This window comes from Dioscorea cayenensis, chromosome 2, assembly GCF_009730915.1.
Source record: "Dioscorea cayenensis subsp. rotundata cultivar TDr96_F1 chromosome 2, TDr96_F1_v2_PseudoChromosome.rev07_lg8_w22 25.fasta, whole genome shotgun sequence".
Taxonomy (NCBI): domain Eukaryota; kingdom Viridiplantae; phylum Streptophyta; class Magnoliopsida; order Dioscoreales; family Dioscoreaceae; genus Dioscorea; species Dioscorea cayenensis.
The window spans coordinates 2,718,355-2,786,658 of record NC_052472.1 but is presented as its reverse complement, the minus strand read 5'-3'; the positions used below and the strand labels follow the sequence as shown (position 1 = coordinate 2,786,658).

The window sequence follows — 68,304 nt, the reverse complement described above, 5'->3', positions numbered from 1 at the left end:
AATATATTTATTCAAATGATTATATCAGTGTTATCCGTCGGTAATGAAGAAATGTCTGTTAGTAGAAATTATTTTTGCCCGTCGGTGTTGATTATTAATCCGTTGGTAAAAGACACTTTCCGTCGGTGAAAAGTATTATTTTTTTGTCACTAAAAAGTATTCATTTATGAGATTCCTATCGGTAAAGATAGTTTTTCATCGGTAAGATATTTTAATCTCTCGGTAAAGGGTATGGATTTATAAAATATATGTCGGCAAAAATAATTTTACTATTGGCAAGATGTATTACTATTGGTCGGTAAATCATATTTGTTAATAAAATTCCATACGTAATAGTAGATTGTTTGTCGGTAAAAGTTAATAATCAATAAGAATTCTGTCGGTAAAAGTACTTTTTTTATCAAACATTACATTTTCTGTCGGTAAAGAATATATTCCATTAGAAAACATATCCTTTTTCCGTCAATAAAACATTACTTATTTATTATTTCTACAAATTTTTTATACTAAACTTGGATGGTGCATGATACAAACATAATATCAAATACATTGAACTGTTCAACAAAACATAATAGAACCCCTTGTTCATGCTAACCATAAAACTATAAATTCATAATACAATCCAACCATACATGATAAAATCTTAAAAGTTTTAAATACTCAACCAAAAAACTAAGAGAAATTGAAATGCAGTCCAACAAAAAAAAATAGTAATATTACCAAACTAAATGCCATCTCCATCTTCTTATGCATCTTCTCCTTCTCCACCTCGTTCAATGCCTTGTACAACGGCATCCCTTGAATTAATTCCTGATTGGCTTGTTTGGGATAACAATGTTGGATGTCCGTGCTCCACCAACTCTAAGATTTTGTCCAGCCTTACTTTGCAACCCTGCTTGACCTTGTTGAATACCCAAAACTGTATTTTCTAAATTTTTGACTTTCTCCACAAGTTGGTTTTGAAATATAGGTTCATTTGTTGCAAAAGGCTGATATGTGAATGGTCCACAAGTTGAATCAGATGTGGAAGGCCCAGTAGATGGTGCACTGAAACAATTTGCCTTGAGTCCACCCTACTCCCAAATCTATAAACACTTGTGCGAGTAGTCTTCAATCCTCCAATTGCATCAAATCATGATTGACCATCAAAACTTGGATGGGAGGATGTATCATCGCCATATTTGTCAACCATTGTAGCATTATATTTTTCCCTGTAACATGTTTAAAAGCAACTATCATCATATATAATTTACATAATATAAAACTAATACAAAAAAAGTTTATGAATGGCTCAATTTGACATACACTAACAACTCTTGACTATGTTGTCAACAAATTCCCCCTCACCACCCTTGCACTTGTGTGTAACCTGAAAAAATCCAGAATATCCTACCTCCCTACCAAGCTTCTCAGCCTGTATTCCAAGTAAATAACACATAAATAAAAGATAACATTAGCATGGACTGACATAATTATTACTTAGTTCATGATTTCATAACAAGTGCTAGTCATTAGTTGATATAATCTAAAATTCGGTAATCTGAATTTTTAAACACTTAAAATTAACATAAATAAACCTTAAGACATTACATACCTCTATTTTACATTACCTAATACTAGTCATTAGGTCATATAGCCTACAACCTCTGTTTTACATTACAAATGAAAGAATACAAAGCAAACACTTTCACACAAAAAGTCCTTTATGTACTCATAAAATGCATTCACACACACAAAGCGAAATCCCACCAATTTCATTCACATAAAATGCATTCAAAATACATATTGCAATGATAAATAGTTAATAGAACACAAGTTTTGCATTTTGTAGTCTAAGGTGAGAAATCATCAAAAACTTTTGAAATATAATACTTAAAATCCATAATTAGACCCAAAGATTTAATAGCCCTAGATGAACAACCATTTCCTCAAAAATCACACAAAAAAAGCAATCTTTCTTTTCATACATACAGTGAGCTCTAATAAATCATGCATGAAAGGCAACAACAATTAATGAATTCTCAATCAACAACCAAGATACTAGCATGTAATTACGATAGAAACAATTAATAAAGACAGACATCATTGAAAATCATACTAATTATGATAGAAACAAGAAGAAAATCATAACTAAATAATAGTATAAGGAAAACAAGAAGTAATAAAGGATTTAGATTAAATCAATGAAAATTTTAGAATATATTACTAAAAACATTACTAAATCCAAAATGCATACCAGCTTGATACCATGAACAACAAAAGGCCGTGAACCACCTGCTGTGCTTTGTAATGCTTCCTTTCTTTTCTGTTAGTCGATTTGCCTTTTGCTTTTTCCTGATTTCGATTGCCATGCATCTGTACCCCATTCATTATCAATGAGGGCATCCCACACATCCTTGGTGATCCACTCCCTTTCCATTCCTTTGCATTCTTTAATGTTAGTAACACATGCTTCTTTCATTGCCTTCATTCTCTCATCTGCTAGCATGTCCCTTAATCGTGTTTTGCCGGTCTTATCAAAAACATTTTTGATTTTGTTATTATGATCTGGATTCCATTTACAATACTCCTGAGAAAAAACATGTTAAAAAAACTTTAAACAAATTCTTAAATATAAGCAATGTGCAAACCTATAATAAATTTATACCTGAAATGTCTTCCACATCATTTCCTTCACATCACTAGGAACTTTTCTCCATGTCGGCCATGGACCTTTGAAATGTTTTCTTATAATACATGTAACTGTTATTGTGATCCCCCTCTCAACAAAAACACTAACACATAATCAAAGAAATATATTACATACTAATTAAACTAAATAAATCCCTATTATTACAAATATGAATATTAAAAAAACATGTTAAATAAATTAAATCATATTCTGCATTTATTGGAGTTAGATGCACTCTATCATTTCAGGTTAAGAGGGTAAGGTAATCCCAAGCTAGCCCCTCTACTATTAGACCCTGCACACCCATCATTTCCGCTCATCATAGATCCCCTATAAACAGGGGTCGAGGAAGAGATAGGGCTAGGGTCGGAAGCCGATGTCAAATCTATCATTATCTCAGGAGCTGAAGGTGCCTTAGTGGATAAAGGAATGCTAGGGAGAGATGCTGAGGATGCCCTAGTAGTTTGTTGTATCACTTCATGATGTAATGAACCACCACTTTTACCTCTACCCTTTCCTTTAGTTTGGTCTTTGGTGTATCTCGTGTTTACCAAATTAGACCTATATGTTGGCAAATATAAAATCAAAAAGTTAGAAATGTTTCAAAAATATTCACCAAATGATAGAAGTAACATAAGTCAAAAAGCACACCAACATAATATTTTGTAACCAATAAGAAACAACACACCAACAAAATATGTTTTCAACCCATAAGAAAAAAACACAGTAGACAATATTAGCAACATAGTACATTGTAAGAGAAATATTACAAAATACAGTAAAATCATCTAAGTTCTGAGAAAAATAAAGAGATTTCGATCATTTCAAAAGATTAATCATCATCAGAAGATGCGAATTCATGTTCTTCATGTTGCAATTCATCTTCAGTTTCCTTGGCTTCATCACTATCATCGTCATATTCATTTTCTTCTTCAGATCCATCATCTCCATCATCTTCCACAAGTACTGTAGGATTAACCTCTTTGAATTCATTATCAATTAGAACTGCGGGATAATCAAGTTCTTCTGAAGGAGCAATTAATCTTGGAAAAGATGTATCATCTTCTTGATATACCCCTCTATGAAGATCATTCACATTTTCATCATCATTTTCACTAGGTCTAAGATTAAATGTGCTCCTAGCCTTTGTTTTGAATACTGCCCACCAATCTTGTTGTTCTTTCATAGTTGAGGGATAATTGCTATAATAGACTTGTGTAGCTTGTGCAGCCAAAACAAATGGCTCATTACTACAAAGAATTGAAGTGTATTTGATTTCAATAAGGCCATGCATGGGGTGTACTCTAATTCCCTTTTCTATGTGAAACCAATGGCATTTGAAAAGTACAACTCTATTTCCAACCCCAAAATATTCTAACTCAATAACATCAATTAAAATGCCATAGTAGTCATGATCATAGTCATTGTAGCAACTCCCTTTTACAAGCACTCCACTATTCATTGCTTTTTTTGTTTCTCCATAATCCTTTGTATGAAACTTGAAACCGTTTACAAAGTATCCTTTGTAACATTGTACCCTTCGAGCGGGGCCATAAGAAATCTCAACAAGACGATGATCAATTTCATCGTTATGCATTTGAACCAATTGAAGTGCAATGCAAAAGTTAGTGGGTATCAACAAGGTTATGAAATACAAAAGTTTTGTTGAGTTTACAATAGAACTTACATAATTTTTCAACCATTGTGCAAATCTTGCATTCCGCATTTTCTCTAACACCCTTTCAGTTATATGTGATGAATCTCTTTTAACCATTTCATCAAATATGCTATCATTATAAAGATACTATTGTTAGCTTAATTATCATATAAACTAGAAGCACTAAATTCATATTAAAACTGGATTAATCATCATTCAAGTTCCATGCAAGAAAAAGTAAATAAGACAAAATAAAACAAAATAGAATGGTGTAAGAAGATAGAGTGAAAATGATGAAAACAAAATAAAAACCGATGAGAAAAATGGAAGAAAAAGAAAGTGTGGAATAGAAAAATAAAATGAAAAAGATAAATGGCTAGAGCAACAAAGTCCTAGCGTTCCTAGTATCCTGTTCCCAGGCAACGGCACCAAAAACTTGACACATGTCCGAGTATGCGTGTGAACCGCAAGTGCACGGGTGTCGAAGTAATAAAATACCCAGGTAGTCGAATCCACAGGGAACAGGGCTACTAGTACTAACTTCTTCTCTGCTTTCTAGCCTAATGATAAATAGAAACGTGTGGTGATCTAATGTGCGAAGAAATGAATGCCGGAAACGAATATGCAAGGGTGAAATTGATGGAGATCACAATCAATAAAAGTGGGGTATTCGGGCAATGCTCCCCCTAGGATTCAGGTATTAGGTACCGGATAAGCAAAGTGTTTCTATGATGAGTAAGTTAAGTCGTGGAAATCCAAAAATAATCTAATCCGGCCTCCAGATAGCCGATACTAGTCCCCTACGATGTCCCGGTGGAGAAATCGCTCAATCTCAACACCTTACACCACATATGACCGCAAAGCACTCTAGGAATTCCAAGAGGTGTATCCGATTCCTAAAGATTGATCCAACCCTAATTCCCGGCGAAGGATCCTAACCCCCTACAAGGTCCCGGTGGAGAAATCTCTCAATCTCACGCCTTACACCAAATATGGTTGCATAGAGCTTAGGGAACAGAGATAGAATACACCAATCAGAGGGGAAAGGGATGCTCACTATCTCATGACTCACTCTCTTAACCCTCTTCAGTCTTGAGATTCTAACCCTAATGGAGACCTCTCTCTCACCAAGGTAACAAATCATGCAAACCAAATAACCAAAAGATCAATAACTCAAGCAAGCATTAGACAATCAAGATTAAAACTTAATCAAACTCGGATTAAATAGAAACAATAAGCAAATCCACAAAAGATGAGAATCCTAGGGTTCACAAGCCCAAATACCCTCTAGGGTTTTAGCTCTCCATGGAGCAACATACAAAACACACCATCAATGAATGAAAGTACATTAAAACCATAGAAATAAACCCCCTTATATATGAACTGATGGCCATGATGGAGAGTTTCGACGTCTTGAAGGACCCACTCCGAAGCTAGGTTCACCGGTGACTTCCTTGATGCTATGACGAAGGAGGAATCGATCAAAGTTGGTGACAAAGCGCCTCCCAAGCCACAAAGACCTCTTCTCCAAACCCTAGCCGTCTCACCCCTCAAGAGCCGCACAAAAGATGAGAAAGAATAGGGCAAAACGGCTATTTATAGGCCTTAGACCGCGTCTATCACGTGCCCCCACGCACCCATGTGGATTTTCCACACGCACGCGTGGGCTGCAGGAATTTCCACGCGGGCGCGTGAACAGTAATTTTGCTACATTACTACTACAGTAAAATTGCTACATTTTTCTACAGTGCTTTGCTATAGTACTTTTCACTAAACGCGGTCCAAACACTCTTCTCTTGAGGCCACATGTCTGGGCACAAGTCCATGTGGTAGGCTATAAAACTTCTCTTCATCGACGTATCTTTGAGAGGTCTTGCAATCTTCACAAAGAGAAGAAACATGAAGATGTGGCTGCCTTTGTGCCCTTCCAACTAGTGAATTGACTTGAATCTTCTTCGAAGTTGGCATACATCTCCACGTTTATGAACTCCTCTCGTGTCTTGGTCCTTGAATTGAACAAGAACTCCCAACATTGTGTCTTTATAGCCTATCTTTGCTTCTTTTTTACTCTTCAAGGTATTCACAACCTATATGCATAAAAGAATACCAAATACACAATATGAGACATAAACCATGGTAAAAAATGATGCTCAATGCATGTAAAACATATATAAAAATATGTCTACTCAAGCACTTATCAATAAACACATTCTTTTTGCTCTTTGCTCAAGCAATAAGAGGCTTTAGGTTTGAAAATCCGGCTATTATGTTCAACCAAATACAATTGTGGTCGTTTACAATATACCTCCAAATCCTTTCGTGCCTTAATGTAATCTTTAGTTTACCCTTTACATCCATCATTGTGTTAAAAACATTCTCAAAAACATTTTGCTCAATATGCATTACATCCAAATTTTGAAGGATAAGATTGATATGCCAATATTCTAACTCCCAAAAAATACTCTTCTTTTCCCAATGATGGCTCTGTCCATAGCCTAGAATCCTCTTATTACTGACATTCATGCCAAATGTGAGATTAGGGAGAGAGTTAAGTCTCATCAAAATTTCTTCCCCTGATAATCGGGGAATCGGAGAGTCATGCTCCACCAGAATTTTAAATTTGTCTCTTTGCCTCCTGAACGGATGATCAAAATGGTAAGAACTGACAATGACAGATGGCTTCCTACCATGATTTAATATAAAAGATTTTGTACGTTCCATACAGTACGGACAAGAAAATCTTCCATGAGTGCTCCATCCAGACAAGATTCCGTAAGCAGGAAAATCATTAATTGATCATAAGAATGCAGCATGTAACACAAAATTTTGTTTCTTGTACGTATCATATGTCATGCAACCATCATTCCACAATTTTTTCAAGTCATCTATTAGAGGTCGTAGAAAAACATCAATATTCTAGTTTGGATTTCCAGGAATGACCATACTGAGAAATATATAGGGTTTTTTCATACATATCCATGGTGGTAAGTTGTACATAGTAAGCATTACTGGCCACATAGAATAAGGTTTGGTAGCAGGCCCAAATGGATTGAACCTATCATGCATGAGATTAAAGTATTGCCAAGCTTCACCATCAATAGGGTGTCGAAGAACTCCATCATTACTACGGTTAGATGCATGCCAGGCCATGTGTTTGGCTATTTTGGCTGACATGTAAAGCCTTTGAAGCCTTGGTATAAGTGGAAAATAACGTAATATTTTGAAAGGAATCTTCTTTTGTCTTCTGCCACTCGACTTACTCGCCTTGTACCGAGCATGTCCAAATATTGAGTAATACTCCATCTTAATTGTTTCACCATAAAACAACATGCAATTTTTTGGGCAAGCATGAATTTGGACATAACCAAGTCCAAGTTTTGTCAATTTCTTCTTCATTCTATAAAAATCTTCTGGCAAACATTCATATGTTGGCATCATACTCTTCACTACTTTTATGAGTCTATTAAAGCATGACTCACTAATGTTAAATTCAGCCTTGCAATTTAAAAGTTGAGACACAGCAGATAACTTCGTATGGTTCAGGCATCCAGACCACAACGGTTTATCTGCATCTCGCAATAAAGAATAAAAGCTAGAAGCACTTGGATTTGGACTTTCAACTCGGTTCTGTGATGACTCTCCAATTTCTTGTTCGCTGTGTAAAATCCAAGTAGTATAGCCATAAGAAAAACCTTTCAGAAAAAGGTGCTGATGGACATCATCAGCAATTTGCCACTTACTATTTCTGGCAACCAGTGCATGGACATCGAATTTTACTCCCCCACATGAAATTATGTTGAGAAAATGCAAAAGAAATAAATTCCTCGACTCCATTAAAGTAATTAGAAGTAATAAATCCATCTTGCAATCTCGAGTACATCCAAGAATGGTCTCTATCCAATTTTTTGCTATATTTAAAGTAATCAAGAATCCTAGTTATGTCTTTCACCTGTGAAGATAAGTTTCTAAGTAACCATGTCATGTTATAGAAAACTTGATAAGCTAGAAATAACTAAAACTCAATAGGTAATGACTTATGATTTAGATTAATGTCAATAGATAATTATTATATAATATGATGTCGATAACCTAATAACATGTTCCACCAATCAAGCCTTCTTCAAACCCACAACTTAATTACACTAGCTCATAATTAACACAAAATTCTACATTTCATAATTGATATGACATATAAATTATGGATCATGATTACGTTAGGGGATTATGTATGTTAGATTGGTATCTCCTCTTCAATGGACCACAATAAACTTACAATAACACCTAATTAATACAAAATCACATAATAAATTGTTTATATAAAAAGTAATCTTAGGACAAAAATGTATCATATCTTGAATGTTTAAATACTAATTCAACAAGTCCAAATATAACCTTAGAGAGTGTGCTAATCTATATATGTAGAGAGGCATTATTTGTCCATCAACCGGATTCTTCAAATACCTTTCCATGGAAATGCAAAGTCAATGAAGTTTTGGAAAACATAAAAATATGTTTCGAGTTGGACACTAATGTCAAAATTTATAAAACAATAGGTTTACACAACCATTCCAAATGAAATTGTGACCTTAAAAACAAGTGGAACATAACTTGAGTGATAACAATGCAGTGAATTCTCATTTTTTAATATATGTGACTTAATAGCATCTATGAAATAACTTTTAAAATGAGTGAAACATAGAAGCATCACACCAACATAAATTGAACTAATTTAAAATATGTTATTGTGGATTTAGAGAACTTGTGTTGTAAGATACTTTTAGGGGGAAAACTCTAATATTTACCATTTTTATTTATAAATCCCAAAAACTCAACCAGGTTATTAAACAACTCTTCACTTACTCTTGGCTTATCCACAAAATCCCTTTTTCGTATCCAAAAAACGATTTCAACATTTATTAGAAAAAGCATTTAACATAGGCAAACTGATAGGTCAGAAAATTTATGCTTTAGAAGATGACAATGCTTGAAATGTTGTGGGCTTTGATATAAATGTTTTGCAGTTTAGTATACAGTAAAAAAGAAACCTGATCTTTGTGCACATTTATTTATTTATTAGATTAAAAGTATTTGAGTGCCCATCAATTTTAATCAAAAGAAAAAAAATGATCCATGGTTGCGGATGATGATCATAATAAATGCTCGTTTTTCATATGTTTTGGCTGTGATTAAGATTTGGCTGGTCCATGAAGCAAAGTGTCAGTCCCATCTATAAATCATGCAAGATTTTTTTTTTTTTAAGAAAAAGGAATTTCGGATTGTGTTGTATCAAACTTCCCAATTAAAGCAATGCCAGTTCACAATCATGTAATAAATTACCAAAACCTTATCTTAAAAAAGTTTATTGTTGTTGTTATTATTATTATTTGCCCCAAAATACTTAACCAACCTATGAAAATGATTTTTTGTTCATTTATATGTGTACTTTTATTTATTTTTTTGTTATTATAAATATCTTCATTAGAGATACACTTAATAAACTAAATTTTTTAACTAAAAATTTTAATGAATAATTGTAATTTAAAATACAAAAACTTCATCCAAGTATAAATGTGTAATTTAGTTGAATGCTCAATTTTCTCTCACAATAATGATTGAAAGCTATGATTTACTGATTTATCATATTTATTAATATATATATATATATATATATATATATATAAATACATAATCTCAACATCTTATAATTTGGGGTCTATATAAGTAAACACCATGGTCTATTTTTAATTATATGAAAGATCTTTTGAAAATTATGTTAGATTAATTTGTGATTATCAACTTTTTCAAGGTGGTAGAATGTCAAAAACATACACATTATCAAATTCTCACACTTGATTTTTTTTTTCAATGAATGTGTGTTAATAATAATTTTCATTTTTCAAGCACCTAAAAACAATGGAGAAATTAGTCACAATTTGTAACTAGGGAAAAATCTAAACAACTATTACTAGCATCATGTGGCATTTGTACTACTCTAGAAGACAAAAAAACACAGAGCTAGCGAGAAATGCATGCTTGAGTAGGAGCTGTATGTATTTTCTACTCCAAGTCACTAGTTGATACCTCCTCCTCAGGCAGTTCAAATTTACACTTCAATTTTAAACAATGCATAAACAATGCAATACGAGACCAAGCTCCTCCATCTTGTCATGAGAAAAAAAAAACACAAACATTGGAAATCAAGGAAAAAAAAAAAGAACAATTCTCATGTCAGACATTACAATAACCATTAAGCCAAGCAAATAATAATAGTGCTTATTTAACAGTTCAAAGACAACGAGCACTTTGTTTGCTCAATACTTATTTTCTAATTAAGGGGCCAAGAAGGACAAAAACCAACAATGCTGAATAGAAAAATTAGAACTAGCAATCATTCAGATACTGAGAAAGAAAAAACAAAGAAGAAGCTTATTTCATATCTTCATACGCAAATTCATCCACAAGAACAAAGGGATTCAATATACTGAGGCAATGATTAATAAAAAGTTAAAACCAAATCTTTTTCATGAGGAAAAGCTCTGACATCCCGGTATAATTGCGCAAATGAAATCTTAAACAAACTCCCTAAGGTATTCTTTTTTGTAGTATCAATCAAATTAAAACGATCCAAAACCTCAGAACAACTTCTTCCCAGAGATCAAACTATGAATGAGACGTATCAGCTCAAAAATGTTGGATTTATGAAAAATTAAGTGCTAAACAAGAAATAGAAACTCAGTTTTGACGAAACACAACTAGGAAAAACCACCTAAGAAAACAACGAGGAACTCCAACCGTGAACCTTTCCTATTCTTCTTGGAATCAGCTGACAAGGAGCCAGATTAGGGTTGAGGAGGAGGAGGATGGAGATGAGGTTGATGCGGCTAGGGTTTTTACCACATCATAATCATTAATCAATGTTGGGATTATTCCAATCTAATAACTAACTATAAAATATAAATTTTGACGATAAAATAGATCTACACTATTTAGATAATTAAAAATATTAAAAAAGTTTTATATTTTAAATATTATTTTAACCCTAATGATTAATATAAATTAATTATTATTCTTTATTTATTATCATAAAATTATTTAAAAATATTTTCTTGATAATTTGTTATATTAATAATAATTTATTAACATAAATAATAATTAATATAAATAATTTTTAGATAATAAATTACATAAAAATACCGACGGAATTCAATCGGTAAACCTATACATGTCGGTATAACTTTAGTCTTAAAAATTTAGCATGAACCCTACAATACCAACGGAATTCCATCGGTACTAATACGTTGGCAATATTATTAAATTAGACCAACAGAATTCCATCGTTATTAAGAAAAAAATATGTGTCGGTAATCGTTTGGCACCGAGGGAAAAATATGGCGGGTAATTAAGCGATGGAATTCTATCGCTGTTGGTACGTCGGTACTTATAAGAAAGTTATACCGACGCAATTCCATTGGTAATAGCATTAATATATTTGTTGGTAAAAATTTAGTCCAAAAAATTTAGCATGAATTCTACAATACCAACGGAATTCCATCGGTAATAATACATCGGTAATATTATTTAATTAGACCAACGGAATTCCGTCGTTATTAACAAAAAAATATGTGTCGGTAATCCTTTGGTGCTAAGGGAAAAATATAGCGGGTAATTTAGCGATGGAATTTTGTCGCTATTGTGCGTCGGTACTTATAAGAAAGTTATACTGAAGCAATTTTGTTGGTAATAGAATTAATATATTTGTTGGTAAAAATTTAGTCCTAAAAATTTAGCATGAACACTACAATATTAATGACATTTTGTCGAGTAATAATACGTCGGTGATATTATTAAATTAGACCAACGCAATTCCGTCGTTATTAAAAAAAAAATATGTGTCGGTAATCCTTTGGCGCCAAGGGAAAAATATGGCAGTAATGTAGCGACGGAAATCTGTCGGCGTCGTCATCGGTAATGTGGTCGCTATTAAAAATTTCACTCATACCAAACTCCGTCGGTATTTTGTCGGTAATCTATCCATATTTCGTCGGTAAAAGAAAATATTACTGACAAAAATTAATCCGTCAGAAATACTCTATTGGTAGTGAACTGTTTTTTGTATTGTTACAATCCATTATTATTTGAATCTAATTATGTGCTTTCAATGTCTTGAATGCTATAGAGGTGAAAGTCCTAGTTTTCTTGTATGATGTGCTTTGTGATGAGTAGAAATACCTACATAACATAGACAAACCGTTATTGGAGGAGATTGTGAGTAAGCCTAGCAATGGGGTACTTTAGAGTCAAGAGTTCTCCTCCCTCATTCCTCTCGAGTGATTTAAAAAGTAATTTCATGCTCTATGTAATCATAGGGAATAGATTTTGAGGAGAAATTGCATTTTTGTTCCGTATGGGATTAGGGACACTTGCTTTGCAAGAAGAATTGTCTACTTTTGAATTCTTGTTAAATTCACATTGAGAATCCATAGAAATGCAATATGGCTATGGGGGTGTCTGTATGAACACTATATTAAACAAGTTACTATTCATCCCTTGCAAGAAAGGGTTTAGTATATTCTCAGATTTCTCTCGGTTTAAATAGTATTGCTATACGTATACAACATTTGTCCTAGACTTATAAACCCTTAGGGGGCACTCTACGCCAGAGCATCCTGTTTCTACTTGAGTGTTAACCGATTTCATTTCCCGTATTCTCAATTTTTATTCTCTTTCTTCTTATTTCATTTACATACATCACGACTCTTTGATTAGGCTAGTTTTTAGAGTTACGATTAGTACTAGTATTCTGGATCTTCCCTATGGATTGATACCATGCCCTAATGAACACTTTACTACTTGATTGGCCTATACATTTGCGTTAACCCCTATCACTCATGGTGTATATCTATGTGGGGTATTCAAATGTTAAGTATGGTGTGGAATTGTCATATACTTTATTCCCATGTCATGTTAGTTATCATACATGTCTAGTTGTTACAAAATTATCAAATATTTCATTATCCTGTATTGAATAATTGATTAATACTTCAGTTCTTTGTCCTGATGATGATATAGAGTTAGAAGTGAATGAGGATACTGGGAGTGAACATGATAGTAGCTCAAGAGAGGATGATGAGGAGATTCTAGTGATGTTCCCACTGTAGGCTTAAATGCAGATGATGAGAGGGACAAGTCCATAGTTTGAGTAACCAAATATATCCAGTTGAAAAAGGCTTTGTAGGAAGATGGTGGTGAAAATGATAATGAACTAGGGACGCATGGCTGGTTATACTACACATGGGGAAGGTGGAAGCATAAGGCCAAATGCTGCACAAGATGGGAAAGTAGATGGATTTGAAAGTTATAACATGGAATCATCAAACCTTGGAAGTTATGAAGACACCAGTGAAGAATTCAATGCAGATGATGCAAGAAGACATAGGTCTATTAGAAAATTTTACATCCCTGATGTCCTATTGCTTGAGTTTTTCTTGGATCTTAGCTAGGTTTGTAGACCTGAAACTGTTTTAAGGTGAACTTGTAGATTTCCTAACCAGGAAAGAATTTAAATTTAAATGCATGAAAAATGATGTACTTTAGGGTGAGATCTAGGTATTCTACAAAGGGATGTAAATGGTTGATTTTATGTTGGTGCAATGCTAAGAAAATTGTATGTGGTTAAGCGTGATGATGCAGAACACTGATGTCTTCTTTTGACAACAAGAATAGAAGGGTGACATCTCATGTTGTTGTGAAGAGATTTTGTGATTTATTACGTGGTAAGCCTTTTATTAGGCCCATTAACCTAAGGGTAATGCTTAGGAGGAGTTAGGAGTGTTTGTTACTAATAAAGTGTGGGATAAAAAAATGCTAAAGGCTTGGTGATAACATACGATTGAATAGCATTTCAGAAAGGATTTCATGGTGCTTAACAACTATGTAATGGAGCTAAAAGGGTTAAATCTTGGCATTACTATGATTGTTGTCTCATAAAGGAAAAAGTAGATGAGTTACCTATTTTTTTCAAAGGATGTATATTTTATGGGCTGCAATTAAATAGGGTGTTAATTATTGGATATAGGATCCTAATAGGTTTAGATGGATGTTTTTTGAGAGGACTGATGAAAGGGTAATTGCTAGTGTTAGTAGGGAAAAATGGGAATAATCAAATGTTCCCTATTCCATGGGCTATTGTAGACAAGGAAACAAATGAGAGCTAAAGTTGGTTCATTAAGCATCTGCAATATGATCTTTGTATTAGGGATGGACTAGGATGTGTAGTAATCAATGACATGCAAAAGGTTTGCGACTTTCATTTAATTTATTTTTTAATTAACTACATCTCTATTTTAATTTTATAATCTCTTTTGATAGAGTCTAATCCATGCAGTCAATAAACTTTTGACCCATGATTGAGCATAAAATATGTGGAAGACACATTTATGCTATATGGGTTAAGAAATTCAAGGCAAAGAGATGCAGCAGAATTTTTGGAACACTGCTAGTGCAACTAGTTAACTAGAGATGCAAAAGTACTTGAAAATCATGAGAAACCTAAAGGGAGAGTGTTGGTTGTAGAAGAGTTGTTTGAAAAGTGGCCAATTAATCGTTGGTGCCAAGCATTTATCATTGATGTGGTTAAGTGTGAGAATGTTAATAATAACATGTGTGAGACTTTTAATTGATCAGTGCTACTGGAGGCCAGAAACAAGCCCATCATTAGCATGTTTGAAGAAATATAGGCAATATGTGATGGACAAGTTATTTGTCAAAAAGGAATTATGCCATGAAGTGGGAAATTGGAATGTGGACCCAATATAGTTGCTAAAATTAAAAAAAGAAAGAAATGGAGGGTTGAATGGAATGGTAGGGGCAAAACCATGAGGTGCTCTGGGATGATATGGTGAAACATGTGAGGCATGGCTATGTTGTTAGATTAGAAAACCATTGTTGTTCATGTGGAAAATGGGACATAATTGGGATCCCCTGTGCACATGCAATTGTTGTCATTATATCTTCTGGTACAGACCCAGTGAATTATCTGTCTAATACACTTATTTGAGAGCCTACAAATTATTGTCAACCAATAAAGAGGCGGGGATGTATTGGCCCAATAAGTGTGGGAAGTCCCTTGCTACCACCATTAGTTAAAGAAAAAAGAAAAATACCTAGTCGACTTGCAAAAAAAAAGGAAGAGAGAGTCATTGGAAGGAAATAATAGAAGCACATCAAAGCTTTCTAGGGCAAGTAGGGTTATGAAGTGTAGGTGTTTATATCATCATTTTTTTGTGTTTTATCAAAATAAATGAGGTAATTTGGCCATTTATATTGTTTAATGAGCACGACTACATTTTTATTTTTAAAATTGATTTACTCATTTATTTGGTTATTAACTTATTTTTATGTATGTGCCACGGGCATGAAATAAAAAATCTTAATATAATATGTTGGTCGATATCATCCGTAAACTCCAAACTCACATATTTTTCATTATTGCACCTCAATTATGTATCGGAGAAAGTCTGATCCTCGAGTTCTCACATTTGAGTTAATTGTTTCAACGGCTAGGTTACATACATATAAATATTTTAATATAGATTAAATAATTCAATGTGAATGCACAGTTAACTCAGCATACATCTAATTCATTTAATTTAGTCATAAATTAAGCCAAAATTGCATAATAAAAAAACTTGCATCTTAAATTTCATCTCTACACCATTAAAAGTCAAAAGAGAAAATGACTTAGAAATTTGTGTATCTCCACCCAACCACTCAAATTTCATTCAAAACTTCCACTGCTCACAGACACGATATCAACAAGCAAAAATCATATATACATATGATATTAACTATGGCTATTCAAAAAAACCGTTTAAACCGTAAACCAGATCGGACCGGTTTTTTTTTAACCGCAGGTCCGGTTCCAACCGTTTTTATCATTAATTGGTCCGGTCCGGTTCCAGTTTTGAGAACCGCGGTCCACGGACCGGTTTATTTATAAATATGTAAATATGGTTTTACGTTTTAGGGTTTATTAAAAAATTGATTTGATCTCTCGTGTGAAGGGATCAAACAGGACAAATGCGAGGATATATAGATAAGTAATGTATATTAATTAATTTAATTTTAATTCATAAAAACCAGGACCGAATTGGACCGGCCCAAAACGGTCTAAACCGGAACCGGACCGGACGAGACCGGTCCAAAACGGTTTGGACCGGTCCAGGTTTCCTTGTTATTTGGTCCAGTCCGGTCCCAATAATAAAGAAACCGTTTAACCGGTTCGGTCCGGTTCTTGACCGGTCTGGTCCAGTTTTGGACCGTGCACAGCCCTAATATTAACAAAAGAATGATTCAAGTTTGTGAAAACCAACTTTAAAAGTACACACATACACACAAGTCTGTATATATACATTTATTCCTCCCTTCCATTGCACTTTATATATCTAGCATTGCTTTACTGTTAAAAGCTAAATGAATGTGTTAATTATTTATGCCAGACAAAAGGGAGAAGAATGCTAATGAAACTCCTTTTATTCCACTCTTATATGCTACTCCATTATGCCTTTCTTAGAGGAAAGCATCAAGCCATATCTTACAACCATCTTCGCTTAGAAGGGAGAGAAAAAGAAACTTTTTTTTTTGGGATAGATTTTTTTCTATGAATTATCATTCAAAAGATTAATTATAAAAAAATTTAGAGCAAAAGACCTAGGAAATATTAGAAAAATATTTTGCATGGATAACCCTAAAACCAAAAGTTATTACCTATGTACAGCAGGAATTTATTCTTATTTTTACGTATATAGTCCGCCAACCCATAAGATTTGATTAAAATATTTTTAAAATTAATACAAATATAAATTATATATATAATATAAAAATACTTCTTTTTTGACAAATGTGAACAATCTACTAGTCAAAGAGTTTGCACGGGTTTTTAATTATACCGACGCTCTCTCACTTTAGGGTAGGGGGAGTTAAACTTATATACACAGGATCATAGTACTACTAGACCAACATGGGTGTTGGTTTTTTGAAAAGATTTACTCTTGCTAATTTAAACCTTATTTTACACAGGATCATAGTACTACTAGACCAACAGGGTGTTGGTTTTGTCTGAAAGGTCTTTTCTTTTGTGGAAAGGTCTACTCTCGCTAATTTAAACATTATTTTTATACCTATATATAGTTACTGATTTAATCAGGGAGTATACACTCAAAAATCCAAATCTAATCATGAAAACAAAACCGTCATGATAAAAACTAAATTAATAAATAAACGAATAAAATAAATATCATGTTTAATTTAATCATGGTCCCCATAAACAAGAAACAAGAAGAAGCTATTTTATTATTTATTTATTTATTTTTTAACTTTAACTTTGCTCTTTTTCTTTTCCTCATCGTCCTTAATACTCAAGAGTGAAGAAGAATCACTTCATTCCTACTTCTCATCGTTATCAACACTTTAAATAGCCCTTCAATTGTGTTACATTGTTGTATCCTCACTTACAAAGCATTTGGTGTGAGAGTTTAAGCAAAGAGTTAAGAGGATGGCAGCAAGCATTAAGGTTTTCGGATTACCATCATCCACTGATGTGGCTAGGGTTTTGGCTTGTCTCTTTTGAAAAGGATGTGGAGTTCCAATTCATTCGCGGTGACACTTACAAAAAAGATCATAAATCCCCTGAGTTCCTTAAGTTACAGGTAATTAGTAAGTCATCGAGTTCCTAAGTTCCTTTTATGTTCCTTCAATTACTTACAAATCATTGAGTTCAGAGTTCCAAAGGTCCTTTAGTTTCACGTAAGTCACCAACTACCAATTTTTTTGCAGTCTAATGATATAGTTAGTTATATAAATATCATTGCAGTTTTAATTTAAAAACATATGTATCTCATTTTCCGTTTTTGTCATATTGATCAGCTTCATATTTTTTGCTTTTAGGAATTATTAAATTTCTGTGATTTCATATTTGATTTGTGGCTTGATTTTTTTAAACAGTGCAATTTAATACACTCCAAATTCTATTTTGAGTTTTTTCAAAAAATTTTCATCAAATAATAATACATATACCTTTCCTTTTTATAATACTTATGTAATAAAGAGCCTTTGTTTCAACAGTATTAGCCTTACTACTTAAGGTACTAAGGCTTCATTTACGAAACTTTCATTGCTTAAATTTGAAACACTCTAAATACAGTGGTACCAAGGATCCTCTATTGTGAGAGAGGGCATACAACCCAAATCCCATATCAGATGGGTGTACTTATACCCCTTAAATGTATATGTGATTGTCACATTGGTTACAAAAATAATAAAAAAAATGTCATATGCAAAGCTGTCACTATGGTTCATTCTTTGCTCTTTCAGGATATCTCTGGCAGAGTCACTTTCAAAGAAGGCAAGCTCACTATGATCAGGTAAGCATCATCATATTTTACTTTACTGTTTGTTTATCTATATATTTAATATATATACCAAAACAAAATAAAGATGACATGATAATGTTTCCATTCTTTTGTTTCATAGATTCAAGGGAAATTTGCAGGTACATAGGAGGCAAGTTTGCGGATCAAGGGAACAAGAACCTCCTTGGAACAGGAGGACTAGAGAGAGCCTCCATTGAGCAATGGCTCCAATCTGAAGCTAAATCCTTCGACCCAGTTGCCTCCCAGCTTGTCTTCAACTTGGCCTTTGCAGTGCATATGGGTTTAAAGCCAGACGATGATCTTGTGGATCATTGTGAGAAGAAACTCAATCAGATACTTGATGTTTATGATGAGAGACTTGGGGAGAGTTGTTACTTGGCAGGAGATGAGTTCACACTTGCTGATCTTTCTCACTTGCCAAACTCTCATTATCTTGTAACCACTGAGAAGGGAAATGAGTTGTTTTATAAGAGGAAGAATGTTCAAAGGTGGTGGCATGATATCTCTGGAAGGGACACTTGGAAAGCAGTTGTTCGTATGCAGACTGAGCATCCTGGTCCTCTGGAGAAGTTTGCAACTATCGGCAATGATCATGATAATCATGATCATCATAAGCATGATTATCATGATCATGAATGAGTGAGCTTTCCTCATGTCTTTAACTCATTATTATTGATGGGTTAATATCTTATTGTCAACAGTAAGTGTCATGTAATGTGTGCTTTGTTTGCTTGGTGAGTCATTTGTTATTTTCTTTTTTGCTTTTTTGTTTTTTGGTGTGTTCGTTTGGAGTGTAAGTGTGATTTCTCTCATGTTTTGCACTTTTGTTCGGTCCCTAAATAGAATAAAGAGTAGGGACATTATTGTCATTGAATAATAAGCACATGTTCTTGTTGGAGTATATACATATATATATATATATTAATTTTGCATTTTAGTTTTATGTTTTTCGAGAATGTACATGCTTATGATCTATAAATTATATTTGTGTTTTTAAAATGTAAATATTAGTTGTACTCTTCTTATTATATTATCAAAGTATTTAATATTATTGCTATTAGAATATAAGTTTCGATTATAGCACACGATTAAGTAAGAACTTCTAAGCTTGAGACTATACGTATTAAATGTTGAGATTTCCTTGATTCAAGTTTTTATTAATTACTAATTGATATCCTTGTAATTTCCATAGTTTTCATTTCTTTCATTAAAGATTGATTGGAGAGATAAAACTTGTTTGTAGGGATTCTTCTCTATTTGTTGATTGTAAATGTAATTTGAATGTGCGAATGGAAATAAAAGTTTGTAATTTTCTTCTACTTTATCTTGGTACCAGAGCAATGTTATGAAACCATTGAAATGTCACAAACAAAGTTTGAAGGGGTTACTATACTGCCCATGCAATTTGTCCAATCTGAAGGTGTTTTCAATGCAGGAATCATCCCCTTTGTCACGCCCCGAATCTGGTTTGCCGGACCCTATGCACTGATAAACGGGCGCATATCCACGGTGTGAAACCCAATAAGCACGCAATGCCTCAAAACTATTCTCACAACAAAAGTACAACCTCAAAATTACAACTTTAAATACCAACCGAATATAAGAGGTTCAAATATAAAGAGGTTTTCTAAAATAGAATTCACATACTAATACAAATATAACGACAACTCAAGTAAAAGGGAACACAAACTTTATTTGTCAAGTATGTTGCCCGTTGATGAGTGTACAATATTCATATATTTATATCACTTTGTACACTCATTTGGCATGAATTAGATTAATATTGTGAAATTCGATGCTAAATATAGTGTGTTTTGCATTAACAGGCTTAGGGTAGCACTTCAATATGAGAGAGAGAGAAAGAGCCAAAAAAAGCATTTCAGACCACAAACGATGAAGTTGGAGCTCTGTCAGCATCATTTGAATAAGGACAAGGCAAAACTTGGTGGCTTACGGGTAGCTTACGGCCAACTTTATCACCGTAAGTTAATTCTAGAGGACCTTGCGGGCATGAGTATGCCTGTAAGGGGGATTCAAAGCCAAGTCAGAGGACCTTACAGGCAAGGCTTGCGCCGATAAGGATGCCTGTAAAAACCATTCAAAGGAGCTTACCACCACAGTATATGCCCGTAAGGACAGTTATAAGAAGCTGAACACTAAAGCTTACGGTCTAGCGCTTACAACCATAAGCTAAACTGCAACACAGACAAAAGTACATTATAGGTGTGACTTATGGGTGTAAATGTTCCCTTAAGGCTCACGACTATCTTCTCTAGCTCCCTTACGGTCATGTCCTTAAGCCCATAAGCAGTCGAGTATCAATAGTCTCAATGAGGACTTTTAGGGCATCGAATTCTTTTCTATTTGACAATTCTTGGATGTGAAGTTAGGGAAGATAAGAGACGAATCTCCATCTCCTAAGGAGTGATTTCAAAGGGGATTCAGCTGAACATTTAAGGGGATTGAAGATTGTAGCCGTCAAGTTCACCTTGGCGTCGTGCTTGGAAGCTTACCTAGGGTTTCTCTGGCGATTCTTCATCCTCATGATTGAAAAAGGGGGTTTTCATGGATTTCATGTTTCCTCCTATTATTTGTATCTTAGATGCTTTTCCTTCATTAATGGAGGGCTAATTTGTAGATGTTCGGGGAGAGTTGAACTCTAGGGATTATACTTTCGACATTGGTTGTTAGATCTTTGATGCTTTAATTGTTTTCCTAATTGTAATCATATCTATTGAGTCTAATTGTGTGATTGAATGTTTGATTGTTAACGAGGCGAAAGCCCTAATTATCATGTTTGGTATTGCTACGTGACGAGATGAAATTCATATCTAGCATAGACTTGCCGAAAATTCGAGAGGATAGTGAGTACACCTCTGATTAGGGTACTTTGGAGACTTTATCTCCCACAATCCTTCTGAGTAAGTTAGTGATAATCTCCATGATCTTTGCTATCATATGGAGTGAATTTCAGTAGAAATCACATTTCTGCTCTCTATTCAAATCAGAGGTAATCTCTCTCTTTGGGGGAGATTGTCTATTTAAGAGATTGTCATTAGCCAATAATAAGGTTTCATAGAGTGTTAATGCGATTGTGTGGATGTCTGTATCCGCTCTACACCTTTTTAGCTACTCTTCACTTGAGAAATCGAGGTTTTAGTATAATTTTGAAAATCTTTTCGTTCAAATAGGATTGCATGTTTAGACAACCTTTGTCCTATACTCCATAACCCTAGAGGGATGCTATGCCTGGACTTTAGTTTCTTCCTTGGCTTCTCTCCTGTTACTTCTCGTATTTTCTTATATTTGCTTGTTTTTGTTCACACACACAACATTCAATCATCTAGGCTATTTTTCTGGTTTACGGTTATTAGCTAGTATTCATTTTCTTCCTTATGGACTTACACTCTGCATTTACGCACACTTTATTGCGCAATCAGCACGTACATTTGTGTCCCTATCAAGTTTTTGGCACTGTTGCTGTATTAGGAACACTTTGATTATCCTTTACTTTAGCCATTTCCTTTCTGATTAATTTCACTTTTTACTCTTTACCTTAGTAATATATATTTACCTTTCTCATTTGGTTATCATTTTTAAGTTATTCTTCTAAAAAATGATTCGCAAAGTTTATTGACTAACTAGCAGTTATGAAAGCATGGATGGACAGTTTTGTAGAACAAAGTCACTAGGAGAAAAATGATTACTATGCAAAGAACAGTGAGGAGGATACAATGACAAAGTTATTTGACCAGTTGTATCAGTTTGAATCAAAGTAATTTCAGGATTCAAGCCAACAAAATTTAGAAGAAGCATTGGATCATTGTATAGGTTCTTTGGGAGAGTAATAAGAAGGGGAGTTCAAAATTTCATCATTTTCAGGGATTCAGAGTGTGATGTCAGTATTAGTTGAAAATGAAGAGGAACATCAAGAAAATGATATTGCACTATAATCATTAGAGCTGGAGCAACCAAATATTGAGGAGAAACTGGGTGGTCAGAACAAGAAACTAAAAACCTCAATCGAAGAGCCCCCAAACTTGAATTAAAGAAGCAACCTGAGCGTTTAGAGTATGCCTTTTTGGCTGAGAATTCTAAATTTCCAGTCATCATCTCAACCCACTTATCTTCTGATCAAAAGAAGAGGTTGGTTGAAGTTCTCATGAAACATCAAGGGGCAATTGCATGGAAGAAATAGTTTTGGGTCATAAGATATCTCAACACGGGATAGAAGTTGATAGAGAAAAGATTGAAACTATCGAGAGACTCCCATCTCCGTCCTCAGTAAAAACCATACGGAGTTTTCTTGGGCATGCGGGTTTCTACAGGTGTTTCATTAAGGACATTTTCAAAGATAACCCTAACCTCTTACAAAGCTTCTTGAGAAGGACACGCCTTTTGAATTTTCGACAGAATGTCTATTGGCATTTGAGACACTAAAAGTGAAACTAGTGAATAGACCGATTGTTATAGCCCCTAATTAGAACCTTCCCTTTGAAATTATGTGTAATGCAAGTGATCATCCAGTTAGGGTGGTTTTAGGACAAAGAAAGGGACAAGCACTTTCAACCTATATACTATGCTAGAATTACTCTGAATGATGCACAAGAAAATTATACTACCACCGAGAAGGAGTTACTAGCTATTTTGTTTGAATTTGAGAAATTTAATCCCTATCTTATTTTGTCCAAAGTCATATATTTTTCATAGACCATTCCGCACTCCATTGTCTATTAAGCAAAACCGATGCCAAACCACGGTTGATTTGTTGAATTTTGCTTTTGCAGGAATATGATGTAGAAATCAAGGATAAGCGAGGCTTTAGGAATTAAGCAGCTAATCACTTGTCAAGACTTTGCACACTCAGGGTAGGAATTTTGAGAAGGAATGGAAATCAATGATTCTTTCTTTAAAGAGTATCTTTATTGTATCAGTGCATTGGGTAAGGTTGATACACCACGGTTCTTGGGTTTTGCAAATTACCTTGTAACTCGAGTCCTTCCCAAGGATATAATCTCACATCTTAAAAAGAAATTCTTTGCAAATGTGAAGCATTATATATGGGATAATCCAAACTTGTTTCAAGTTTGTGTAGATCAGGTTGTCCAACAGTGTGTCTCGCAAAAAAGAAGGATGGGAGATCATAAGGCAATGCCATTTGGGACCCGCAAGAGAGCATTTTAGGGCAAACAAAACTGTGGCAAAAGTGCTTGAAGCCAGTTTCTTTTGGCCTTCTATTTTTTGTGTCAAACAAAGATACATTCAATGCTATGACAATTGCCAACGAACATGTAACAATTTCCGCCGCTTTGAAATGCCTCAGAATCCCATTGTTAATTATGAAATCTTTGATGTTCAGGGTATCAACTTCATGTTCCCTTTCCCTATTTCTTATGGCAGTAAATATATCTTGGCAGTAGTAGACTATGTTTCGAGATGGGTTGAAGCTCAAACCTTGCCTTCTAATGATGCTAGGGTTGTTTTTCAATTTCAAAAAAAATTATTCTCCCAGTTTAGGGCACCTAGGTTGATCATTAGTGATAGAGGCACACATTTTTGTAATACACAATTAGAGAGGGTCCTTAAAAAGTATTGTGTTACCCATAGAGTAGCTAATCCTTATCACCCTCAAACTAATAGCCCAGTAGAGGTCTCTAATCATGAATTGTAATGAATCTTAGAAAAAATGGTAACCCTTGGAAGTAAAGATTGGTGCAAAAAATTAGATAATGCCCTTTAGGCTTATAGGATAGCCTACAAGACACATTTGGGAACATCACCTTACCGTTTAGTCTATGAAAAAGCATGTCATTTACCCATTGAGCTAGAGCATCAAACTTACTGGGCCACTAGGTTCTTAAATTTTGATTTAGATGCCACAGGAGAAAAAAAAGGAAACTTTAATTAAATGAGATATATGAGTGGCAGCAAATGTCATATGAAAAATCTTGTACTTAAAAGGGACACAAAAAAATTTATCATGACAAATTGATTAAGCTGGGATACAAGTTTCATGAGGGAGATCATGTTTTACTTTATAATTCTTGCTTAAAACGTTTTCTAGGGAAACTGAAATCAAGATGGATGGGACCCTATTGCATCACTCAAGTATTTCCCCATGGAGCAAATGAAATAACACACCCGAAACATGACATATTCAAGATAAATTGACAGAGGCTAAAGCATTATTTTGGTGACACTCTTGATCCAAGTGGAGAAATTATTCATTAAAAGCGTCCTTGACATGTGTATTTCAGGTACATTAAGCTCGTGACGTTAAACAAGCATTTCTTGGGAGGCAACTTAAGCAAAAAATTTTCGTATTCTTGTTGAGTCAAGTCTTTAGTTGTAGTTTTATAGCTTTGTTTAAGTTTGCAATAAATTGCTTGGCGTGTCTCAGATTTCTTGTGTTGGTTGGTTGTTTGCCTTCTTAGGCACTCATTTTGTGCTTTCCAAGTCATATGTGTATTTGAGCTTAACTGCAAGAAATAAAGGGATTTTTGCTCAAATTTTCCAAGACTCTTAATGGTTACTTGCGCCGGTAAGTAAGGCTGTAAGCCTCAAACCAAAAGCTTTACGGGCATCTTACACCCATAAGCTACCCCGCAAGGGGAATCTAAAGAGTCTTACGTGTGCACTTACGGCCCATAAGTCCTAGTGAACATAGTTCAGAGGTTCCTTACGGGTAACTTACACCCATAAATGAGAATGTAAGGGTCATCCAAAAAACTTAAACCCTTACAACCCATAACCTCCATGGGAAACAACCTAGGTCCCTTACAGGCACTTTGGGCCAGTAAGATAGACTATAAGAGCAAGATAGACAACTTTACAGGCTACAATATAAAGGCTCTTACTGGTTGAAACCTCGGTTGTTAAGGAGATGTACCTTTATAGGGTAGGCTTTACGACCATAAGCACCTCGTAATTGTTCATTTAGAGATATTTATGGTCAAGGCTTATGCCTTTAAGCACCTAGGGTTTTAGTGCCACCAACGGCCTTTGATCTTTATTTTGAATTCTTTCTCACCGGTTCTTTGTCGCATGTGACTGTCTCTCTTCCCATTCTATTCCTCTCTTTCTCCTTTGTTGTTTTCAAGTCTTTTTGAATGGGGTTGGAAGATTTTGAAATCTTTTCACCAGCTAGTTTTCTTCTTCTTCTTTGTCTCAAAGGTAATCTTCATTTTTCATGATTTTTAAGTTCAATGATCAAAATGTTGTATGAAAATGATTGTCTGAATGTTTAGCAATGCTTGAATGCGGTAAACTCAAAATATGTAAAGTTTTGAGATCCAATGTACAGGAGCTGTCCTTATAGCCTGAGCTCGTGGTTTGTGGTCGTATGGTCACTGTAAAGGTGACTATCCCCGAGGTTTAAGGTCGAAAACCTTCCCATTAGCAGGCCGTTAACACTCCTGGTTTAAGTAAATTTCATATTTTTGTATTCTAAACATCGTATTTTTCTCTTGCAGGATGGTCAGAGCAAAGAGACCAGAGGTATTAATTTCGGGTATAGTTGCCATATAGGAGACCTCGACCCCTCCAGTCCCTCGGTACCTACATTTCAGGAGGTTCACTTCCGAGAATGCTTAGCCCACTTAAAGATAAAGAGGTTTAGCCAATCTCGTACTGTGGATTGGCCTATTCTTACCTAGCTGGGGCTCGAGGAAGAGGTAAGGAGGATGATGAAGTTGGGAGGATGAAGCAGTCTATTCTCAATAAAGGAGCAAGTGTACTGTGACACCACCTCGAGGTTCTTTGCATGTTTGAGTTAGACCGAGGGTTGTTTGGTTTTGGCCGTTCGGGATATTGACACACACAGAGCTTGCTCTACTAATGGGGTTGTATAGGATTGACTTTACCAGCACCCCACAGTATGAGGAGTTTTTCATCAACTTTCTTCCTGGCATCACTGCCAAGGGATTATAGTAGCACCTGAGTAGAGGCAGGAGTTATGAGCTGAGCGTCACCAAGGCCTCATTCCTTACCCGGCCAGCTCTCAGGTATGTACACAGTGTCAACGGCCAATCATTTTCATGGTGAAGCAACAACACCAGAGTGGTAGGCCAGAAGGAGCTCTTATTCCTGTTTAGTTTAGTTGAGCGCCACCCAATCCACTTTGGTTACGCTCTAGCAAATTTCATTACTCACCAAGGCCAGCACTTATGCCTGGGTGTGATTTTTGTTAGTCTATACATTTCATGATTCACCAGGGATATAGGGCTGGGAGATCAACTCCAGGGTCATGAGACAATGGGTGGTTCGGCACCCCTTAGGATTGACACTAGGGATGATAACAGGGATGGGGATTCCCTCATCCCCGATTCCTCGATGGGGGAAATTTGCTTCCCCATCCCCATCCCCATGGGAATCCCCTCCCCGCGGGGATCCCCACTGAGGATTTTATATTTTGCAAACATATTATTACATTTGGAACATAAAAACTACTCCACACACACACACACACACACACACACACATATATATATATGATATAATTAAAACTACTCAACATAGAGCTCAACAAACTTATCAAATAATCACTTAAACACTTAAAGAAAAAAATTCTCCAAATGGTGAGGGAATAGAGCTCAACAAACTTACCAAAGGCTAGATCTAAGTTAGGAAATAGGCTTCATCATCTAGAGTCTCTAGAGCCTCAAGCAGTCCCACACAGTGTGAGGTATTGAGAGTATCCCTTTCCACTGGGGCATAGTGTTGAGAACTAGTCACGGTTTACCTTAGTTTTGGGACCATGTGTCTTTGGATTTCCACGACTCATTAAACTTCAATTAGGAGGCATAATATTAGTCTTGCATTTGAAACAATAATCCTAGGGTGAGCATTGTCCGGGTACCCGATTTTATCATTGATTAACTCTCTTTACTCCATTTGTTTTCTCTTTTCTCTTTTACTTTTATTTGCATTACTATCTTGAATCAACTCATAAATTGGTGTTCATTCTAGCTAAATAACAATACTTCTTGTTTCTGAGCATCTATTCCATGTGGATTCGACTACCCACTCACCGAGGTATTTTATTACTTCAACAACCCATGCACTTGCGGTACACACACGCAAGGGGTGTGTCGGTTATTTTATTTTGTTGAGTGTTAATGTTCTTTTCTTATGCTTCGTAGGACTTATATGCAACACCCAACATCCTCAATTATAAAGGGGGATACTCACTCAGTCATTCTTGACCTTGAGTGACCCTAACTGCTAGGTGCATTTAATATAGTGGGAGTTTCTTAGTACTAGGGTGGACACATGGAAGTTTGTTCCATTTTAAGTTCTATTTTTTTAGTGTGCACTCTATTCTTTGGTTATTCACCTAATTAGAGAACACAACTTCTCTATTGTAGCAACTTAGACCGTGTTGGACTTCTTTTAGTTTTGTTCACTTTAATTCTTGGAGATGAATTGAGAAAAATATTTTCAAATTTGAAAGAATTTGTTTTGAAAAATAAATAGAAAAGAGAAAAATTGAGAAACAAAAAGAGCTACCTCTATTAGAAGTCTGAAGCTAGTCCCGATAAGTCCGATATTGTGTATACCCTAAGGAGAGAAAGAGCTATCTCTTTAGGTGAGTGAAAGCTACCATATTCTGGTAAAAGATGTGGAAATAGCTATCTATCTTAAAGTGTGAAAGCCACTCGATAAGCACTTATGGGAAATTAGAGCTGGTAAAAAAAACCACTTAAATTGTACCACACCAGCTTTTTTTGAACCGCCGGTCCAGTTCCAGCCGGTTTCATTATTAACCGGTCCCGTCCAGTTTTGGAACCGGTCATAGATCGGTCAGGTATAGTTCTAGTTTTCGAAACCGCGGTCCAAACCGGACCGGACCGATTATTTATAAATATGGAAATATGGGTTTTACGTTTTAGGGTATATTAAAAAATTGTTTTTTATAAAGTTCAGAACAAAAACTAAAAAGGAAAAAAGGCAAAAAGTAAAAGGTGTTAAATCTAATTATCATCTCTCGTCGAATTCCAGCTCTCGTGTGAAGAGATCAAAGAGGACAAATGTGAGGATATATAGATAAGTAATGTATATTAATTAATTTAATTTAATTCATAAAAACTGGGACCGAACCGAACCGGATCAAACAGGTATAAAACGGTCCAAACCGGAACCGGACCTGACCAAACCGGTCCAAAACGGTTTGGACAGGTCCGGGTTTCCCTGTTATTTGGTCCGATCCGGTCCCAATAATAAGAAAACCATTTAACCAGTCTGGTCCGGTTCTTAACCGGTCCGGTCCGGTTTTCGGACCATGCACAACCTTAGTGGGAAATGGCTACTTTAGATATGTGTGAAGCTACCACCATTGAAATAAGAAGTTATTTATGAATGTTTGCTAGTGAAGTCCTTTAGGTCAAAAAAAGTGAAGTAGAGAGTTGTAATACACACACAATGATAATCTTGAATAGAGTGTTCATTATTATTGGAACTTGGAATTTTTAACATCTTTGCATTGTTGAAGCCCAAACTACTTGTGAAACTCCAAAATTCTCGAGCACCATAGGTCTTGCACTCTCTCCACTTGATTTGTAATATTTTATTTTTTTGCTTGAGGACAAGCAAAAGCTTAAGTGTGGGGGAATTTGATGAGTGTACAACATTCATATATTTTATATCACTTTATACACTCATGGTACATGAATTAGAGTTATATTGTGTAATTCAATGTTAAATATAGTGTGTTTCATATTAACAGGCTTAGGTTAGCACTTCAAGATGTGAGAGAGAAAGAGAGAGAGAGAGAGACAAAAGATATATTTCAAACCTCAAACAATGAAGTTGGACCTCTCTTGGCATCATTTGAATAAGGATAAGGCAAAGCTGGGTGGCTTATGGGCAGCTTACGGTCAACCTTATGCCCATAAGTCAATTTCAAAGGACCTTGCCGGCTTGCTTATGCTCATAAGGGGGATTCAGAGCCAAGTTATAGGACCTTATGGTGAAGGCTTATATTCATAAGGATACCTGTAAAGACCATCCAGAAGAGCTTACTATAACTGTATACGCCCGCAAGGGTAATTGCAAGTAGCAGAACAGTAAAGCTTACAGTCTTGCATTTACGGGTCTAAGATTGACTACAACATAAACAAGAGACCTTACAGACGTGGCTTATAGCCATGAGTATTCCTGTAAGGCTCGTGACTATCTTCTCCAGCTCCGTTAGGGTGAAACCCTTACGTCCGTAAGCAGTCGGGTATAAATAGACCTGATGAGAATTTTTAGGGCATCAAATTCTTTTCTTTTGGGAGATTCTTCGAGGAGAAGTTAGGGAAGATAAGAAACAAATCTCCAACAGCTATTGAGTAATTTAAAAGGGGATTCGGTTGAGCATTCAAGGGAATTAAAGATAATAGCCTTCAAGTTCACCTTGGCGGCATGTGTGGAAGCTTACTTAGGGTTTCTCCGGTGATTCTATATCGACACGATTGAGAAGGAGATTTTCATGGATTTCATGTTTCCTCCTATTATTTGTATATTGGATGCTTGCCCTCAATTAATAAAGGGCTAATTTGTAAATGTTTGGGTATCGTTGAAGTCTAGGGGTTATACTTTTGACATTGGTTGTTGGATCTTTGATGCTTTGATTATTTTCTTAATTGCAATCATATCTATAAGAGTCTAATTGTGTGATTGAATGCTTGATTGCTAATAAGGTGAAAGCCCTAGTTATCATGTTTGGTATTGCTACATGATGAGAAAAAATTCCCACCTGCTATAGACTTTGCCGCAATTCGAGATGATAGTAAGTACACCTCTGGTCAGGGTACTTTGGAGAATTCGTCTCCCATAATTCTTTGAAGTGGGTTAGTGATAATCTTCATGCTCTTTGCAATCATGTGGAGTGCATTTTAGAAAAAATCACATCTCTACTTTGTATTTGGATTAGGGATAATCTCTCTCTATGGGGGAGATTATCTACTTAAAAGATTATCATTAGCTCATAGCAAGGTTTCATAGAGTGTTAATGCAATTGTGTGGATGCCTGTATCAACTCTGCACCTATTCAGTTACTCTTTGGCTGAGGAATTAGGGTTTAGTATATTTCTGGAAACCTTTCGGTACAAATAAGATTGCAAATTTAGACAACCTTTGTCCTATATTTTATAACACTAGACAGATGTTATGCTCGGATATAGTTTATTCTCATGATTTCTTTCCTGTTTATTCCCATCTTTTCTTATATTTGCTTATTTTTTTCACACACACAACATTCGATCATCTAGGATATTTTTCAGATTTAGAGTTATTACTAGTATTCACTTTCTTCCCTGTGCACCGACATTCTGCACTTATGCACACTTTATTACGAGATTGGTATGTACACTTACATCCCTATCACTCATCGTTCTATTTACTCATGATCTGAAAGAGAAAGAGAACAATTTAATGAGCTTAACATCCCAGTAAGAACCCACAAAAATATCCGGATCACGTACATAAAGTTCAAAGATTTCAAAAACATACTCAAGTGTGATATTGTACAATAAATATCAGAATAAAACTCAGCAATAAGAAAATTTCAAACAAATATATTTTTTCAAATGAATGAATATATAAGCCTCCCAAATAACTAACGACAAAACAAAACATCAGAATTCATTTGTTTAAACTCAGTGACACGAGTTAGATTTCAGAGCTCATTTGTTTATCCTCAGTGACTTGAGCCAGAATGTTAGTGGCTATTATTCTTTACTAATGGAATGATGCGAAACTATAATTTCTAAGTCAGAAGTACTTGGTGACACGTTCATGGTAATTGCAAAGATTTCAAAAACATACTCAAGTGTGATATTGTACAATAAATATAAAAAAAAACTCAGAAATAAGAAAAATTCAAACAAATATAATTTTTCAAATGAATGAATATATAAGCCTCCCAAATAACTAATGGCAAAACAAAACATCAGAATTTATTTGTTTAAACTCAGTGACCCGAGTTAGATTTCAGAGCTCATTTGTTTACCCTTGGTGACCTGAGCCCGAATGTTAGGGGCTATTATTCTTTACCGATGGAACGATGCGAAAACTATAATTTCTAAATCAGAAGTACTTGGTGACACGTTCAGTGTTTAATCCCCAACGACATGGTAATTGCAAAGTTAATTGAGCTCTACAAGTTGTTATATCAAGATATGTCGTGTATAAACATTTGTCATAACATAATAGAGAAATTCATTGATCCCGTTTTGAGTAAAACATAATTCCAATTATTTCCCAAACTAAATATTTATATATGAATTTTAAATAATATATAAATAAGTAATTCAGAATTATACCAAAATAAAAAAAGGCATGTAACAAAATAAATAAAAGTGTTAATACTAATAATGAAATAATTAGAAAATAACTTATAATCATTTAAAAACATAAATCAGTATTTTCCTCAAGCAATTTCAGAAGTTCAACAATCTAAGATTTTTCACTTATATGTATATATATAACAGGATTTATATGCGAGATACTTACTTGTCTAACTCCCAAAACTCTGTATTCACACAAATCAAGTTTCTTGGAAAATCCAAAATTTGGGAAGACTCCCATCATAATTTTTTTGACAAAACAGGTTTTAAAATCCAAAAGTATGCAAGAAGCATTTAAAGACACTAATGAAGCACAAAAATCAAGTGGCTAATAATAATTCCATTACGACCCTTATTATTGAAAATGGCATGACTTTGTGAATTCTGATCCAAATCAAGAGTTTAAACCTTCTAAGAAACCCTGACATTTGCAGATACCACATATCCAAATTTCACAATAATTACACATCTACAGAGTTTAAAACACTAAATTAAGTATACATACTTCTGCAACCCATTAAATTCAACCATGCCCATTCTAATAATGATAACTCCCAGCGTATACCTTCAAATAAGATCAATCTTTAGGAGCATATAATTAACTCAAATTGTAACAACTTCTAAGCATGTGTCCTGATTCTAACACTAAGATAATCAATTTCTCTAACCAATCTTCAAGCTTACTGGAAAAATTGTCACTAACAATACTTGTAGTAATCTAGCTCTAACTCGAAACGTATAGAAACAAAAATTTTGAAATTTGATGGATCCAAAGCTAAGATTTAGTTCTACAACTTTATAATATAAATATATGTCTAATTCAAACTCAAAACCCATAAAACAAATCAAAAATTCTTAAAGGCCTGCACAAAAATTCTACCCGAGGCACCTGCATTCAAAGGCTATATCTCACAGGATACAACTGTAAAAATTCTAAATTTGGCAGTAAGATAAATAAGATCAATATGTATGATTTCCTTTATTTGATCTCCTCAAAATTATGTCTTTAACTCTACCAAATTATAGAGGGATCTCTGTTATGCTACACAAAATTTCTAAATCCAATTATCTTCAAATAAATCAAATCTTTCACATAAGAAGCATGTACAATTCAAGCATAAAAAAATTCAAACACCATACTCTTTAATTAAGATCACCGGATTTAGGTATCTAGAATCAAACAACAAAGAAAATTCTACAATTTGGCCAAAGATCAGAGGAATAGGATACTTATCACAATAATAAAAGTGACACAAAAACTTTGACGATAAGGACTTTCTCGATCCTTGCCACCCACACCACACGCAACCAATGAGAGAAAAGATTGAGGCTAGGTCTCTCCCTTTTTTTTTTAAAATGGTGATCTAAAACAGAAGGCGTCAAAGAGGCAGCTAGGGTTTCAAAAATTAAAAAATTAAAATATAAAATTAAAAACAAATTAAAGATAACTTCCCAATTAACATTAGAATTTTAAAAAAATTCGTGGGGCCCATACCATTAGAATCAAACTATGACATTTCATCTCAACTATTGGAGATGTGCATTGCCAAATGGGAGTAAGTATCTTACATTCGTGAAAAGCCAAAGCCAAACACAATCTGAATCAAGATGCAATAAGTGGTATGCAGAAACTTAAAAGGTCAAGAGATGGTCATTAATGTTAATGAGTCTAGAAATTATGAAGTGATACTTGTGTTTACGCACCGCTCATGAGATCTAGACTACTTTGCCAAAAGCATTCTATGATGGTAGTGATGAGTTACGAATTTTCACATTGAATTAGAAGGCCTTCACCACCAAATAAAATGGCACCCCTTTCTTTGAATATTATGGAGAATTGACTGAAGTTTTTCTTGAGTTGAACCATCATGATAAAGTGGTTAATTATGAAGGATCCCGATGATGTCCCAACATTCCACAAGTCCATTATGTTCATCAAAAACAATGCACTAAAAACTTTGACTCTCCAAATCCTCTCATCAACACCATTAGCTTTAAAGCCGTTTGCTGGCTTCTTAAACCTTAGCTTCCAATTCAATATGCGCCCATATTGCTAAGTCAAAAATGGTGGCTATGGTTGGACTATAAATATGTGAAGCTCTCATTCTCATTCTTACACAGCCAAGTGAATGGGAAAAGTGAGAGAGGAAATTCGAGAGAAGAAAAAGATTGAGAAGTGTGTGAAAATATTTTTGAGAGTTAGTCTATTCTCCTAGTATAAGAGAGAGTACTAGTTTTCTCCTTATTATTAGGAGAGTTTGTAACTCCTAAAATTTTCCACTTAGTAAATTCTTCTATCCTTGTCCGTGGTGTTTTTATCCTAATTATTTAGGGGTTTTCCACATAATATCTATGTGTTATTTATTTTTCAGCATTAATTTCCATTTATTTTGTTGTGGTATTTCTCTATTTGGTCCTACATTTTATAACACATTGAAAGCTAAGGGTACACCTATTCCTTTCCAATTTGGATGGTTATTTTGAACAGTTTAGCAGGGAGATTGTACTCAAAGGTACACTCCCTGACTCAGAAGAATGTTATGCTTTAGTAAGGCGAGAGGAAGTTTATCAAGCAACTATAAGAAAATAAAAAAAATTAGATGTCTAAGTCATGGTGGCCCAAAAATGGCATGATCAAACTAAGGCCAATCATCCTAGAGATAGTAACTATGTAAAGAAATCTACCCTCAAATGCAGCCATTGTGATCAGAAAGGCATACAAAAATTGGTGTTTTGAACTTATGGGTTATCTAGAATGGTAGGATCATAACCTTGATTAGCAAAAAAAAAAAATCCAAGAAGATATCAACTATAACAGTTGATGATTCAAGGACTAAGGATGATGTTGATGTTGTTGGAACTGCCTCGACATTGACAATTGCTACAATTAAGGTTGTAAGTTACTAAAAAACATTGCATCTTCTTTTAATAGTACATGGATAATTGATTATAGTTCTACAGATCATATGCCATTTTATTCTAGACAAGTCTCGTCACTTAAACCAACATCACAAAAGATTGTTTCCAATGCAAATAGTAAACCAACCAAGTTATTAGGGAATGATCCATATCCCTTAGTGATACCTTGGCAGCTCTATCTCTTGATTATAATCTTTTGTCAATCTTACATAACAACACCCTTATCTTGTGTTATTATTTTTTGGCTTGATTCTTGTGTTTCTAAGGATATCTAAACATGAAAGACGATTAGGTGTGGTATAAAGAGAAGAACGCTGTATTATTTGGATTTGATGTCAAAAAAGTTTAGAGAAGCTCCAATAAGCTTTGGTAGTAGATAACTTTGAAAGGGAGAAGAAATATTCTAAGATTTTGGTTGTAGCACTAACACATGGGCATGCATTCTTTGGTTATTCAAAGAAGTTGTTTCCTATTTATTTTTTACAAAGTTTGATGTTTCTATTTTCAAATGTGATGTTTGTGAGCTCACAAAGAGCCCTCATACTTTGTTTCCATTAATATTGAATAAGAATCTAATTCCTTTAATGGTTATTAACTATAATGTGTGGGTCCATCTAATGTTCTGAATTTAGGTGAATTGCGTTAGTTTGTAACTTTTATTGACGACTGTATAAGAATGACATGGCTATTTCTAATGAGATTAAAGGGAAAGTGAACTTGTCATTTCAATACTTCATAAAATGATTAAGACACTGAATAATACATAGAAATAAGCTCTTCATAGCAACAATTTTAAGGAGTATCAAAACTCTAATCTCTAGCAGTATTTAGAATCTCATAGGATCATTCATCAAACAACTCATCCCAATACACTACAACAAAATGGGATTGTAGGAAGAAAAATTGTATATCTCATGGAAGTGGTTCATGCTTTGTTCATAAAAGTGAATATGCCAGTGTCATATTGGGGAGAAGCACTCACAACTACGATATATTTAATCAACAAAATGCCTTCTAGTTTCCTGGATTATCAAGTTCCCTTTCAAATACTAGTTAAAATATTATTTTGGCAGGCATCCCAAATGTAACTCCTTTGCCTCACCCCATCTTTTTGGGTGTGTAGAATTTGTGCATCTTCATTCTAGTTAATAGAATAAGTTGGCAGACAATGTCCCTTGCGTATGTCCCGCAAGTGCACGGGTTTATCGAAGTAATAAATCCCAGATGAGTGGGTATCGTATCCACAGAGAGTAGGGAATAAAAACACTTAAATTGTTTCTTAACTAAGCTAAAAGTGAATAATAGTTGTGTGACAAGATGTAATGTAAGAAAAGTAAAAGAGACAAGAAAGCGAGCACAAGTAAAGGGGAGGTAAGGCAATTGATATAAATGGGGTACCCGGATATTGCTCTGGATAGGATAATCGTTGCAAGTGCAAAACCCTCTATTATGCTTTCTAACTAATGCATTAATGAGTCATGGAGATCCTTCAATACATGGTCCCAAACCTAAGGTCAACCATGCCTCTATACATGTCCCGGATTAGAAATTGAACAATCTCTCAACCTCGCACTCGTATAGAATCACAATGAGTTCTAGGGATTCCACTCTTTGGTCCAGGCGGAAGGTCCTTAGTCACAATTAAGCCCTTAGTGCTAAAATTACTTCAACGCTTCACTCCGTTGGCTCTACAACTAAGCCCCAGCGGAAGGTCATCCTTTAGCCCATTCACTCTACCATAACCGCAAAGAACTCTAGAAAGTGGAGGTAGGATAAATCAACCGAAGGGGAAAGGGGACTCTCCGCTACCTCTCGACTCACCCTCTCAACCCTCTCATGGATGTCACTCACTCACAAGGGTTACCAAAGTGAACTCTCAACCCTAATGTCACTCTAAGGGAGCATTCAATCAATCAAGCATTCAAGATGGAAACTCAAATAAAACATCAATTAATGAAAGCATAATAACAAGGTTTAATGAATAAATACATCCTAGGGTTCACAAATTCAAGTACTCACTAGGGGGTTTAGCTCTCCATGGAGCTAATTACAATCAATAAAATTGAATGTAAAAACAAGTAATCCATAGAAAACCACATCGATAGTCGTGACGATGGTCTTATGGAGAAGCCTCTACTCATCCAAGGGTCCCTTTGTCCAGCCTAGGATACACCTTGCCGGATTGATACCGACGAAAGCTCTCCCACTAACCTTCTTCCAAACGGAGCGCGATGTTGGAGACGTAGAACCTCTCCCAATCCCTAGCCAATAACTCTCAAAACCCTAACCGCCCTATCTTAAGTTGGGGAAAAGATGGAGAAAAGAATGCTAAAATCGGGATTGAAATCAGCCTTAAATATGGCTGGAATCGGGAATCCGCACGCCCCTATAGATTCATCACACGGGCCTGTGGAATTAATGCACGGGCGTGTGGAATTTCCACACACCCGTGTGGATTCTTTGGAAATCACTTTTCTCGGCCGGCTGTGAACAGTACCTGCTACAATGAATTGCTACAGTGTTTTACTACAATACCCTGCTATAGTACCAGCCCGAAATACTCCCAAATCCATGTTCTCATTGAGGTAACGTAAACGGGCACACGTTTACGTCGTAAATCACTTTGCTTCTTCAATAAAATGATGCATTGGTGGAGATCTTGCTATACATGGACAAGCTCAAATACTTGAATGTGACTGCCTTTGTGCCCCTCCAAATCATTGTACTAACTTGAATACGAGGAGGTTGGCACACATTTTCGCATTTTGAATCCGACTTATGTCTTCGCGTTTCATCCTTCTCAAGATTTCCTCCAAATGGTGCATTCATGATTTACATTGGCTTCTTTCTCTAACATTCGGCTTCACAACCCTATATGCATGAAAGTAACATAAATGCACAAATATTAGCGCTAAAACCTGATAAAAGTAATGCTCATCATAAGGAAAGAACACTTCGCATTTTTATCACACAAGCACTTATCAAACTACCCCACACTTAAGCTTCTGCTTGTCCTCAAGAAAAAATTAAAACATTTAGGCATAGATAAAGGAAATATTGGAAGTGCTTGGCCTTAGGTTCACCAAAGCATACAAAGATAGCATTCTACAAGTAAGGGAAGTTTCAACATTAAATACGAAAAATCAATGTTATAGCTAAAAACTTGAATAAAAAAGGACAACAAACCCGAAATTATGTAAGTGTGTGTAAACTTACTCGAGTCAACCCAAGATATACTCCTCAAAGTTCTAAGTAAAATGGACTTATTTATCTACAAAAAAGTAATGAAAATTCGAAAAGATGGTAGTAGCTTTCACACATCCTCTAAGGTAGCCCTTTCCAAAGCGGCCGCTAAGGTGGCTTTCACACTTTCAAGATGGTAGCTCTTTCTACCAGGGTGGTAGCTTTCAATCATCCCATGAGATAGCTCTTTCTCTCATTAGGGCATAACTAGTATACGACCTATGAGAGTAGCTTCATACTTTATAGATGGTAGCTCTTTCCACCCAAAATGCACAACTAAATAATATATCTATTTTTTTGTTCTTTTCTTTTTCCATTTTATTTTATTTTTCAAAATTAACAAAAGACAACTATAACTAGTCCCTTTAACATCAAACTTGAGTTTCTAAAAGAGTTTAAAGAGTGAGTAGTGCAACAAGTGTGAATCGGGCAAAAAATCCTTAATATTCAAGTAAAAACTAGAGCATGAGAACATTCAATGTTGAAAATTCTCTTAAACTCAAGAATACAATCATTGCAACTAAGGTGAACCGCTATTTGCTATGTGAGCATGTATAACAATCAAACTAATATAAAAGATATGTGCACTATGAAACTCCCCCCACACACACACACACACTTAAGTTGTACATTGTCCCCAATGTACACATGCAAGCTCACTCATAATATATATCAATCAAGAACATATGTGGGAGAAGCAATCAAAACAATACTCCCCTAACTCCTAGTGTTGCATTTGATGGAGCTAAATCCTTGGGAGTGATGTTCCAACGGGTTGTGAAGCACACAAGGCCTAGTGCCTAAGCACCTTGGCCGTGTCCATGACAAGCCCTCAATTCCCATACGGACAAGACCATCTACACTTATACATGAGGGGGGTTCAGTAAAGCTCAATAAAAACAAAAACAACTCGAGTAAATAAAAGATAAGGCAATGAATACAACTCGAGACAATCAAAACGAAAATATGCTTAGAAGGAAAGTCCTTTCTGAGTATATAAGTCTAAAATAACATGCGAAAGTAAAGAATGAAAAATGAAGTCAAGTGTCGCTGTCATTAGCTATCGGCTCTGCTGTTGATGCTGGTGCAAGATCAAAGGGTGCCTGTGGGGGTGCTGATGGTGATGCTAAAGGAGCCTAAGGAGTCCATGGTCGCAGAACAAACGATGAGGCAACGTCTCGCTCAAGAATCTCCGGTAACGAATCAAAACATGCCATGAACTCCGCGTTCTAAGCAGCCTGTGTCACCCGGACCTCCACTATCTCTGCTCAGACCTTAGCAATCTCGGTCCGTACACTACAAAAAAATAATGTTTTTTTGGGCGGTTTTAAAGTCATTTAACGGCGGTTATAACCGTCACTAAATGAAACTACTGGCCGGATGGGAACTAGATATCTGATATTGGCTCAATTTCTTCAATAAATGCACCTACACAGGCCGGATGGGAACTAGATATCTAATAAAAACTCGTGCTTTGTCGGTAAGAGCAACTTGTGTCCTCTGCAAAAAGAATTACTGTGTTAATGTTGATGTTGGGATTCAATTCATGTTTTTCCAGATTGAGGATCCTTTTGAGCAAACTGAGAATACCGCTAGAGCTGTTGGCTGGGCAGAGTTAAACATAATATCCAGAGCTTTCAGAGAGGCCTACAGGGTGTTTTCTTCAAGAAATCTTGGCTCAGATAGGACTTCTTTTGCTTCAGGTGTTGTCCACATTCTGCAAATAATTGTTCACAGTTGAACTTCTTATTCCAGGAATCTAACGCTGATTAAATGATCATCAAAACAACAAAATCAGGGTTAGTCCAGGATGCCCCATTAAAAGCAACTACAAAAAAAAATCATCATCTATAATCCAAACCTACAAAATGCACAACAATGACTCCTATCTAACAGTGAACAAATTGAAAAAATAATGAATCAAGCATCCACCAACCTCACAACCAGAAAAATAACTCTTCTTTGAGATGAACTGACATGCAGTTGTTGGATCAGAAAAAAAAGCTTCTTCACAACCCAACTACATCCTCATGCTTAACAGCCTGGCAACAGAAATGACCTGAAGAAAGTAGATGGGAGAAGCTTGGTACAGGATATAACTTCAAGAAGAATTGATGAGCTTATATCCATTAGTGACTGCAAACTCAGAAGTACTTCGCCTTGCTAAAGCAAAAAATTAAATAAAAAAAAAATCACTACAAGAAATTATTAGTAAACAGTCAACTTTCATCTAAATTCAAAGAAATGTAAATTTCAATCAGAAATGAAACAAAGCACTGTGCATACAGAAGTCAAATGACACAGATAAGACATATGTTTTCATAGAAGAAAAATGACAGAAGATGATACTAAAGTTTACATGCTTTATAAAAGAGTATTAATCAGTGAAAAGATTAAACATCACCTGAACAATACTGCATAAAAAGATATCATAGATTGTTGCTTCCCGGGCATTTAAAATTATCAGGACAAGGCAAATGTATGTGATAAACAACTGGCATCACAAGAAACTAAAGTTTGAAAAGCAAAAAGAAATGCAAAAATATAATATAAATCAGATCTTGCATAGACTACAACTAACATGAGTACTCCACAAATAACATAAACAACTTGCATCACAAGAAACTAAAGTTCGAAAGCAAAAGATTTAACAAAACATAGTCGAAAAACTGGGAATCAGCTACTGATTCGATTGGGGTTGATCATGGCATCACATCATTCAATGTCATCATATTCTTTCTTTGGCCTGAAAACACATACAACAAAACTTGAAAAAGAAACATTAAATTAATAAATAGCAAAACACCAACTATAATTTCATACTTCAAATAGAAAAATAGTGCTCGAGGATTTACTTACCTAACTATCACATCCAAATCCTATGTAGATTCATTTGAATTTTGTTCACAATGAGCCATGTGACTACCCTGTGATTAACGTCTTCCAATAATTGGCAACCCCAAATTTTCCTATGTCAAAAATATCAATATAAAATTTGAGGAAAACAATGAAATCTTAAAAATGTAAACATTAACCCTAACCTAATCAACACAATTTTACCAAATAATACCTATAAATGTCAAAGAAATTTAAACAAAACTTGATTTGTTGGTATGTTCTAATTTTGGTTTGCCAATTGTTGGGTAAGAATTGATAAGTGTTGCTGAAATCACTGTTCATTTTCTTGTACTTGTTGCCTTAAAAGATGCACAGTGTCCCTGAGCTCATTGATTTGAGCTTGTGTGCTCCCACTAGCTTCACTTCTCCTGCTTGACCACCAGAAAGGAACAATCAGTAGCACCATCCTTGCGCTAAACAAATAAGGCAAAACCATTTGAGTACAAGTGAGATACAAAACCAATAAAATGAAAAACATTCACTGAAAATTTGTATAATCACTCTAACCCACTTTTTCATACACATATAGATTTCAATCAGCATGGGCAACAACAAATATGCCATCACCTTCCGGTACCCATGAGATGCAAGTGCATTGACTGCATGAAACAAAAAACATCTGCTGATTAACAAAGCAAATTATTAGATCCATTATTGGAAAAAAAAAACATTCAGTATTTAGTCAAAAGAAAAATACTGAACCTTGAGGCATCCAAGTAGCACCAACTGAATCTCTCCATTTACGACTGGTAAAAGCAATGCTTATCCCTACTACCATTAAATATTTTTTCGTCCACTTAATCCAGTAACTATAACATTTTCTGATACGGGAGAGCCACCGAGTATTGATTCTTGTGCAGCCCTTGCTGTAGCTAATTCCATGTCAAGGTTTGATATTATCTTATCTAGTGTTCTGTAATATAAATTTCAAGATGCTCATTAGTTACACAAAATATAAAACGAGTTCACAGTGATTAGACTTACTGTATTGCTTTGTGAGTGTTTGAAACTTCCCCTAGAACATCTCTAGGACGCCGCTTTTTATCAATCTATATCAACAAAAGTAGAGAAAATATGATCTGTTTGTCATATCCTAGATTTAAGTATAATCTTGTCTTTACTAGTTTACTTGACATGGCAAAATCATTAGAAGGTTTGAGTCACTCACAGATTTTGAGCTGCAATCGCCTGTAAGAAGCTTTATCTTATCTTCCCGACGTCGGTTCTCTTAATACTTTGAGGCAGTTATCAGTAAAAATCCGAAGAAGAGTTGGGAGTAATTATTTTTAATCATTAGGGCAGAGCCTATCTGTTCTCAGTTAATTTTATTTTTCTGAAGGATGAAGTATTTCATTTCTAGTGTTCGCCTAGTTATCACACACCTTATGTTATTGCAGTTCTCCAATATTGGCTCAATTTCTTCAATAAATGCACCTACACAGGCCGGATGGGAACTAGATATCTAATAAAAACTCGTGCTTTGTCGGTAAGAGCAACTTGTGTCCTCTGCAAAAAGAATTACTGTGTTAATGTTGATGTTGGGATTCAATTCATGTTTTTCAGATTGAGGGATCCTTTTGAGCAAAGCGAGAATACCGCTAGAGCATTGGGTGAGGCAGAGTTGAACATAATATCCGAGCTTTTCGAGAGGCCCTACTGAGGTGTTTTCTTCAAGAAATCTTGGCTCGAGATAGGACTTCTTTTTGCTTGGTCTTGTCCACATTCCGCAAATAATTGTTCACGAGTTGAACTTCTTATTCGAGGAATCTACGCCCGATTAAATGATCATCAAAAACAACAAAAATCGAGATTCGGGTCCAAGATGCCCCATTAAAAGCAACTACAAAAAAAAATCATCATCTATAATCCAAACCTACAAAATGCACAACAATGATTCCTATCTAACAGTGAACAAATTGAAAAAATAATGAATCAAGCATCCACCAACCTCACAACCAGAAAAAATAACTCTTCTTTGAGACGAACTGACATGCAGTTGTTGGATCAGAAAAAAAAGCTTCTTCACAGCCCAACTACATCCTCATGCTATGACTGTCGCAGCGAGAAATGACCGAAGAAAGTAGATGGGAGAAGCTTGAGTGGAGATATAACTTCAAGAAGAATTGATGAGCTTATATCCATTAGTGATCTGCAAACTCGGAAGTACTTAGCCTTGCTAAAAGCAAAAATTAAATATCACTACAAGAAATTATTAGTAAACAGTCAACTTTCATCTAAATTCAAAGAAATGTAAATTTCAATCAGAAATGAAACAAAGCACTGTGCATACAGAAGTCAAATGACACAGATAAGACATATGTTTTCATAGAAGAAAAATGACAGAGGATGATACTAAAGTTTACATGCTTTATAAAAGAGTATTAATCAGTGAAAAGATTAAACAGCACCTGAACAGTACTGCATAAAAAGATATCATAGATTGTTGCTTCCCGGGCATTTAAAATTATCAGGAAAAGGCAAATGTATGTGATAAACAACTGGCATCACAAGAAACTAAAGTTTGAAAGCAAAAGAAATGCAAAATATAATATAAATCAGTACTGCATAGACTACAACTAACATGAGTACTCCACAAATAACATAAACAACTTGCATCACAAGAAACTAAAGTTCGAAAGCAAAAGATTTAACAAAAGATAGTCGAAAAACTGGGAATCAACTGCAGATTCAGTGGGTTGATCATGGCATCGCATCATTCAATGTCATCATATTCTTTCTTTGGCCTGAAAACACATACAACAAAACTTGAGAAAGAAACATTAAATTAATAAATAGCAAAACACCAACTATAATTTCATACTTAAAATAGAAAAATAGTGCTCGAGGATTTACTTACCTAACTATCACATCCAAATCCTATGTAGATTCGTTTAAATTTTGTTCACAATGAGCCATGTGACTACCCTGTGATGAACGTCTTCCAGTAATTGGCAACCCCAAATTTTCCTATGTCAAGAAATATCAATATAAAATTTGAGGAAAACAATGAAATCTTAAAAATGTAAACATTAACCCTAACCTAATCAACACAATTTTACCAAATAATACCTATAAATGTCAAAGAAATCTAAACAAAAACTTGATTTGTTGGTATGTTCTAATTTTTGGTTTGCCAATTGTTGGGTAAGAATTGATAAGTGTTCTCTGAAATCAACTATTCATTTTCTTGTACTTGTTGCCTTAAAGAGATGCACGGTGTCCACCGAGCTCATTGATTTGAGCTTGTGTGCTCCCCACTAGCTTCACTTCTCCTGCTTGACCACGGAAAGGAACAATCGGTAGCACCATCCTTAGCTAAACAAATAAGGCAAAAACCATTTGAGTACAAGTGAGATACAAAACCAATAAAATGAAAAACATTCACTTTTGAAAAATTTGTATAATCACTCTAACCCACTTTTTCATACATATAGATTTCAATCGGCATGGGCAACAACAAATATGCCATCACCTTCAGCGTTGCCATGAGATGCAAAGTGCGTGATCTGCATGAAACAAAAACATCTGTTGATTAACAAAGCAAATTATTAGATCCATTATTTGGACATTGAGGTATTTAGTCGAAAAAGAAAAATCACGAACCTTGAGGCATCAAGTAGCACTCAGTCTGAATCTCTCCATTTTACATTTGGTAAAAGCAGTGCTTATCCACTACCACCATTAAATATCGTCCACTTAATCCAGTTAACTATAACATTTTACGTCATCGGGAGAGCCACGGTATTGATTCTTGTGCAGCCCTTGCTGTAGCTAATTCCATGTCAAGGTTTGATATTATCTTATCTAGTGTTCTGTAATATAAATTTCAAGATGCTCATTAGTTACACAAAATATAAAAGCAGGTTCACGAGTGATTAGACTTACTGTATTTGCTTTGTGAGTGTTTGAAACTTCCCTAGAACATCTCTAGGGCGCTACGCTTTTTATCAATCTATATCAACAAAAAAGTAAGAAAATATGATCACATTTTGTCATATCCTAGATTTAAGTATAATCTTGTCTTTACTAGTTTACTTGACATGGCAAAATCATTAGAAGGTTTGAGTCACTCCACGCATTTTGGTACTGCAATACTTTGTAAGAAGCTTTATCTTATCTTCCCAGGCGTCGGTTCTCTTAATACTTTGAGGCGGTTATCGGTGAAAATCCGAAGAAGAGTTGGGAGTAGTATTTTTAATCATTAGGGCAGAGCCTATCACGTTTCTCGAGTTAATTTTTATTTTTCACGAAGGATGAAGTATTTCATTTCTAGTGTTACGCCTAGTTATCACACACCTTATGTTATTCGACGTTCTCAATATTGGCTCAATTTCTTCAATAAATGCACCTCACGGGCCGGATGGGAACTAGATATCTAATAAAAACTCGTGCTTTGTCGGTGAGAGCAACTTGTGTCCTCGCAAAAAAGAATTCTTGTGTTAATGTTGATGTTGGGATTCAATTCATGTTTTTCAGATTGAGGATCCTTTTGAGCAAAGCGAGAATACCAGCTAGAGCATTTGGTGCGAGACGAGTTGAACATAATATCCGAGCTTTTCGAGGAGGGCCCTACGAGGTGTTTTCTTCAAGAAATCTTGGCTCAGATAGGACTTCTTTTTGCTTGGTGCAGTCACGTTCGCAAATAATTGTTCATCGGTTGAACTTCTTATTCGAGAATCTAGCTGGCAGTTAAATGATCATCAAAACAACAAAATCGAAATTAGGTCAAGATGCCCCATTAAAAAGCAACTACATCATCATCTATAATCCAAACCTACAAAATGCACAACAATGATTCCTATCTAACAGTGAACAAATTGAAAAAATAATAGAATCAAGCATCCACCAACCTCACAGACGGATAACTCTTCTTTGAGACGAGCACGACATGCGGTTGTTGGATCGAGAAAAAACTTCTTCACAGCCAACTACATCCTCATGCTTATGACAAACCTGTAGCGAAATGACTGAAGAAAAGTAGATGGGAGAAGCTTGGTAGCAGGGGAATATAACTTCAAGAAGAATTGATGAGCTTATATCCATTAGTATGTACGCAAACTCGAGGAAGTACTTAGCCTTGCTAAAAGCAAAAATTAAATATCACTACAAGAAATTATTAGTAAGCAGGTCAACTTTCATCTAAATTCAAAGAAATGTAAATTTCAATCAGAAATGAAACAAAGCAACATGCATACGTGAGTCAAATGACACCCTGAGATAAGACATATGTTTTTCATAGAAGAAAAATGAGCGGAGGATGATACTAAAGTTTACATGCTTTATAAAAGGTATTAATGCGGTGAAAAGATTAAACGACACGAGAGCATCTGCATAAAAAGATATCATAGATTGTTGCTTCCGGGCATTTAAAATTATCGGAACCAAAGGCAAATGTATGTGATAAACAATCGGCGTCACAAGAAACTAAAGTTTGAAAGCAAAAGAAATGCAAAATATAATATAAATCAGTACTACATAGACTACAACTAACATGAGTACTCACAAATAACATAAACAACACTATCACAAGAAACTAAAGTTCGAAGCAAAAGATTTAACAAAAGATAGTCGAAAAAGCGGGAATCAACGGCAGATTCGATAGGTTGATCATGGCATCAGCATCATTCAATGTCATCATATTCTTTCTTTAGCTGAAAACACATACAACAAAACTTGAGAAAGAAACATTAAATTAATAAATAGCAAAACACCAACTATAATTTCACTTAGTAAAATAGAAAAATAGTGCTCGAGGATTTACTTACCTAACTATCACATCCAAATCCTATGTGAGATTCGTTTTAAAATTTTTGTTCACAATGAGCCACGTGACTACCACCTTGATGAACGTCTTCCAATAATTGGCAACCCCAAATTTTCCTATGTCAAGAAATATCAATATAAAATTTGAGGGAAAACAATGAAATCTTAAAAATGTAAACATTAACTCAACTAAATCAACACAATTTTACCAAATAATACCTATAAAATGTCAAAAGAAAATCTAAACAAAAAGCTTGATTTGTGTATGTTCTAATTTTTCGTTTACAATTGTTGGGTAAGAATTGATAAGTGTTCTCTGAAATCAATCTCATTTTCTTGTACTTGTTGCCTTAGAGATGCACGTGTCCACGGAGCTCATTGATTTGAGCTTGTGTGCTCCCCACTAGCTTCACTTCCTCGCTTGAGCTAGAGATGATCCATATATTTGAGTCGGGACAACTCCAAGTCCCATACCTCGGGACATACCCTGGGTGTTCTTCCAAAAACACTAGTAAATGCTTCATTTTGCAGGATGAGCCTGACTTTGAATAATTAGATTCTGCAAATTAAAGTTATATGTTTTTCCATAAAAAGCATATGTCACAAAAATCACGAAACATATATACATTCCAATATTAAACTTTACAGGATTATGCCCTCGCTTTTCATTCTGGAGGCCCATTAGATGTGGTATGGTGACCAAATAATTTAGCTACAATGAGAGGACCGAGTTTCATGCCTACCAGAATGCAAGTTGTTTAATATATAAGTAATGTTGCGACATGATTGAGAAACATAATTAAAACTACTCAAACAAAAAAGTAATAACTCATCTCATTTTCAGTAAGACAATGGACTTTGAACCAAATGTGTGATTGTCTTGGTGGGTGCGATTTATTGTGTCTGTTCTTTGCAGTATGTGTCAAACCGAAGCATTGAGCAATAATTCAACTATATATATTTTTAAATGAATATCCTTCGTGTCGCGAGCTCTATAATCCACAAATGCAACCATTATCCAAAAGGGATCTCTACAGATTTCCTTGCTATGTTAGCTTCACGAGGACCATAAGGATCACATTTCATCAAGTTATATAAGTTGTATCGATTGTATCACCATTTTTTTGCTAAGCTTTTGAAAATATATCAAAGCTTATGCCCATCATCATTTCACACTCCAATTTGTACTACTAAAATAAATTAGCAGAACAGCCCACATAAAAGCGATCGAAATGTAGTGATATAACTGCATCATGGCGATTATAAATAATATTACATACCTTTCCTGATCTTCCATTTCCAAACATGATATTTATAGAACTACTGCAGGATTCTTTTGCCCTTTGTTCATGTCGATAGGATGGGAGACCCGACCAATTACTTGTAATGTGCCTACAAGTGGCGACGCATGGCCTATCTTCAGCAAGCTAATTTTCCCAGAATTCCATTCCACAACAACTTTCTCTCGGTGGATGGGTATACATCAATTGCTTTGCATTTTTCACGCCTCGAGTTCCCGCACTTTCAGCATCGACATTTCTGAGAGAAATGAAACCACATCTTATATATAAGATTATCATTCATAAGCGTGTAACCACCTATAACTTTGATACCATGCAATATATAAATTACAAATAAATTATATATACAAGATGCTAAATAGATTACTCACCTCTAATTTGGACATCCATGTTCTGTTGACGCTTTGCGACTAAAAAGGCTGAGATTCATCTCTTTCACGGTGATTGATACGGGACGCCTTCTAGTCTGTCGTGATCGACCGCTTCTGTTGTCTGATGGCTTACGGGCCAACTTCGTCAGCTTGTGCATTGAAAATCTATGCGTTGGCAACAGATGTACCTTAGTCATGTATAGAATGATTTGGAGTTCGTTGTAGAGAATTTGTTGAGTTGCTGCTAGTACGTGATGTGTCTTTTGTCCTCGGCATCTTGCCAAATAACCACATTATCAATTTAATAGTTTGATAACATGTAAAAGGAAAATAAAATATAATGAATTAGTTTAACTCACATAATCCATTTATTTAACTTTCTTATGCGACTTCAAATTGTTCTCGATATTTGAGGATTGCAAATTATGAGACATCATCTACCTCACATCTCGAGCTCAAAGGTAAATGTATATCTCACCATCGGAAATAAAACTCTCCATATTTTGTGATGGATAAGCTTCAATGTTGGCCACTGACATCTACAGTATCCTCGCCCATCAACAGTGCAAATCTCTAGGTTTCGAGTGTATTGGTATGCACCACCCATCTTCTTTTATCATCGACACATAAAATACCATTTGTGCCTCATGGAAGCTTTTATGTATGGCTCATCATCTTCGATCTTACGGTGTGTATAAGTCGTGCAAGAGTCAGTTGCAGTGAAACAAAACCTAATTTATCGGTTTTAATCCTCTAGGGTGAGTTGTAGTTTGGCCTCACACTTGGGCAAAATTCACAGTAAACAATCCATTATGATTAACTTCGATGATGTGCCATGTGTGTGTGTGTGTGTGTGCGTGTGTGTGTGTGCGCGTGTGCGTGTGTAATTTTCATAATGGCACACCTCCATACATGTGAGCATCGCTATTGCTAGAATAACTCCTTGTCCCAAATGTGCCAAAGACCACTGTCTCAATGTGTTTATAGTCCTCCTATCACGTTCAAGTGCGAAAACTTGCATCCATTGACATTGAATGCCGTGATCTCTTTTTGCTTGTTTAATTGGCCCTTCGCGCCAAGTCGCTATAAGCAAAATCTTATCGAGAATCGTGGAGCACCTCACAATCTTGAGTTTGATCTAGACGAAATAGTAGAGATAATTTAGACTCATGCAACATAAAATTCGTACGTATATATCAAGATAACTACTTACAGCGATTTAGCGAACCGTATTCACTAAACTCCTATGAACCCACTTATCTACCTCGATAGGATTTCTACTGACTCGTAATTGTCTTCTGTCAGCCGATCCTGAATTGTCTATCATGTTCAAAGTATTAGTCTTCGTAACAGCATCCACTTCAATGAGTGCATAAACACAGCAACAATGCTTACTGAACATAGAATCAGTGTCCGGGCGATTGATTAGGTTTACGTGATGATGCGCCTTGGTTGCTCGATGGATGATAAAAGTAAACCACGTAAAACGCACCTACGGGTTTCCCAACATATGGAAATAATTCTGCAGATTTGCAGGCACTGGGCGTGTGTAGGGAGTGATAGGGTCATCCTCCAACTCGCCCTGGAGTCCGAGTTCATATTATCTCAGTATCATCTAGACATCGCCAAACAAAATGTAACCAACCTCTTGTGCTTGATATGGCACTCGTGCAATAGATCCCTCTGGATTTGCTTTGTTGTGCACATATGATTTTAGTATTCCCAAATACCTAAAACATCACATGACTCTTAGTTATATAACAAAGATTTGGTCTTATTATTAATTACAAATAAAGTTATTAACAATTAGATACCTTTCTATCTCATATACATCCAACGGTAATAGACCCGTTGTACCTCAAGTTTAGCTTCATCAACCAAATGAACAATCAAGTGTATCATCAGTGTGAAAAGAAACTGAGGGGAGGGAAGCATTTCCCATATGGCACAATGTTAGAACAATTTGGTTTTGTAGATTATCCAATTCCAGTGGTATTCAATGTTTTTGCCACATATTTGTCGATGAGACATAACTCAAGTAATTTACCGCATATGCTTTTATCATCAAACTCCTACACATGGCAGGTGGAAGAAACTATTGTAATAGTATGTGACTATCATGACTTTTAATGCTCCCAACTTATATTAAGATTAAGTAGCATCGATGCACCGGAAATACTTTCGCTTGCATAGCCATCTGGCACGGGAGATGACAACTTCAAAGTATTCAAAAATAGCTCTTCCGCACGCTTTACTCATCGTGTAGTAAGCTGCGGAGACAAACTTTCCATTTCATCGAGCCTTTACAGTCCAGTTTACAGCAAAATCTCTTAGATCACTACGAGCATTGAGGAATGATCTTTCGGCGAGGAACTATCATTCAACAATGTAAGAAAAGAATATTATCACACACATTCTTCTCTATATGCCATCACATCTAAATTATAATGCATATTATATTTTGTTTTCCAATATGGGGAGCTCGAAGAAAAGTGCTTTTCTTCATTGTTAGTCAAACTCATCTGCTTGAGAAGTATTTTGCGCATGTCTTCTTTTCCCCTGATTGACTATCCATGGGCTGGCCAAATGTGACATCAATATCCTTAACTTGCTCAAAATTTCTTCACCTCCATAATAATTTTGGAGGAGGACTTCGTAACTCTTGCTCTCCATTAAATCTGATCTTGTTCATTCTGAATTTATGGCCACTATGACGAAAGTGCCGATGGCCCATGAAACACCATTTCCTACTATGCCGGTGGTGACAGGATCGAGAGCATAATTGCGATATGTATACAAGCATAGCTCCAGTTATAGACATTCCACCGCGGGATAATTTCCCAAACCAAGGCGGTCGTTGATTGTCCACATCAAAGCGGCATGCATCTTGAGACATTCGCATTTTGCATAGGAATCCATATGTACAATGGCATCATGCCACAACTCTTTTCAACTCCACATATTAAAGGTTGCAAGTAGACATCTGTCGCCATCATTTTCACGCACATATGTACCTGGAATTATAGTTGAAATGATAAAAGATGTATGTTTCCATACACACCCACGGTGGCATATTGTATGGAATGAGAATAATTGGCCAAATGCTAGACTTTGACTCATATTTCCCATAAGGATTAAATCCGTCCGTAGCTGATGAAAGACGCACATTCGAGGGATCTGCTGCGAACCAACCATTTGATGAATGTCAGATGCTCGTGCTTCAGAGATCTCTTGGATAGATCTCGGTGGCCCATCATTGTTGCCGTCCAAGGCATCGCGCCATCTCTGTATCCTTTACTATTTTGAAGAAAAAGCACAACGCCTCGTAATCGAGAAAGTCCCAATGGAAAATATCGAAACACTTTTGCGGGAATCTTCCTTCTAGCTCTATTACCCGCTGGATAGGGCATCAGATCCACCCTTCCTTTTCCTTCCACATATAAGCATTACAAATCTTGCAATTTTATCTATCTTCATCTTCTTCATTACTAATAAAACATGCAATTATTTGGGCATGCATGTGATACTGTTAGTTGATCAAGCTTAAGTGATGGTTTCTTCGCATCATAGAAAGAGCTTGGAATTTTTTATATCTTGAAATGCATCGTATGGCAACTCAATATCATCGTCATTGCCTTATCGCTCATTCCACAAAGACACTTCATGTGGTACAATTTCAATATAAATGATAGTTTTGAATAATTTGCACACCCTTCATAAGGGTTGTTTCTGACGTGTTTAGAAAACTCATGAAACTCATCTGTTGCATTCCTAGTTTGGTTCACATTTGGTATGTCATCATTTATTTTTCTAACCCCTGCATTTACTTTTTGAAAGCCTTCATGGAAATAGGATCATGTGACTAAAAGCATCATTACAATATCAATAATTGGATCTTGACAACAACATTTGTTTGTGAAGCAATTTCGATATTCATTGGAGCATTAGTTGTTTTCGTGGATGGGACTCGGTGAAGATACCGGTGTATAACCTTTTAGGAAACTATTTGCAAATTAGATGATCGTATACCTCGGCACGATTTAGGCAACACTAAATCACACATGGGACAGACGAGGAGCATCATATCGTTAATTGAACCATGTTGGAAATAAAATTCAATAAAATTCTTAACACCTTGGTCATATGCAACTAAGTTTGTATCCATATGATTTATCCATGTTTAATAAAATTGTTTAAAAAGTAAACAACACAAAATTTATTTATTAATATAAATTATTAAAATTAGTAAATACAATAAATTAAAACACTTACCAATATTATTTATAGAGTTATTTTAATACATTCCACATTCTATGATTGTTCCTTTTATTATTAATTGTATTTGTTCTCTAAATTGGTCCTATCACATGTTGCATCTATTTCTCTTAATTGATTTGGAGTTAGAATTATCCATATTAACATCATAGCAATAATAATTTTGTGAAACAAGTTTAAATATCATTATCGAATGGTACCTTAATTAATTGATGGAGACCACCACCACCAAAAGTAAGAAAATATGAAACTGAGAAAAAGATTCCATGCGGTGACCAAAAAATGACCCCCTACAAAGAGGAGAAGCAGCTTTTAGTAAAGAAAGAATACAGCAATCTTGTGATTCCTTTCATTTAAACATGCCATCGTTATTACCAAGTGTACTTTCCTATTTCACACAAGATGTTACAAATTTATGCTTTCCTTTTTCTTGTTTTGGAACTTTTGTTGACATTCACGTGAGACATTGTTTGCTATACAATATGTTATAGCATCATACAAGACTAATATGGCAGTGCGAAGAAATCACCGAGACGTACATTTTTTCTAATAATCACAACCAACTAATATGAATATGAGGCGATGTAAAACATTCAAAAATCAAAATCTGAGAATTAGAATTCATCATCTATAGCTCTGACCGGTAGATTAAGAGAGAATGATACTTCCACACTAAAGAAGATATACCATAATGCTTGATCATGATCTTCAAATCCAAGAAACTCTACGGAGATAAAACCACCTGTGAGCTAGCGCCATTAGCTCATATAACAATTGCAACATGATTATTTAAAAAGATCGCTTAATTTCTTTTAACGAGTTACTGTAGTTGCGTCAAATCTTTGAAGATACAACATAAGAAGAAACAACTGGTTCACCCTTTAAAATAGACCCAACCCCTAGGTAAGAAAGCACTTATTTCATGGTTTATATCTTATTTTAAATCTGGAGCCCACAACCTAAATAATGAATATATAAACACAAAGTGTTGCCAGTAATTATCAGGTTTTTAAGACAAAATCCTTCAAGAATCAAGCACCATGAGCAGTAATGAACGGATATTGAGGATTACATAGTCATGGCTAATACTCAAGAGAGAGAAAGTCATGCAGCAGCTGCTTCAGCATCTTCTTGTCTTTGCGGAAAGGTCAATTTGTTGGTATGCTGTTGACAAGACTTTGAACATTACGATTGAAAACCTGAGTCATATCAAATTGAAACATATCAAAGTTGAATCTTGTGTTTTTAGAGGAATCACAGTGAACTTAGAGAATTACATTTGTAAGGCTAAGTTTACAATTTAAAGTGAATACAATGAAAACAAAATGCAACTAGAAGGTACGAAATCAATTGATTAATTGAACCAAGGAGACCAAAAAACAAAGCGAGGAAGCTTACGACAACTATAATTGGTCACTATGTCATCATTAGGTAAAAAGATGTTCTCGATGTATGAAATCTTCCTTTGAAATACATGCATCATAACATATAAAAAGAAACAATCTTAACCCTTTCCACTTTATTGAAATTTTCTTAGAGCTCAACAAGGAAGTTAAGGACATCAAATAAGCATTAAAGCATCACATTGATCTTGATTCAAGGAATATCAATGAATTTTTGATGGCTTAGCGTCTAAAGGATTGAAAGAAAATTCAGAACCTATTTCTCTCTCATTGTTTAAGGTGAGATTAATTTTATTTTACGTGTTTCATACATGTACAATTATTTTCTTTGGTTAAATTATAATTAATTTGCCGGTTTCTAAAAGTTAATATTCGAAACTTTTAATTGATTATAAATTGTTGATCTATTTGGGGCGACCAGTTACCATTCTTTGCCATAATGTGAGTTTGAGATGTCTCCCTAATTTCATGAAATTGGGATTAAGGAGACGGTCTTACATTTCTAAAACAAAATTATTGTTGATTAACCTTGTATATTAGTTTTCTTATTGATTTTGTTTTTATCAATCTCACAGTCGAAGATGAGGTCCCATTAATAAGAAAAATTACCTTTAGGGTCCCGGTGTTGAGACCAACTGGAAGCTATCGGTTTCTCAACCTGTTGGTTATATTAATTTAATCGGCATTACCAAATAGATTGCCTGACTACTAAATCAAAGAATGTTAATTTGTAGGCATGTGTTGAGAATCGGAAGAGTAATTTCAATATCATCCTCGTGAAAATTCATATTAACATTACATGAGGGCGTACAGAAATTATAAAATGATGGGGATTTTCACTCAACAATTAACAAATATTAGAAGAAACAATTCATTAATTGAGGATAAAAAATATTCTACGATCTTCTTTTCGGATGAAGGCTCTAAAATAAATCAATTGGTTACCAAAACGAGAAATAGGATGACCCAACAATGATTCATGGAGAACTGGGGCGTGGGAGTCATAGAATTTAAAATAAAACAGAATATGAAAATAAAACATTTGAACAATTAACATCACCAAGAGATCACCAATCTCAACTATGAAAGCAAGCAAATTTCGAGAATTACATCAGCCATGTTCCGATCTAGGAACAATTAACATCAACAAGATCACCCATGCTGAAAGTGACAGCCATGTGACAAAAGAAGAATTGAGGGATGAGAACTCAGTTAAAACCTTCAGACCACATAAAGCAACCAGATCATCGATTGATGGCTTCAAAAAGACAAGATCACCAATAATGTTTATGAGATGACTTACCTTGGAGATGAGTGCAAAAGCGTAGGATTGAATGAAACAAGAGGTTGATGTTGTGCAACGGTTAGCCGTCGGCTAGCAAAGCGAGCTTATGGATGGATCAATGGACGCACAAACAAGAAGGCGCTAGGCCGGGAAGAAGAGCGAGAGGTAAAGGGAAAGTGGAAAACCCCACAAGTCTAGCGGCCAGGAAAGGAGAGCGAGAGCCAAAAGGACTCGCATCGTGGGCGTTCAGCGGGAAAATAATAACATTCCCGGTGGTTTGTTAATCAGCGCGCCTATTACACGGCGCCTCAGCTATCCAAGTATGACCGCACGCCATTACTACGAGAATTCCATGGCCGCTTTTAGTTCAAACACCACCAAATGAAAGATAACTGACTGCTTATATTTAGCGCCGCGTGTAAAACCCTACCATAATGTGCGTGCACATGCGACTGCTTTAGGTAAAACCGCGGAAATGAGGTGCCTCAAAATCGCTGATTTCTGTAGTGGTAGTACCCACGCTCCCGAGCTCTCAAAAATGATCATGGGCTCAAGATGGTGAAACATGCGCAGCTGCGGATCGTGTCAGCCGGAGGTGACTCCGCCTCCCATCCGTGCCTAACAGGCTCGATCGCGAGAAGCCTCGGGATTACCGCTATCGTCCTCCTCGCTACCGGGTAGGTGTAATCAACGCGATAAACCGAGCTGGACGCGAACCATCATCAATCTCGCCGTCCTACTATCCCCAAGGTGGGAGTGCGTACAATCATCTTCTCAGCCACTTTGATCGCTTTCCAAGTGAGACCCATACCGACGACTAGCCTCAGTAATGTGGGGACCCGGGAATGGGCACCAGTCCCGAATATTGTACTCTAATGATGAAGAGCCTCTGCGTTTAATATGTGTCCCAGGATATGAGCCGATGCGTGCTACGGCCATCAGACATATAAGCATAATAGCACACGCCGGCCGCAGCACACCAAGTATTTATCACCTGCGCATTCACCGACACGCCCAAACGGGCGTGAATATATCTCGCCAGCTCCCATTTGCGAGAGATAGGTGGCCTTAGATAAGCGGCCGACATTGCCCTCGCTCCACACAGCGCCTCGTAGGCACACCGCGGCGTCAAACTCCCATGATAACTGCGTGATCGGGCCCGGTGCGCCTCTCCTGGCATCGCGGTATGTCGCATCATGTAGCTCCGTCAAGATAGAAAAGCTGAGTCACAGCATGGCAAGTCAATCTACTCCGTCTCGAGGGCTCGAAAGTTTATAGCACCGATACTACTGCAGAATACGTAGGAAACTGGTCGAACTCGAATGATGCTAGGACCTGCACTGGCCAATGTGAGGATGGCGGGTCTCTCATCGACAATAAATGGCACCGCCAACCTCCGACGATGTCTTCTATCTCTCCTCCACCATAGCGGCCTTCCATTCGAATCTCCACGCAGCATCGATGCTCAGGAAAATGCATCCGCCAAATTGCAGCTTAACCGACAAACTCTGCAAAGAGATCTGGCGCTCGTAGAATCATGAGCTCATGTTGTCGAGGCCGTGCAGACTCGCGAGACCCACTTTACCGTCCAAAATTTTCTTTGTCGCGTGGGACACGATGGCCCTGCAAGAATTACAAAAGAAATCATTCAAATTGAGCCTCGAAAAGAATAATCTTTGTCAGAAAATCCACACGGTGCGTGGATTTCCACACACTCGTGTGGATCCGCGAGGCGTGAAAACCGCGCGGCAGCACCTCAAAACAAGAAGACACATTTGAGTGTTTCTAACTCGCTCTAAACATGCTGACTACCCCTCTAATTGTAGAAACAGTTAGCAACGATTAGCCGCTTTCATCACAAAATCAAGGCTTGATGAAGAAAAACAAGAAATGAGGGCTTACCAGTGAGTTGAACTTGAAAAGCGTAGATCAAATGCGCAAAACCAAGTGAAAATCCCTCCACTCAAATGAGTAGCTACGCAGTCGAAAGAATGCGTGGTGTGCTCTACGGATAGATGAGAGTGTGAAAATAAAGATAAAATGACGAGACTTTAAAAAGATCCTCACGCCTAATGATCGCTACAGCTCATCCGCTGCGGTGCGCAGAAATTACCGCCCGCCTGCGGCGGCTTCCAAAGGAGAGAGACCCACGAGAACAACGACACGCATGCGTTCTCGGCATACTCGCTGTCTCGCGAGCGCAATCAAGCCGCCGCAGGCTAAAATATCCACGACTTTGTGGCTTCTCTCGCCCAGTGAGAAAATCACTAAGTGTCGGTGACGTACTGGCCGTAGTACATGCCGCGCGTGGGCATTCACAGAGTCCAACTCACGTGACGACGCAAGACCTCGTGCTTCTCGATGGATGGAGAGCTGCTGATCAGAGATCCACACGCAAGCGTCAAGTGAACTTTACCCACGCCTGCGTGCGCTTTGTCGCGAGGTTGCCCACGGGGTGAGTCGCGCCCACATGCAGGTTCTCGAAAGTACTGCTATGTTCGCTGCGGGAAGACGCTGCGCACATGAAGTACTCGCAAGGCGCGTAAACTCGGGAGTGATCGCCTACAGGGCGCATCCACGCCCTGCCTCTCCGGATATGAGCCCTCATAGAGACTCCTCGGGCGTGTGGGAAATTCCACACGCGCATTTTCTTTAGATGCCTTAGAAAACTTCTGCGCTCACTGCATAGAAAATTTCCACCACATAGATACGCTCGTAGCCTACATCCAAGATGCGCAAAATACACTAAGAGAAAACCGGAAACATGCTCGAAATGATCGACGATCAACTGCACCAAACACATTAAAAACACATGTAAGCACTGAAAATACATGGAAAACTCACGAGAATAGCATTCAAAACATATAGACACCAACACTCACCACACCTTATTCACGCAAACACTACTAAACACCAGAAAAACAATAAATGCTGGGTTGCCTCCTGTGAAGTGTTTGTTTTACCGTCACTAAGCTTGATGTGCCTTATTTTACCCTCGTGTTCGTAGATGAAGGCTGCCTCACCCATAGCTTGAAAAGGCCATGAAGAGCAAAGTCTCTCTTGAAGGTAGAGGGAGAGCTTTATCCAGTGCTCGTACCACCTAGCAATGGTTCATCCAACTTGTTCGGTTCTCGCCACATCTGCTCGACAAATTTGGGGTACGTCTTACCGGCTGGTCTCCCTCGACTCTTCATCTTCGAAGACACCTTCTTCAGTGATCCCCGGAGTAGATGGTACCTGCTCCTCCGCACACCGAGCATCATTACTTCTTTTATTGTCCACCTCTTGGTCGAAACAAACCCTCGATGACGCGCACTGGATTAGAACATTACTCCTTCATGCATTCATCAACAATATCATCGATGAGTATCAAGAAAGTAAAAAGAGTATCGTCAAAGTCAAGAGGAATGCCGGCGTGGCTACGGGCGAGGTAGGTATGTGAGCTTATTATCTACAACACTCGAGTGTCAGCTCGGCGTACCGTCCAAATCGATCAATACCTGAAATGCTTGCAAGAATGGCCTTCCAAGCATCAAAGGCCCTCCGCATCCTCATCGATGTTAAACACCACAAAGTCTCGGGCAACTGATGTCTTTTGTCACCTGACAAGCATGTACAGCGATACTCGGATGTCTCGCACATTCTGTCTATTTGCAACCGTGCAGGTGTGCTGGGCTCTCCAAACCTAGCTGCAAGCATGTGGCATGGCGTTGATCTGGCCCCTCGGTCCGTAATTCATTTCTTCGCCAAATTGCTACAAATGTTATGCGGAATGATGGCTTCCTCGAGGTCTTTCTTCTTGTTCCAGACATATTCTTTGCAAGACCGTCGAGCGAAGCATCTAGAATCATAGAGCACTTTCTCAATTTCCTTTTGTTGATCAACAAGTCTTTCAAGAACTTTGTATACTTAGGCATTTGGGATAATGCCTCAACAAAGGGAATGTTGATGTGGAGTTGCTTGAACAAACTTAGGAACTTCTTGTATTGTTCATCCGCTTGGTCATTCTTCAATCTAGAGGGATAAGGCATTCTTGGCTTGAAAAGTGGGGATGCTATCTCCTTCTCTTTGCTTGCTCCCTCCTCAACCTTTATAACCTCGGGTGCTTCTACATTAGGCTTCTCACTCGGAAGCTTACCCTCAACCTCACTACCACTTCTGAAAGTGATCACCTTCACATGCTCTCTAAGATTGGTCTTGGTATTACTCGGCAAGCTTCCTTGTGGTATCTCCGATAGAGACTTCGCAATTTGCCCCACTTGATTCTCAAGATTGTGCAAAGAAGCGGTGTGGTTGCGAAGTGTAGACTCTACTCATTGAAACCTTGTATCTGACGATTGCACAAACCTAGTCAAGGCCTTCTCTAAATCGGTCATTCGGGTTTCCATGCTTGAAACTCGGTTCTCCATGTTTGGGGCTTATTGTTGTTGGAAACCCATTGGTGCCATGGCCTTTTATGGTCCTTGGTTGCTCCATGAAAAATTGGGATGACTCTTCCAACCCGGATTGTAGGTGTTGCTATATGGATTCCCTTGGTTCCTCATTACATTACCCACAAAATCGACTTTCTCCACTGAAGATGCATCGGCAATAGAGATTAGACAATCAGAGAGAGCATGTCCTCCACCACACCCGGTGCAAGTAGTAACGCCCGCCACTCTATTAGAAGTTAGAAGGTCTAACTTCTTACTCAACGATTCTACTTGAGACGCCAATGAAGTTACAACATCTATTTCATGGAGCCCGGCCACCTTTTTCCTTTCCCGCGCATTCCACTGATAACTGTTCATGGCCATGTCTTCCACTAACTATCGGACTTCTTCCGGGGTTTTACTCCCCATTGTACCTCCTGTGCTAGCATCCAACAACTGCCTTGTACTCAGATTCAACCCATTGTAGAAAGTATGAATAATCATCCATTCGGTAAATCTGTACTGTGGACACCTCCGCAAAAGATCCTTGAAGTGCTCCAATGTCTCAAATAATGACTCTAACTCCATATGCACAAATGAGCGTATATCTCGTTCGCGGCTTGGCCGACTTCCCCGGAGAAAAGTATCTAGCAAGAAAAGCTTCGACCATCTCGTTCCAAGTCGTGATGAAGGCCTTGGGCTAAGAATGTAGCCATTGCTTGGCTCTTCCCTTGAGTGAGAATGGGAAAGCCCTCAATCTAATAACATCATCGATACACCATTAATCTTCAACATATAACAAACTTCAAGAAGTTCTCTATATGGTTGTTCGGTCTTCATCGGCCAAACCATTGAACTGTCGGCGATGCTGAATCATTTGGATGAATGGTGGCTTCAGCTCGAAGTTCAGTATGTCGAGGATCGCACAATACTCGATTGTGCCCCAAAACTAAGGGTCTAGCATAATCGTAGTGTCCTCACTGTTGCTAATTGCATCGCGCCATATTATATGACCCCCTTCAACTTCTATTTCAACTTGATTGGACGATTCTTGCACGGTCCCCTTCTTCTGAGTGTGCGTTCAAGTTCAGGGTTTCCTTCAATTAATATCGAAGGGTTCCCTCGGGTCGTAACCGGAGCGCTACAAAAAGAAAAAACAAATCGAATGATGATACAAAAGAAGATGTGAAATAGAATGAATGAATGAATAGCTAAGAAAACAAAGTGCAAAGTATCTCTAAATGCCTACTCCCCTGCAACGGCACCAAAAACTTGATAACGCCCCTTGCGTATGTCCCGCAAGTGCACGGGTTTATCGAAGTAATAAATCCCAGATGAGTGGGTATCGCATCCACAGAGAGTAAGGAATAAAACACTTAAATTGTTTCTTAACTAAGTGAAAAGTGAATAATAGTTGTGTGACAAGATGTAATGTAACAAAAGTAAAAGAGACAAGAAAGAGAGCACAAGTAAAGAGGGGGTAAGGCAATCGATATAAATGGGGTACTCGGATATTGCTCCGCCTAGGATAATCATTTCAAGTGCAAAACCCTCTATTATGCTTTCTAACTAATGCATTAATAAGTCATGGAGATCCTTTAATACATGGTCCCAAATCTAAGGTCAACCATGCCTAAGCCTATACATGTCCTGAAGGAGAAATTGAACAATCTCTCAATCTCGCACTCGTATAGGATCGCAATGAGTTCTAGGGATTCCACCCTTTGGTCTAGGCGGAAGGTCCCTAGTCACAATTAAACCCTTGGTGCTAAAATCACTTTAACGCTTCACTCCGTTGCCTCTGCAACTAAGCCCCAGCGGAAGGTCATCCCTTAGCCCATTCACTATACTATGACCGCAAAGAATTCAAGGAAATGGAGGTAGGATAAATCACACTGGAGGGAAAAAGGGACACTCCACTACCTCTCGACTCACCCTCTCAACCCTCTTCAATCTAGCTTTATCTAAATTTCGTGGTGTGTCACTCACTCACAAGGGTTACCAAGGTGAACTCTCAACCCTAGTGTCACTCTAAGGGAGCATTTAATCAATCAAGTATTCAATATGGGAACTCAAATAAAACATCAATTAAGAAAAGCATAATAACAATGTTTAATGAAACAAATACATCCTAGGGTTCAAAAATTTAAGTACCCACTAGGTGGTTTAGCTCTCCATGGAGCTAGTTACAATCAATGAAATCGAATGTAAACACAAGTAATCTATAGAAAACCCCATCGATAGTCATGACGATGGTCTTGTGGAGAAGCCTCTACTAGTCCAAGGGTCTCTTTGTCCGGCCTAGGATACACCTCGCCGGATCGGTGCCGACGAAAGCTCTCCCACTAACCTTCTTCCAAATTTAGTGCGATGTTGGAGCCGTAGAACCTCTCCCAATCCCTAGCTAATATCTCTCAAAACCCTAGCTGTCACCCTCTCTCAAGTTGGGGGAAAGATGGAGAAAAGAATGCTGAAATCGGGGCTAAAATCAGCCTTAAATAGGGCTGGAATTGGGAATCCGCACGCCCTTGTGGATTCACCACACGGGCCTATGGAATTAACGCACAGGCGTGTGGAATTTCCACACACCCATGTGGATTCTCTGAAAATCACTTTTCTCGTCCGGCTGTGAACAGTACCTGCTACAATGAATTGAACAGTAACTGCCTTTATGCCCCTCCAAATCATTGTGCTAACTTCAATACGAGGAGGTTGGCACACATTCTCACATCTTGAACCCGACTTATGTCTTCGCGTTTGATCCTTCTCAAGATTTCCTCTAAATGGTGCATTCACGATCTATATTAGCTTCTTTCTCTAACATTCGGCTTCACAACCCTATATGCATGAAAGTAACATAAATGTACACATATTAGTGCTAAACCTGATAAAAGTAATGTTCATCATAAGGAAAGAACACTTAGCATTCTTATCACACAAGCACTTATCATTGACTCCTCAAGCATGCGATGTGTATTTCTTGGTCATGTAGTAAGGTAGAAAGGTGATAGATGTTATCATTCTCCAACTCAATGAATGTTCATCACTAAGGATATAGTTTTTCATGAGAATTTAATGTACTTCTCTTGTGAACCAGAACTTTAGGGGGAATACCATCATGAAGTTCAAACTCTCGAATATGACTACCATGCTTTATAAATTGACAAACTCTCATTTAAAAGCGGTAATCAAGATGTGAGAAACCCAGAGATCAGTAATGATGAACTACTAGAAATCAATTATTAAGCTAGTGAGTTAGATTCTATTAGCAAAAGTCTAGATCAAAGTTGTGATGAGCTCACAACAACAAAAGGAAGCCATTGAAGATCTCATCTCTCTTTAATATAACAATCCAATCATCTGCTGAGGATATTCCTCATCCAATATCTAAGCATATAGAAGAGAGTTACCACATCGTGACACTAGAGGTATTCCTAGACCTACATATGAATCCAAACACCCAAGAGAGATAAATATCCCATGATGAATTCTGTATCCTACCATTGTTTGTTAGAATCAAATCTGTTATTTGTAAATCATTTATATACTATAGATATTCTTAATAGTATGCAGGAAGCTTAAGAAAACCCAAAGTGGAAGGTTAGCTTTGAATGAAGAAATAGAGTTATTACATAAAAAAAAACCTCAGGAACTCATTCACCTTCCACTGGGAGTGAAGAGAGTAGGGTGTAGATGGATTTACATTGTGAAGTACAAAAAAAATGGGTCTATTGAATGCTTTATAGCCAGACTAGTGGCAACGGGGTATACTCAAATCTATAGCCTTGACTATATGGAGACATTTGCAATGGTACCTTAAATCAACGCTTAATTTCTTTCACTACAAACTTGGCTTGGCCATTAAACCAATTCGATGTGAAGAATGTCTTTCTACATGGCAAATTATTTGAAGAAGTTTATATGGATCTTTCACCGTGGTGTAACACATAAAACCGTCATATTCAAAAGGTTTGTAAGTTAAAAAAAAGATGTTATATAGGCTTAAAAAGTTCCCAAGAGCATAGTTTGGAAGGTTCACCAAATCAACGATAGATTTTGGCTATAATCAAAGCAACTCCAATCACATATTGTTTCTGAAGAACCAAAATGTGGTGTGTGAGGCTAACATATATACCGTATTTGCCATGCCAACACTCTTTTGCACACTATCTGAATTTGTGGATATGCCGCATCATGAAAGAGAGCAACATGGCCACTCTTATTGACTAGTTCGTGTAGTTAATTTGGTATATGGCATGTTAATAAGTGGTCATGCGGCCCTCTTTGATGACATGTCACGTCATTGTATGCAAATAACAAATCAAACTGGTGTTAACGTGGCAAATACAGGATATATATCATCAAATTCTCCCGTAATCCTCTTGGTACTCTCTTGGTGAAGATAAATTAAAGTTGAGTAGCTCAAATAATACAAATTGAAGTTCTATGCTCAAAATAAAAAATGATGATAGTACGCCACTTGATCAAGATATTTGCCTAGCAAAATGGTAAGGTTACTACACTCATTGTATATGTAGACAATATGATAGTTATTGGAAATTATTATGAAGAAAGAAAATCTCTTCAAAAGTATTTGTCCAAGGAATTTGAAATGAAAGGTTTATGTCCTTTAAATATTTTCTTGAGATTGAACTTTCTCGAACACATATTGGAACCTTTCTATCTCAAAGAAAATATGCTTTGTATCTTTTACAGAGACTGGTATGTCATGATGCCAAACGGTCAACACACCTATTAAAGAAGGTATAAAATTGCGTATTGAGTCTAATTAGTTGCCCATCGATAAAAGGAGATATGAGAGACTTGTAGGGCGACTGATCTATTTAGCCCATACAAGACCGTATGTTGAATATACGCTAATTGTGATTTATTAATATATGCATAATCTTGGAGAACAACATAAATATGCAGCTGTGCACATTTTGTTGTATTTGAAATATGCTCTTAAGAAGTGAATTTTGTCAAAAAATAATCTCAAATAATGAATGCATAGATGTGTATACTGATGTTGGATGAGCTAAATCAGTAGATGACATACATTGTACTTCTAGTTACTTCACATTCATTGGTGGAAACTGACACCCCTTGCGCGTGTCTACCGCAAATAAAGTACCCTAGCGAGTGGATAGTCGTATCCCAGGAAATAGTACTCGGAAACACAAGAATTGCTATTTAACTATCATGAAGATGATTCAAGAGTGGTGTGAACAATATCAATTCAAGTAGAAATATATAAAATAAGAAAGAGACGCAAGAGAATAGTAGGAGAGGCAGTCGATAGAAGATGGGGCATCCGGACATTACTCACCCTAGGACTATTGTTTCAAGTGCAAGACCAATCATTATATCTCCTAACTAATGTTTAATGAGTCGTGGAAATCCTAAAACACACGGTTCAAAACCTAAGGTCAACCGTGACTAACTCTACACTATGCCCGGGTGGAAAAGAATACTCTCAATGCCTTACATTGTGTGGGGTTGCATAAAGCTCTGGGGTCTCCAAGTGATAAACCCTATTCCCTAGTATAGATCTAACCCTTTGTTCTAAGCGAAAGACTCCTAGTCACAATAAAGCCCCATCACTAAGGATTACTTCAATGCTTCACTCTGTCGCTTGTGCAACTAAGCCCTAGTGGAGTTTGTCTCTTAGCAAAATTGTATCATGACCGCAAAGAACGCTTGGAACGTGGAGGTAGAATAAATTACATTGAAAGGGAAAGGGGACGTTTCGCTACCTCTTAACTCACCCTATCGACCCTCTCCAACCTTGCTTTGTCTAACCCTCATGGCATGTCAATCATCCACAAAGATTACCAAGATAGATTCTCAACCTTATTGTCACTGTAAGGAAAATCAGTACAATAAACATTCAAGGTTGGAACTCAATTTAACCATCAATGAAAGAAACAAAACAAGAGTCAATGAAACAAAATCATCCTAGAGTTTACATGTCCAAGAACCCACTAGGAGTTTAACTCTCCATGAAGCAAGATACAATCAATAATGAAATCGAAAGTAAAAGCATGCTATCCATAGATAAAACCGCTTGTAGTCCGTATCGATGGTCTTGTGGAGTTACTTCGCCTTCTCCAAGGGTTCCCTCGTCAAGCCTAGGGCACACCTCGCTGAATCGATGCCAATGAAAGCTCCCCCAATAATTATCTTTTGAGGGAACGTGATGTCGAAGGCCGTAGAACTATTCTAAAGACATAGCTAAAGCCTCTCTAAACCCTACCCGCGAGTGCCTCCAAAGATGGGAAAAAGATTGGAAAATCGATCTAAAATCGTGGTATTTATAGGGGCTAGAATCAGGCATCCACATAGGCGTGTGGAATCTCCACATGGCCGTGTGGATTTCCAGAAGTTGAGATTTCCTACGAGCTATGAACACTAACTGCTACAGTGATTTTGCTACAATAAACTACTGCAGTACTTTGCCAAAATGCTCTCGATTCCACTATTTTTATCGAGGCCACATGAATGGGCACACACTCATGCGGTAGATCGCGTTGCGTCTTCATTGAAACCACATTAACGAAGGTCTTGCTTGTATTACATAAGTCAGAACACATGAGTGTGATTGCCTTTATGCCCCTCCAATTTGTATGTTCGCTCAAGCAAAATAGAGGTTGGCACACACTCACATTTCTTTGAGCACAACTTGTGTCTTCACGTTTGTTCACTCCAAGATTTCATCAACAAATGCATCCACGATCTACTTTTGGTTCCTTTCTTCCACAATTGTCTCCACAACCCTAAATGCACAAAAGAACAGAAATACACATGCATAAGTGATAAAATCTAAGAAAAGTAATGCTCAATATAAGAAAAGAATATTTCGCATTACTAATACACAAGCAGTTATCAAACTCCAGTACACTTAAGCTTTTTCTTATCCTCAAGCAAAAATAAAATATTAGAGCATATAAGAAGGAAAATTGAAAGTGCTTGGCCATAGGAAAAATCAATGCTCTAGCTAAAAACTTGAATAAAAAAAGGACAACAACCCGATATCGTGTAAGTGTGTGTAAACTCACTCAAGTCAACCCGATGTATACTCCTTAAAGCTCTAAGTACGAGGGACTTATTTATGTACAAAAAGAAAGAAAAAGATGGTAGTACCTTCACACATCCTCTAAGGTAGCCCTTTCCTAAGCAGCCGCTAAGGTGGCTTTCACACTTTCGAGGTGGTAGCTCTTTCTACCGGGGTAGTAGCTTTCACTCATCCCATGAGATAACTCATTCTCTCATTAGGGCATAACTAGTATCCAATTTGTGAGAGTAGCTTCATACTTCATAGGTGGTAGCTCTTTCTACCCTAATGCACGAAAAAAACAAACATAACCCTTTTTGAAGAATTTAAAATAAGAAACAAACTAAAAAAACTCCCCTTAAACGTTAAACTTGAGTTTCCACAAGGATTAATGAGTGAGTAGTGCAACAAGTGTCAATGAAGGAAAAATTCATAAAAATTCAAGTAAAACTAAAGCATGATAACATTCAATGTTAAAAATTCTCCTAAACTTAAGAATACAACCATTGCAACTAAGGTGAACCGCCATTGGCTATATGAGCATGAACAATAAAGCATAAGTATAGAACAGGTGTAATGTGAACTCCGCGCCCCTTAACACTTAAAATGTACAATACGTTCAATGTACACATGCAAGCACAATAAAGAAGTATAACAATGAAAATCAATTTTGGAGATGGGTAATTGAAACAATACTCCCCTGAACTCCTAATGATGCGTTTGATGGAGCTATATTCATTGAAAGTTAAGTCCCAATGGGTTGTGGAGCACACACGACCATGTGAATGTCACATTGACCGTGCCAATGACTACTCAATTTCCAAGACTCACAAGACCATTTGCACGTATACACAAGGAGGTTCAGTGAAGCTCAACAAAATAAAATAAGATCGAGTCTATAAAGATATGAATATGAAATACAACTCGAAGCAACTGAAAATAAAAGATAAACTCATAAGAAAAATCCTTTCTGAGTAGTGCAGGTCCAAAATAAGATGTAGAAATAAAATACAAAAACATAAAAGTAACTAAAAGTAAAGATGCCTCAAGCGTCGGTGTCAACTGCTGGCTCTGCTACTGCTGGTGCTGGTGATGCTACTGGTGCTACTAGTGGTGATGGTGGTGATAGTGATGTCGGAGGAGTCGATAGGCTCTAGGTCTCATCACAAAGGATGAGGCGTCCGACTCAAGTAATTGCTGTAGAGTGTCGAGACACGCCATCATTTCTACATGGTTCACTCCCTGTGTCTTATGAACCTCAGTCAACTCTATCCGTAGCACCCCTACAACACTCT

At 36.6% G+C, this 68,304-nt stretch overlaps 1 pseudogene; it reads left to right on the top strand.

Moving 5' to 3' along the window:
• Positions 1–17,817: 17,817 nt before the first annotated feature.
• LOC120270529 lies at positions 17,818–19,658 on the top strand (annotated as a pseudogene).
• Positions 19,659–68,304: the final 48,646 nt, after the last annotated feature.